Source organism: Zea mays, chromosome 3, assembly GCF_902167145.1.
Source record: "Zea mays cultivar B73 chromosome 3, Zm-B73-REFERENCE-NAM-5.0, whole genome shotgun sequence".
Taxonomy (NCBI): Eukaryota; Viridiplantae; Streptophyta; class Magnoliopsida; order Poales; family Poaceae; genus Zea; species Zea mays.
The window spans coordinates 27,596,174-27,668,262 of record NC_050098.1 but is presented as its reverse complement, the minus strand read 5'-3'; the positions used below and the strand labels follow the sequence as shown (position 1 = coordinate 27,668,262).

The window sequence follows — 72,089 nt, the reverse complement described above, 5'->3', positions numbered from 1 at the left end:
TGAGACTTCCTGAGAGCACCTAGAGGGGGGGTGAATAGGTGATCCTGTAAAAACTTAACTTATAGCCACAAAAACTTGTTAGAGGTTAGCACAATAATTGCCAAGTGGCTAAAGAGAAGATCTTGCACAATACGACAATCACAGAGAATTCAACACAGAGGAGACACGGTGATTTATCCCGTGGTTCGGCCAAGTACAAAACTTGCCTACTCCACGTTGTGGCGTCCCAACGGACGAGGGTTGCAATCAACCCCTCTCAAGCGGTCCAAAGACCCACTTGAATACCACAGTATTTTGCCTTGCTTATCTTTATCCCACTTGCGAGGAATCTCCACAAATTGGAGTCTCTCGCCCTTACACTTAAGATTCACAAAGAAGCACGGAGTAAGGGAGGGAAGCAACACACACAAATCCACAGCGAAACGCGCACAACACACGGCCAAGATTCGAGCTCAAAGACTATCTCACAGTTTCTCACAAGAACAGAGCTCGAATCACTTAGAATCACAAACGGATGTGCAAAGACTGAGTGTGGATGATCAAGTATGCTCAAAGGTTGCTTGTGTGTTTCCTCCATGCGCCTAGGGGTCCCTTTTATAGCCCCAAGGCAGCTAGGAGCCGTTGAGAGCAAATCTGGAAGGCTGATCTTGCCTTCTGTCGTCAGGCGCACCGGACAGTCCGGTGCACACCGGACACTGTCCGGTGCCCGATTTCCTTCCTTAAACAACGCAGTTGACCGTTGCCCGCCAGAGAGCCGTTGGCGCACCGGACATGTCCGGTGCACACCGGACAGTCCGGTGCCCCATTCCGACCGTTGGCTCGGCCACGTGTCGCGCGCCGATCGCGCGGCCGACCGTTGGCCCGGCCGACCGTTGGCTCACCGGACAGTCCGGTGTACACCGGACAGTCCGGTGAATTTTAGCCGTACGCCGTCAGCAAATTCCCGAGAGCGGGCTCTTCGGCCGAGGGAGCCTGGCGCACCGGACACTGTCCGGTGTACCACCGGACACTGTCCGGTGCACCACCGGACAGTCCGGTGCCCCAGACCGAAACAGTCCCTTAGCTGTACACAGCCAAGTCTTCTCTTCTCTTCTTCTTTCTGTTTCTAACACTTAGACAAGTATATTAGTACACAAAACCAATGTACTAAGACTTAGAAACATACCTTTGCTCTAGATTTGCGCTTTGTTCATCCATGGGCATTGATTCACCTTGAAGCACTTGTGTTGACATTCAATCACCAAAATACTTAGAAATGGCCCAAGGGCACATTTCCCTTTCAATCTCCCCCTTTTTGGTGATTTATGCCAACACAACATAAAGCAACTAGAACAAGTGCAAAATCACTTCAAATGAAAACTCAAATTGGTTTTGATTCAATTTTGGCATATATGGATCATCCTTTGCCACCACTTGGTTTGTTTTTGCAAATCAAACTCAAATCTCTATTTCTATGTCAAACACACATGTTGAGGCACAAAGAGAGTCATTCCAAAAGAGATTGATCAAAGATTTCAAAAACTCCCCCTATTTCCCATAATCAACACTTCTCCCCTCAAGAAGCCAACTTTTGACAATAGAGACAATACGAGATAATAAAAGCCTTTTGACACAACACAAAAAAACTAAACTCTATTCTACTATTTTCAAGAGTCTTTCAAGTGGTAGCTGATCCATTTATCACTTTGGCCTTTATTTTCTCCCCCTTTGGCATGAAGCACCAAAACGGGATCAATCTTGGCCTTTTAACCCCATTGCCTCACCAAAATCTTCAATAAGAATACAAAGGCAATAAGAGTCGAAAGATGAACTTGGAATTAGTTACCCTCTCATCGGAGTGCAGTGGAAGTCTTTCATGGTCCAAATCCACCTTTTCCCTTTTCAATCCACCTTCGAGACTAAATCAAGCAAACTCATGCAAATGGTTAGTCTCAAAGGGTCAAGTTGTAACACATCTCCCCCTAAACATGTGCATCACTTTGCAACGGACTTGTGAGGTCCAGGGAGTGTTTGTACAACTTGAGCACCATAATAAGCAACATAATGCAAAAAGGAACATGATCAAAAGCATAACTACATGTATGCTACAATTCAATCCAGGTTCCGCGAATCTAAGACATTTAGCTCACTACGCAACCTGCAAAAGGTCTTCTCATCTAGAGGCTTAGTGAAGATATCGGCTAGCTGGTTCTCGGTGCTAACATGAAACACTTCGATATCTCCCTTTTGCTGGTGGTCTCTCAAAAAGTGATGCCGGATGTCTATGTGCTTTGTGCGGCTGTGCTCAACAGGATTTTCCACCATGCGGATAGCACTCTCATTGTCACATAGGAGTGGGACTTTGCTCAGATTGTAGCCAAAGTCCCGGAGGGTTTGCCTCATCCAGAGTAGTTGCGCGCAACACTGACCTGCGGCAACGTACTCGGCCTCAGCGGTGGATAGGGCAACGGAGGTTTGTTTCTTAGAGTTCCATGACACCAGGGACCTTCCTAAGAATTGGCATGTCCCTGATGTACTCTTCCTATCGACCTTACATCCAGCATAGTCGGAGTCTGAGTATCCAACTAAGTCAAAGGTAGACCCCTTTGGATACCAGAGCCCGAGGCAAGGCGTAGCAACCAAATATCTAAGAATTCGCTTTACTGCCACTAAGTGACACTCCTTAGGATCGGATTGAAATCTAGCACACATGCATACGCTAAGCATAATATCCGGTCTACTAGCACATAAGTAAAGCAAAGAACCTATCATTGACCGGTATGCTTTTTGATCAACGGACTTACCTCCTTTGTTGAGGTATGTGTGTCCGTCGGTTCCCATCGGCGTCTTTGCGGGCTTGGCGTCCTTCATCCCAAACCTCTTTAGCAAGTCTTGCGTGTACTTCGTTTGGGAGATGAAAGTGCCGTCCTTGAGTTGCTTCACTTGGAACCCAAGGAAGTAGTTCAACTCACCCATCATCGACATCTCGAATTTTTGCGTCATCACCCTGCTAAACTCCTCACAAGACTTTTGGTTAGTAGAACCAAATATTATGTCATCGACATAAATTTGGCACACAAACAAATCACCATTACAAGTCTTAGTAAAAAGAGTTGGATCGGCTTTCCCAACCTTGAAAGCATTAGCAATTAAGAAATCTCTAAGGCATTCATACCATGCTCTTGGGGCTTGCTTAAGTCCATAGAGCGCCTTAGAGAGCTTACACACGTGGTCGGGGTACCGTTCATCCTCGAAGCCAGGGGGTTGCTCCACGTACACCTCCTCCTTGATTGGCCCGTTGAGGAAAGCGCTCTTCACATCCATTTGGAACAACCTGAAAGAATGGTGAGCGGCATATGCTAGCAAGATACGAATTGATTCTAGCCTAGCCACAGGAGCAAAAGTCTCCTCGAAATCCAAACCTGCGACTTGGGCATAACCTTTTGCCACAAGTCGAGCCTTGTTTCTCGTCACCACCCCGTGCTCGTCCTGTTTGTTGCGGAACACCCACTTGGTTCCCACAACATTTTGCTTCGGACGAGGCACCAGCGTCCAAACTTCATTGCGCTTGAAGTTGTTGAGCTCCTCCTGCATGGCCAATACCCAATCCGGATCTAGCAAGGCCTCCTCTACCCTGAAAGGCTCAATAGAAGAGACAAAGGAGTAATGCTCACAAAAATTAACTAGTCGAGATCGAGTAGTTACTCCCTTGCTAATGTCACCCAGAATTTGATCGACGGGATGATCCCTTTGAATCATCGCTCGAACTTGGGTTGGAGGTGCCGGTAGCGCTTCTTCCTCCATCACTTGATCACCTTGTGCTCCCCCTTGATCAAGCGCCTCCACTTGAGGTACCTGTTCGTCATCTTCGGTTGGGAGTTGCACCATAGTTGAGGAAGAAGGTTGATCTCGTTCATCTCGTTCCTGTGGCCGCACTTCTCCAATCGCCATGGTGCGTATAGCGGCCGTCGGAACATCTTCTTCATCTACATCATCACAATCAACAACTTGCTCTCTTGGAGAGCCATTAGTCTCATCAAATACAACGTCGCTAGAGACTTCAACCAAACCCGATGATTTGTTGAAGACTCTATACGCCTTTGTATTTGAGTCATAACCTAACAAAAACCCTTCTACTGCCTTGGGAGCAAATTTAGAATTTCTACCCTTCTTCACTAGAATGTAGCACTTGCTCCCAAATACACGAAAGTACGATACATTGGGTTTGTTACCGGTTAGAAGCTCATATGACGTCTTCTTGAGGAGGCGGTGAAGGTAGACCCTGTTGATGGCGTGGCACGCCGTGTTCACGGCTTCCGACCAAAAACGCTCGGGGGTCTTGAACTCTCCAAGCATAGTCCTCGCCATGTCGATTAGCGTCCTGTTCTTCCTCTCTACCACACCATTTTGCTGTGGTGTGTAGGGAGCGGAGAACTCGTGCTTGATCCCTTCCTCCTCAAGGAACTCCTCCACTTGAAGGTTCTTGAACTCGGACCCGTTGTCGCTCCTTATCTTCTTCACTTTAAGCTCAAACTCATTTTGAGCTCTCCTGAGGAAGCGCTTGAGGGTCCCTTGGGTTTCAGACTTATCCTGCAAAAAGAACACCCAAGTGAAGCGGGAAAAGTCATCAACAATAACTAGACCATACTTACTCCCTCCTATGCTCAGATAGGCGACGGGTCCGAAGAGGTCCATATGCAGCAGCTCCAGAGGTCTTGAAGTGGTCATCACATTCTTGCTGTGATGTGCTCCTCCCACTTGTTTACCTGCTTGACAAGCTGCACAAGGTCTATCTTTTTCGAATTGCACGTTAGTCAAACCTATCACGTGTTCTCCCTTTAGAAGCTTGTGAAGGTTCTTCATTCCCACATGTGCTAAGCGGCGATGCCACAGCCAGCCCATGCTAGTCTTAGCTATTAAGCATGCATCTAGACCGGCCTCTTCTTTTGCAAAATCAACTAAGTAAAGTTTGCCGTCTAATACACCCTTAAAAGCTAGTGAACCATCACTTCTTCTAAAGACAGACACATCTATATTTGTAAATAGACAGTTGTACCCCATGTTGCATAACTGACTAACAGATAGCAAATTATATCCAAGAGACTCAACTAAAAACACATTAGATATGGAGTGCTCATTAGAAATTGCAATTTTACCTAAACCTTTTACCTTGCCTTGATTCCCATCACCGAATATAATTGAATCTTGGGAATCTTTATTCTTGACGTAGGAGGTGAACATCTTCTTCTCCCCCGTCATATGGTTTGTGCATCCGCTGTCGATAATCCAGCTTGAACCCCCGGATGCATAAACCTGCAAGGCAAATTTAGGCTTGGGACTTAGGTACCCAACTCTTGTTGGGTCCTACAAGGTTAGTCACAATTTCCTTAGGGACCCAAATGCAAGTTTTATCACTTTTGCATTTTGCCCCTAACTTCCTAGCAATTACTTTTCTATCCTTTCTACAAATTGCAAAGGAAGCATTCAAAGCACAATAAATTGTAGAGGGTTCATTCACTACTTTTCTATGAACATTTGCAACATTTCTTTTAGGAACAACATTTCTCCTAGTAACATTTCTATCATACACATAAGAAGAACTAGGAGCAAACATGGCATGAGAATCATAAACATATGAATCAAAAGCATCATAACTTCTATTTACATTTCTAGTTTGTCTTCTATCATGATACAAAAAGGCATGGTTCCTTTTAGCACTAGTAGCCATAGGGGCCTTCCCTTTCTCCTTGGCGGGAATGGGAGCCTTATGGCTTGTTAAGTTCTTGGCTTCCCTCTTGAAGCCAAGTCCATCCTTAATTGAGGGGTGTCTACCAACCGTGTAGGCATCCCTAGCAAATTTTAGTTTTTCAAAATCGCTTTTGCTAGTCTTAAGTTGAGCATTGAGACTAGCCACTTCATCATTTAGTTTTGAAATTGAAACTAAGTGTTCACTACAAGCATTAACATCAAAATCCTTACACCTAGTGCAAATTGTAATATTTTCAACACAAGAGTTACTTGCTACTTCTAGTTTAGCAGTTAAAACATTAATTTCACCTTTTAAAGAAGAAATGGTTTCATTACAAGTAGAAAGTTCACAAGAGAGTATTCCATTTCTTTTAACTTCTAGAGCAAGTGAATTTTGAGCACTAACAAATTTATCATGCTCTTCATATAAAAGGTCTTCTTGTTTCTCTAAGATTCTATCCTTTTCATTTAAGGCATCAATCAGCTCATTAATCTTAGCTATCTTAGTTCTATCCAATCCCTTGAATAAACTAGAGTAATCAATTTCATCCTCACTAGATTCATCATCACTAGAAGAATCATAAGTATTAGCATTACGAGTGATTACCTTCTTTTCCCTTGCCATGAGGCAAGTGTGATGCTCGTTGGGGAAGAGAGCCGATTTGTTGAAGGCAGTGGCGGCGAGTCCCTCATTGTCGGAGTCGGAGGAGGAGCAATCCGAATCCCACTCCTTGCCGAGATGCGCCTCGCCCTTGGCCTTCTTGTAATTCTTCTTCTTTTCCCTCTTGTTTCCCTGTTCCTGGTCACTGTCGTTATCGGGGCAGTTAGCGATAAAATGACCAATCTTACCGCACTTGAAGCATGAGCGCTTCCCCTTTGTCTTGTTCTTGCTTGGCTGCCCCTTGTGACCCTTCAGCACCGTCTTGAATCTTTTGATGATAAGAGCCATCTCTTCATCATTGAGCCCGGCCGCCTCAACTTGCGCCACCTTGCTAGGTAGCGACTCCTTGCTCCTTGTTGCCTTTAGAGCAATGGGTTGAGACTCGTGGAGTGGACCGTTCAACGCGTCGTCGACGTATCTTGCCTCCTTGATCATCATCCGCCCGCTCACGAATTTTCCAAGTACTTCTTCGGGCGTCATCATCGTGTACCTGGGATTCTCACGAATATTGTTCACGAGATGAGGATCAAGAACGGTAAATGACCTGAGCATTAGGCGGACGACGTCGTGATCCGTCCAACGCGTGCTTCCGTAGCTCCTTATCTTGTTGATAAGGGTCTTGAGCCGGTTGTAAGTTTGAGTTGGCTCTTCTCCCCTTATCATGGCGAATCGTCCAAGCTCGCCCTCCACCAACTCCATCTTGGTGAGCATGGTGATGTCGTTCCCCTCGTGAGAGATCTTGAGGGTGTCCCATATCTGCTTGGCATTGTCCAAGCCGCTCACCTTATTGTACTCTTCCCTGCACAAAGATGCTAAGAGAACAGTAGTAGCTTGTGCATTTTTATGAATTTGTTCATTGATAAACATAGGGCTATCCGAGCTATCAAATTTCATTCCATTCTCTACAATCTCCCATATGCTTGGATGGAGAGAGAATAAATGACTACGCATTTTGTGACTCCAAAATCCGTAGTCCTCCCCATCAAAGTGTGGAGGTTTACCAAGAGGAATGGAAAGCAAATGCGAATTCGAACTATGTGGAATACGAGAATAATCAAATGAAAAGTTCGAATTGACCGTCTTCCTGTAGTCGTTGTCGTCGTCCTTTTGGGAAGAAGAGGACTCATCGCTGTCGTAGTAGACGATCTCCTTGATGCGTCTTGTCTTCTTCTTCTTCCCATCTTTTCGCTTGTGGCCCGAGCCCGAGTTGTTGGACTTGTCATCCCTTGGCTCGTTGACGAAAGACTCCTTCTCCTTGTCGTTGATCACAATTCCCTTCCCCTTAGGATCCATCTCTTCGGGCGGTTAGTCCCTTTCTTGAAGAGAACGGCTCCGATACCAATTGAGAGCACCTAGAGGGGGGGGGTGAATAGGTGATCCTGTAAAAACTTAACTTATAGCCACAAAAACTTGTTATAGGTTAGCACAATAATTGCCAAGTGGCTAAAGAGAAGATCTTGCACAATACGACAATCACAGAGAATTCAACACAGAGGAGACACGGTGATTTATCCCGTGGTTCGACCAAGTACAAAACTTGCCTACTCCACGTTGTGGCGTCCCAACGGACGAGGGTTGCAATCAACCCCTCTCAAGCGGTCCAAAGACCCACTTGAATACCACAGTATTTTGCCTTGCTTATCTTTATCCCACTTGCGAGGAATCTCCACAAATTGGAGTCTCTCGCCCTTACACTTAAGATTCACAAAGAAGCACGGAGTAAGGGAGGGAAGCAACACACACAAATCCACAGCGAAACGCGCACAACACACGACCAAGATTCGAGCTCAAAGACTATCTCACAGTTTCTCACAAGAACAGAGCTCGAATCACTTAGAATCACAAACGGATGTGCAAAGACTGAGTGTGGATGATCAAGTATGCTCAAAGGTTGCTTGTGTGTTTCCTCCATGCGCCTAGGGGTCCCTTTTATAGCCCCAAGGCAGCTAGGAGCCGTTGAGAGCAAATCTGGAAGGCTGATCTTGCCTTCTGTCGTCGGGCGCACCGGACAGTCCGGTGCACACCGGACACTGTCCGGTGCCCGATTTCCTTCCTTAAACAGCGCAGTTGACCGTTGCCCGCCAGAGAGCCGTTGGCGCACCGGACATGTCCGGTGCACACCGGACAGTCCGGTGCCCCATTCCGACCGTTGGCTCGGCCACGTGTCGCGCGCCGATCGTGCGGCCGACCGTTGGCCCGGCCGACCGTTGGCTCACCGGACAGTCCGGTGAATTTTAGCCGTACGCCATTAGCAAATTCCCGAGAGCGGGCTCTTCGGCCGAGGGAGCCTGGCGCACCGGACACTGTCCGGTGCACCACCGGACAGTCCGGTGCCCCAGACCGAAACAGTCCCTTAGCTGTACACAGCCAAGTCTTCTCTTCTCTTCTTCTTTCTGTTTCTAACACTTAGACAAGTATATTAGTACACAAAACCAATGTACTAAGACTTAGAAACATACCTTTGCTCTAGATTTGCGCTTTGTTCATCCATGGGCATTGATTCACCTTGAAGCACTTGTGTTGACATTCAATCACCAAAATACTTAGAAATGGCCCAAGGGCACATTTCCCTTTCACTTCCTAGATTGAATTCTCCTAATTTTGCTCTCGGGATAACCGACAGGGTACAAAATGTAACCCTCGTTATCTTGAGGCATGAGAGCCTTGCCCTTAACAAAGTTAGACAAATTTCTAGGAGGGACATTAAGTTTGACATTATCTTCCCTTTGGAAGCCAATGCCATCCTTGATGCCAGGGCGTCTCCCATTATAGAGGATACTTCTAGCAAATTTAAACTTTTCATTTTCTAAGTTATGCTCGGCAATTTTAGCATCTAATATTGCTATATGATCATTTTGTTGTTTAATTAAAGCCATGTGATCATGAATAGCATTGATATCAACATCTCTACATCTAGTACAAATAGAAGTGTGCTCAACGGTAGATGTAGAGGGTTTGCAAGATTTTAATTCTACAACCTTAGCATGCAACATATCATTCTTAGTTCTAAGGTCGGAAATAGTAGTATTGCAAACATCAAAATCTTTAGCCTTAGCAATTAACTTTTCATTTTCAATCCTAAGGCTATCAAGAGAAATATTCAATTCATCAATCCTAGCAAGCAAATCAACATTATCATCTCTAGGATTGGAAATTGAATCAATACAAACATGGGAATCAACCTTAGCAATTAATTTGGCATTTTCATTTCTAAGGTTGTCAATGGTCTCATGGCAAGTGCTTAGCTCACTAGACAATTTTTCACATTTTTCAACTTGTAGAGCATAAGCATTTTTAACCTTAACATGCTTTTTGTTTTCCTTAATAAGGAAGTCCTCTTGAGAGTCCAAGAGATCATCCTTTTCATGAATAGCACTAATCAATTCATTTAATTTTTCCTTTTGTTCCATGTTAAGGTTGGCAAAAAGGGTACGCAAGTTATCCTCCTCATCACTAGCATTTTCATCACTAGAAGACTCATATCTAGTGGAGGATTTAGATTTAACCTTCTTCTTTTTGCCGTCCTTTGCCATGAGGCACTTGTGGCCGACGTTGGGGAAGAGGAGTCCCTTGGTGACAGCGATGTTGGCGGCGTCCTCGTCGGAGGAGGACTCGGTGGAGCTCTCGTCGGAGTCCCACTCGCGGCACACGTGGGCATCGCCTCCCCTCTTCTTGTGGTACCTCTTCTTTTCTCTCCTCTTGCCCTTCTTGTCGTTATCCCTGTCACTGTCACTTGATAATGGACATTTAGCAATAAAGTGACCGGGCTTACCACACTTGTAGCAAACCTTCTTGGAACGGAATCCTTTCCCTTCCGTTGCTTGAGGATTTGGCGAAAGCTTTTGATGATTAAAGCCATCTCCTCATTGTCGAGCTTGGAGGCGTCAATTGGTTGTCTACTCGGTGTAGACTCCTCCTTCTTCTTCTCCGTCGCCTTGAATGTCACCGGTTGTGCTTCGGACGTGGAGGGTTCATCAAGCTCGTTGATCTTCTTTGAGCCTTTAATCATACATTCAAAGCTCACAAAATTCTCGATTACTTCCTCGGGAGTCATTAGTGTGTATCTAGGATTACCACGAATTAGTTGAACTTGAGTGGGGTTAAGGAAAATGAGAGATCTTAGAATAACCTTAACCACCTCGTGGTCGTCCCACTTCTTGCTCCCGAGGTTGCGCACTTGGTTCACCAAGGTTTTGAGCCGGTTGTACATATCTTGTGGCTCCTCCCCTTGGCGAAGACGGAAGCGACCGAGCTCCCCCTCGATCGTTTCCCGCTTGGTGATCTTGGTGAGTTCATCACCTTCGTGCACGGTCTTGAGTAAGTCCCAAATCTCCTTTGCATTCTTCAACCCTTGCACCTTGTTGTATTCCTCCTTACTTAGAGAGGCGAGGAGTATGGTTGTGGCTTGGGAGTTGAAGTGCTCGATTTGGGCCACCTCATCCTCATCATAATTTTCATCCCCTACGGATGGTACCTGTGCACCAAACTCAACAACATCCCATATACTTTTGTGGAGCGAGGTTAGATGAAATCGCATTAAATCACTCCACCTAGCATAATCTTCACCATCAAACGTTGGTGGTTTGCCTAATGGGACGGAAAGTAAAGGTGTATGTTTAGGAATGCGAGGGTAGCGTAGGGGAATCTTACTATACTTCTTGCGCTCTTGGCGCTTAGAAGTGACGGATGCCGCGTCGGAGCCGGAAGTGGATGTTGATGAAGAATCGGTCTCGTAGTAGACCACCTTCCTCATCCTCTTCTTCTTGTCCCCACTCCGATGCGGCTTGTGGGAAGAAGATTTCTCCTTCTTCTCTTTGTGGTGAGAAGAGGATTTCTTCTCCTTCCCTTTGGAGTGTGAAGAAGACTTCTTCCCTTTGAAGGAGTCCTTCTTCTTCTCCTTCCTCTTGGTGCGGGACTCTTCCGATAAAGTGCTCCCGTGACTCGTAGTGGGCTTGTCGCCGGTCTCCATCTCCCTCTTGGTGTGATCTCCCGACATCACTTTGAGCGGTTAGGCTCTAATGAAGCACCGGGCTCTGATACCAATTGAAAGTCGCCTAGAGGGGGGGTGAATAGGGCGAAACTGAAATTTACAAATATAAACACAACTATAAGCCGGGTTAGCGTTAGAAATATAATAGAGTCCGCGAGAGAGGGTGCAAAACAAATCGCAAGCGAATAGTGAAGTGAGACACGCGGATTTGTTTTACCGAGGTTCGGTTCTCTCAAACCTACTCCCCGTTGAGGAGGCCACAAAGGCCGGGTCTTTTTCAACCCCTTCCCTCTCTCAAACGGTCCCTCGGACCGAGTGAGCTTTCTCTTCTTAATCACTTGGAACACAAAGTTCCTACAAGGACCACCACATGATTGGTGTCTCTTGCCTCAATTACAAGTGAGTTTGATCGCAAGAAAGAATCAAGAAAGAAGAAAGCAATCCAAGCGCAAGAGCTCGAAAGAACACAAGCAAATCTCTCTCACTAGTCACTAAAGCTTTGTGTGGAATTTGGGAGAGGATTTGATCTCTTGAGTGTGTCTAGAATTGAATGCCTAGCTCTTGTAAGTGGTTGGAAGTGTGAAATCTTGTATGCTATGAATGGTGGGTGGTTGGGGGTATTTATAGCCCCAACCACCAAACTAGCCGTTTGGTGGGGCTGTCTGTCGCATGGTGCACCGGACAGTCCGGTGCACACCGGACATGTCCGGTGCGCCAGCCACGTCACCAAAGCCGTTGGGTTCTGACTGTTGGAGCTCTGACTTCTGGGCACGCCTGGATGTCCGGTGGCGCACCGGACATGTACTGTAGAGTGTTCGGTGCGCCAGCATGGGCGTGCCTGACTTTTGCGCGCGCTGGCGCGCAATAAATGCGTTGCAGGTAGCCGTTGGCGCCGAAATAGCCATTGCCCCGCAGATACACCGGACAGTCCAGTGAATTATAGCGGAGCAGCTGAAATGAATTCCCGAAGCTGGCGAGTTCCTGAGGCCGCTCTTCCTTGGAGCACCGGACACTGTCCGGTGTACACCGGACAGTCCGGTGAATTATAGCGGAGTTGCCTCTGGAATTTCCCGAAGGCTACGAGTTTGAGTTGGAGTCCTCTGGTGCACCGGACACTGTCCGGTGGCACACCGGACAGTCCGGTGCGCCAGACCAGAGGTGCCTTCGGTTGCCCCTTTGCTCTTTTGTTGAACCCAATACTTGGTCTTTTTATTGGCTAAGTGTGAACCTTTGGCACCTGTATAACTTGTACACTAGAGCAAACTAGTTAGTCCAATTATTTGTGTTGGGCAATTCAACCACCAAAATTATTTAGGAACTAGGTGTAAGCCTAATTCCCTTTCAGTTTGCTTATGGGATTAACCAGACCAAGTCTAGCATCTTCCTTGCCAAAATATTGAGCGTAGATTTTTCAACATCTTTATTTCTATCACAAGTTGGTTGTCTATAAATGGTTAATTCGGTATTCATTGCTTTACCTACCTATTATATGTGCACTCTCAATTCCCACTATTATATGCCGCCGCCCGCCTCGCTGAGTCACTACTTCATTGCCTCAAGGGTTGCACCGCTGTGCGCCTCGCTGCTTCGCTGGCTCAAGAGATAGGCCATTGTCTGCCTCGCCGACTCGCTGTTTCATCGGCTCAGGAGTTGGCTATCGCTCGTCTCGCCGACTCGCTGCTTCTCTAGCTCGAGGGCTACGCCGCCGCCCGCCTCGCTGAGTCACTACTTCATCACCTCAAGGGTTACACCGCCATGCGCCTCGCTGACTCGCTGCTTCGCTGGCTCAGGAGATAGGCCATCGCCTATCTCACCGACTCGTTGCTTCACCGGCTCAGGGGCCGCACCGCCGCTCGCCTCTCCGACCCCCTGTTTCACTGACTCGGGGGCTAGGTTGTCGCTCGCCTCGCCAACTCTCTACCTCGTCAGCTTGAGGTTTATGTTACCATGTACCTCACCAACCACTTCGTCAGCTCGGGTGCTGTTGCCCACCTCACCAAGATCACTCAGAGGAACATGTTGCTTGATCCACAACCTGATTATCTTAATCAACTTAATGTTCAGGAGCTGCATGGAGGATACCATCAAATTTTTTTGAAGACTACAAGGCAAGACATTCTAAAAAGCAGATTTTGGACCTTCAAGCTGATTGTTTCTCAAGTCAACTTGAAGCTCGGGGGCTTGTCGGGGATAGATAACCCCTGGCTCCTCATGAAGCATATCCTCGGTCTAGGGTGTACTTGGCACACAAGATGAGGACTCTAATGAAATCTAAACCGACTAGGAGATATATAGGGAAACCTACTTGTAACCCAAGCCACACCGGATTATATAAGGCGAGCTAGGGATCCCTCCTAAGAGAGGTCTTGAGAGGATCTGATCTTATACATGCCCCCTCTCTCTCATCAAACATCCAAACCTTAGCCGTCATTGTAACCTCTAGATATCAAAGCAATACTACCCACCGCCAATAGGATGTAGGGTATTACGCATCTCGCGGCCCGAACCTGTATAAATCGCGTGTTTTGTCACATCTCAAAGTGAACCATCGAGCTACAGTTGATGTTGCCAACTCACAAAAGCATCTCATGGTACATCCCGTGGTGCATTGCCGGTACTAAATGCTGACAAGTAGTCAAAGACACATCAGAGCATAAAAGCAGCAAGAATGGTAAGATCAAAGCTAGTTCCTCTAGAAAGAGGCAAAGGCTCAACACAACTAGCAAAAGATCCCAAAAGTTGAAAAACTCCTCCTGACAAAAACATCTCCCCTGAAATATAGCTCAAATCCTCACAAAAAGCCAGACATCCTCAACACAAAAGTGTATATAAAAGGAATTCCCCAAAATCTGCAAATTTCTCCCCCTTAAGGAACTCTCTTCCAAAAGACCCAAAAGCAAAACTTTCCCAAAATGACATAGCTTCGTTTTTAAAACGGATGGGTAGAATCACAAAGCTGAAAAACGAGGGATAAAATTATAATTGCAAATCTAGAAAGGGGTATAATTACAAATGCCTCCTCCAAAAAACGTTTGCTTGGATATATGGATAAAAACAAGATGGAAAACCTTGTACCAACCAGCACCGTACACCGCAATAATCGATCATATACTGTATCCCTCCTGCCATGGCTTGTTAGTAGGAACTTACTGATGATCGTAATGTTTTAGCTTTTGAAATTATTTGTTGGATTGTGCTACTACTATTGGTTTGGGTGTTTGGCTGAAGCGACCGTCGATGTATTCGAGCTGTTGTCGTGCAGTCGTGGCACCATGAAATGGTGAATTGTCATGCATGCTGAAACTTTAAAGACTTATGTATCATATTACTTCATGGTTTATTTGTTACGTTGACTTGAACATTTGGAGTGGTAAGATGTGTCAGTATTCCCGATTATAGTTTCGCTTTTCGACCATTATCGACGTGTTTCCGATCGATTGTATCAGTTATTGCCATCCCATTACACCCGGTCAGGGGCAGGCTTCCACTAGGGCAAGGTAGGGTGGTTGCCCTATCTAACACTGGCAGCGAGAATCCTCTACTCTGTAGTAATTTGGCATCCAGACACTACAATGAAGCTCCATCCTCCATGGGAGGATGCAGTCAAAGTCTCGAAGTTGTCGACAAGGTGCATGAGGAAGAAGAAACCATCATCCAGAAAACACGAACTGTTATCCCATCTTGGGTCGGTCCAATGTTGAAAGCCCAACTGGTTTGATTAATTGATTTACGGGTTACGGCTAGGGCGCCGTCGACGACCGAAATCCAAATTCTCGGCGGGGACAACACTGGACCTAGGAGATTGGGCGTCCGGACATGGAGCGAGGTAGCGCAGGGGCTTCTAGCGCCGTCGTAGCTGTCGTCGCCACAGCCACGGCTGATGGACCAAACATCGTTGCTTTTTTGTGCTATTATTATCTTGAATATCTTATCTTATGCCATATTTTTACTGAACCTGTTATCTTTTTTATGTACGATTCTATAATAGATATGGTATCCAAATACAATTTTCTTTATTATTAGATATGTTTCCATTGAGTGGAGACTCCGACACTCCGTCATATCTAATTTTTTGGGCCGGATCCACATGGTTCCATTTTTCCGACCGACGATACCATTACCGTTTCCAATTTTAGATTAAAATATAGATTTGAAAGTAGTTGAAGGCTTTTCCCGACCGTTCCCGTATGTTTTCATCCCTACTTGGATCCACGCACTGAACATGCTTTGGGCTAATCCTGACTCTGAACCTTAGCTCAAAGTATTTGAAAAGGATCAAATTTGACCCAATTTGAAAACATCCAGGAAAAAAACTACCCAGGTTGGTTTGGGCAGTATTAATTGTAGCAGTGACGTACGTGCTACGCCGTCAAATCATGCCTGCCATGCTCACCATGATTACTAGCTTAGTACTAACAGTGGACCTCCACCTCGTATGCATGATTGAGTGAACCGATCGAGCTAATCCTGACTCTGAACATTAGCTCAAAGTAGCTTGGTCTGAGGACTTGGTACGTACGTGTATATATGTATGTTCAGATGAATGCGTGTGTGTGTTGGTTCAGTGCAGGCCCATCGCCCATACCCACGCGGCAACGCCATGTGCTGCGCCAACCCCCTATCAGGTGGGAGGATTTAATAAGATGCCTGCTCAACAACCATATGATCACTCACTCCATAGCCCCTAATGCAATTGGCCCACCTAGCTTGCTAGTAAGCCTGATGAAATATAATGCAGGGAAGGGTAGAGGAGGACGGAACAAGGAGGAAGAAGATGGAAGGAAGCACACACACGGGAGGGGCCGCCAGCGGATTCGCCACATCTGCGTCCACACGTGTGCCTGTTTTCCGTTGCACGCACGCATGCATGTCTGTAATGCTGATACACCATGCAGATTCTTTGAGCACTCGTCGATCTTGTATTATTGTGTTAATAAGTAAGAGCGTTTTATTCATGTCACCGAGAATTGGAGGATGATCCAAGGCTGAAACCTGGGACTAGTGCGGGGAATATGGGATGGACTTTTTGGGCCAGCACGAGTATGATCCAAAATTAGGAGCTTAAAACACGGTACAACACGAAGTCATACAGATCGGACTAGCACGGTTCAAAGGTAGGAGCGAACCGAGCCTTAATTTTTGGTATGTCGGGGCCCCAACATGACCCGCACGGATGGGTGGGTCGAGCTTGGATCGACTTGGCCTGAAAAAGTCCGGTGTGTTTAATTTCTTTAATTTTAGTGAGTCATGAACTTTATGTGGTTGTAATATTAGACTTTATATGCGGGCCGAGCTTGGATTAGTATGGCTCCATAAAGGCACAATGTGCTTTATAGCCAGGTTATTAGACCTTGTTTCTACTCTTTAGGCTCGTGTGGTCTATATTGTATTATTAAGAGCTAGTTTGTGAACTCTATTTTCTAAGAAATTTCTATTTTTCCAAGGGAAAATGAACTACTTTTCTTAGAGTTGATTTGGTGACCAAGGATTACTGGGGATTAGAGGAGATTGAAGGGAAATGAATTAAAGAACTGGAAATCACTTAGGACTTGTTTGGGATTAAAGGTAATTGAGTGGATTGAGGGGGCTAGAATCCCCTACTACTTAATTTTGAATAGTGAGGGATTATAGCCCCTCAATCCCCTCCATCACCCTTTGTCCCAAACAAGCCCTTAGGAAAATAGGGTTCCCAAACTAGCCGTAAGCAATTTTTTTCCTGTCTTCTGCCTGCGAACTGAAGCTGGAATTCAGAGCAACCGTGCTGCGTTCACCGTTGTATGTGTGCGGACAAACTCATCTCATATTTCGCTATTTCTTCAAACTCCCCACAGAAAACCATGCAGGAACTTGCCTAATTCATAGGAAATTTTCATTGATAAAGACCATAATTGTTCAAGACTAAAGAACCCGTATATATATATGCTCAAAGGAGAAACAATCGAAATAAGACAAGTACCTTCTTTTTGAAGAGGTAGATCTTAGTTTCTCAATATATTAAAGATTCCGGATGCGCCCAAAAAAAGGAGAAGCCGAAGAAAAAACAACTCATTTCAGTACATATATTATAATAAAAATAGAGGGAAAGGCGTAGGAAGCATCGCATTGAATTGGATGTTGATAGAACGGGATACATGGGAGCCCTCCTCACTGATTGCTGTACTCCGAAAGCCCAGGCACTCCAACCAGCAGCCTGCCTGTCATGAACCCATCACTGCCCTGCCCGGCCGTATGTGAGACCAAAGGCGTGTAACCAAAACTCCACCCATGCTATGATGCTTCACTACTGTACACGAACGGAGAGAAATTTTACACAGTGGATTGATTCCATGCTCACTTAACATCGAGGCACAGAGGTTCGTCGCATAATGATCGCTCAGTAGGAACCACTGCGATCGTACGACCGCATCAATGTTCAGTGAACGGACACTGCTGAACGTACTTTCGATGTTTATTACATCCCTGTAGTGGACACTGCTGGATGGATAGTTCACTTCAGTTTCTACTTTGCATACATGAAATCATGACTTATCTTTTTTTTTTCTCTCTCTAGAGAAAAGGTCTCCTTGTAATCAACTAATTAGGTTCCGTTCCCATTAATTAGTTCTAGGACTAAACTTTAGTCGTATTTACTTGTTTGGTTCGAGAGACTAAAGAAGTTTAGAACACATTAAATGTGCTATAAAAAGATTGAAATACCTCTTGTACGCTTAGACGTCACGGAGAGACGGGCGAATTTAGGGATGTTTGTTAGAGTCAACCGACCCCGATAAAATTTATAATTTTTTTACACTACCGGAATCAATAGCTTCGCCGAGTGCCGGAAGCACTCGGCGAAGCCTTAAAAACACTCGGCAAAGGCTTTGCCGAGTGTAACACTCGGCAAAGAAGGCTCGGTAAACAGTGCATCGGCAAAGACTTCTTTGCCGAGTACTTTTTCTCGGGCACTCGGCAAATATCTTTGCCGAGTGTCAGGGAGCACTCGGCAAAGAAAAGCGACCGTTACGGCGGCGGTTGACGGAGACGGCGGATTTGCCGAGTGTCAACGGTGACACTCGGCAACGAAGATATCTTTGCCGAGTGTCCTCCTGGAAGCACTCGGCAAAGCCGACCTCTTTGCCGAGTGCCAGTTGGGACACTCGGCAAAGAGCCCGCCAGGGAGGGTCCCCATGTCAGGCTCTTTGCCGAGTGTCCCAATTGGCACTCGGCAAAGCCGACCTCTTTGCCGAGTGCCAGCGACATAACACTCGGCAAAGAACCTAAGCCGGTGCCCAGGTCTGTGCTCTTTGCCGAGTGTTATGACCCAGACACTCGGCAAAGAGCCTCTTTGCCGAGTGTTACACTCGGCAAAGTGACCAGTATGTACCTTTTTTATTTGTTTTTTGTTTTCCATCCACACAAACAGAAGATATCACATATATACATCACAGATATCATCACAGACATAAATAGCCAACACAAACATAAAACCGTCACCACAAACATAAATATCCATCACAAACATAAGTGTTCAACACAAGTATTAAACACAAACATAAGTCTCAAACGTCGCAAGCTCTCACATAAGTATCAAACAGAAACATAAGTATTATACATAAGTTCTGAAGTCTAAAACAATGACTCATGGAGGTGGGCGGTTTGGCCGGGGCTGCGTTGGGCTGAACCCTTCCGGAGGGTTGTTGGATGCCGCCCCAGATTGGCCCTGCACAGAGAAGAGATAGCATGTGTTATACCAGATGCATTACAAACATCTAACTACAATTTTGATACTCACAGGAGTGTGGAAGAGAGTAGGGTCAACTGGGGGGAACAATGGAGGTGGCGGAGCGATGCCCTGTGCGGCGCCAAGGCTCTGCATGTACTGGAACATCTCCGCCATCCTCTGATCAGCCGCCGCCCGCTCCGCCATTATCCTCGCCTCCATCTCTTCTAGTTGGGTCTGTAATATTACAAGCCAACGTTATAGTAACTCAAAGACTAGATATATAACTAAAGGAAGGACGGGTTATAGAAGCACTAACCTCGAGTTGCTGTATGCGATGCTGTGAGCTGTCGTGCCGAGGTCGAATGGCTAGGCTCCTTGCTCTCACCTGAGACAGAGTGGGAGTGGAGGACGAGTCGATTGCCCCGTCGGCAATCCAGTACCGCCCATGTCTCTTGCCTCCTCCGACCCTCATGAGCACATCGGGGTCGATAGGCTCGGTGCTCGGATCATAGTCTGGGCCATGGACCTCCTGCGCCATGGCGGTGTAGTCATGGAGGCGGCTGTAGACGGCGGGGTTGGTGTAGGCCTCGGGCCCGTCATCCGGGTTGTAGGTGACGTCGGACGTCGCCTTACCCTTATGGGCCATAGCATAGGCCGAGAAGGTGGAACAAGGCCTGCCACCATGTGACGCCGACTGTAACGAAAACCAACGAGATAGTTAGAAATAATATCTAACTTAGTGCTATATATCTAAATAAAATAGGTGGCGTACCCATGCTTCGGCATATTGGCCCAGGCTCCGGCTGCCTTGGTGGTGCGAGGGGCCTTGCATCATCAAACGCCGTTCCCGGCTAGCTGTGTGCGCCTCGTCCCACTCAGCCGAACACCACCTATCCACCATCTGCTCCCAGCACAGAGGATGTGCGGCGCACCAATGTGGAATCACCTGCAAAGTAAACACATAAAGTGCATATCAGAAGATAAAATAAAATTCATGCATGGAGTACTGGTACCAAACATGCATGACTTTACCTGCAGGTACTGCTCCCTGGTCAACGACATGGTTCGGGCTTGAGGTTTGGTCACCTTCTCCCCAAGGACGGAGCCGTGGTAGGTGATGATGGCCTGGATGCGGGCCTCATAGTGCATGTCCACGACGAGCTTCTTACAGCACGTTGTGGCCACCACATCTGCCCTAGCCTCGTATCCAGCATCGCATCTGAAGAAATCCTGCATACAAAAACGATGTATCCATACATTATTTCAAGAATTTGCAACGAATGCGACATATTTTATATTATACTAAGACTTACCCACAGCTCTTGCTTCACCCGCTCCGCCTTGTTATTGAATTCCCTGCCGTCCCGGTCTACTGCATCGGGGGCGACGGCGTAGTGGTCGAAGGTGAAGGCTGGGCCCGTCACTCCGGCATACTCCACAAGTCCAGGGAAGTGTTCCCTGCACAGCAGGCCGAGGATGTTGTTGGGGGGGCGACGATGACCCCCAGCATAATCCAAAACCGTCCAAGACCTGTCCAAGTGATAAATAAAAAGTATTAGTTTATATTATGATTTTGAACACATAATATGAACAAGAATGAAGAACATAAAGTTACATACCTCTCCCCTTCCGGCCGAATCAACGGTCGTCTGTCCCGAAGTATAGGACGCGGCGGGAGACTCGCGGGGCCTCGCAGGTAGATGCTCCTCGAACTAGAGCCGCCTGAACCTGAGGCGTCCTGCTGCTGGTCGTCGTCGTCGTGCTGCTGGTCGTCGTCGTCCTGAGGCGCCGCCTGCTGCTGCGCTGCCTGCTCTGCCTCGTGCTGCTGCGCTGCCTGCTCTGCCTCGTGCTGCTGCGCTGCCTGCTCTGCATCGTCCACCGTCCTACTCCTCCTCCCCCTCCTCCTCCTCCTCCTCAGGAAACCGCCCACCATATTTGTCCAACAACCTGCAATTAAGAGTAAACAAATAAGTGCATATAAAAAGATGTATTTAAAAACAGGTGCGAAATAAAAAGTCATATAGCATTACATCGATTAAAAATAATCTTCATATGTGTCGGGGTTAGCCGGATCATAACTCTCATCATCACTATCAAGCATTTCAATCTCAACACCATCGGAAGACGCAACCTCATCATTGCCTTCAAGGATTACTAAGTCATTATCATTTTGCACCTCATCATCCTCCTCATCAACAACCATTTCAATATCTACGCCCATTCCGATAGCTTCTGTTAAGTCTATCTCAAATCGCCCTTCTAGCCCATCTTCTTGGAAGAACCCTCCATCATATGTGTCCGGGTCTAAGTTGTAATCTTCATCGTTAGGAACAGGTAACCTCCCATGCGGCGATACCTTATACACAACATCCCAACCCTTAAGATGTTCTTTCGTTTGACACGCATATGGGAGATAATACCCTTGTGTGGCCTGTTGGGCCACGATATAGACATCGTCTCCTGCTAAGGTGGAATCTTGTCGAATTTCGACTATCCCAAGATTAGAATGTGTCCGTCTCGTCACTTGAGGGTCAAACCAATGATATTTGAATATCACTGGAGTAAGAGGTTTGGAACCATAAAAATTGAGCTCATATATTTCTTCAATTCGTCCAAAATAATCGACATTGTCAAGGCCCGGCGTAAAGACTCCAGAACACGTTGTTTTCCGATTGGGCCGACTTTGGTCGTAGTGTGTTGTGCGAAAACGGTATCCATTGACGTCATACCCAGAATATTTCTTGACCCTATAAGCAAAGCCGTTGGCTACTTGTCTCAACTCGGCACTCATAGACGGATCTCTTTGGCCCTGCAAGTATTCGCAAGTTAAAAGATGCTAAATTGAGTTCAAAGACGTATCTCTTTTACAAACTAAGCACGTACCTTACGTTTGAACCAGGAAATGAAATCGGGCAACCCATTTCTCGCACCCTTTCTAAGAAGAGCGTCATATTCCTGTGGAGTGGGGTCCCTTGATCGACGCCAGAATTCATGAAGAAATTGTTCCATGTATGGCGTCACCTCTTCAAGGTTGGTCAATACGTATAGCATGATATGTCGCCACCCGTCATGATTCAGGGTCTTGGTGGTCGAGCCACTTGCACTTCCGAGTTGGCCTCGAAATATGTTAAGGTTCGATTCATTGTCGCCATCATTGTAACGAGGGGGTGGATTATGCACGCTCGGCAGTTTGTCACCATAATAACACTACAGGAAACGCCTAAATTTTCGTGGGCCAAAAACCCACGAAAATAAGCCTAAACCGAAGAAAATAGACTATTTTCGTCGGCAGGCCGACGAAAATAGCCGCCGAAAATAAATTCGACGAAATTAGGCAACTATTTTCGTCGGTCCCGACGAAAATATTCTATTTTCGTCGGCTTTCCCAATGCCGACGAAAATAGTGAGTGGACCAACAATTTTCGTCGGCCTCTGTGGTGGCCGACGAAAATAAGTTCCCAGGCTATTTTCGTCGGCCACCACTGAGGCCGACGAAAATAGCCTGGGAACTTATTTTCGTCGGCCACCACAGAGGCCGACGAAAATTGATGATTCCCCCCCAAAACAGATTTTTCTGCACCTATTAATAATTCACAGCAAAATAAACATTATCACAATTAACATATACACATTCACAAGCAAAATACATAATTCACAAAACACATTCACATAATTCACAAAACACATTCCATAGTCCATTCAAATAAGTCCAGTACAGAGTCCATAAATAGTCCATAAGTCCATAAACAGTCCATAGTACACACTCACTACTCACTCCTCACTCCGGCGGGCTGTGGGAGTTTTGGCCACTCCCTCCTCCGCCACCAGGAAGGTGGCCACTCCCTCCAGCACCATGGACGAGGAAGTCTTGGACGTTGACACCACCCTCCGATCCATGAGCATGTGACGCTGAACCCTGCAATTCATCAATCATTCAAATAAGGCTATATTTTGCTATCCCTATACCTATAAATTGTTGTGTTTGGTCAATATTTGCATAAAACTAAACATGGAACGTCACCTGTGATCCATGGTGAGGAGGAGGCTGCGCATGCATCCATGGGTACTGTTGTGCTGGCCACCCCAGTGGTGGTGGCACCCACCCCGTCGGTGGCGGTGCCATCCACGCTTGAAATGGCTGAGAGCCCGCCGGTGGCTGGGAGACCGGTGGCACCCATCCCGGGACTTGCTGCGATCCTTGGGGTGGTGGAGGCGTCCAAGTGCCTGGAGGTGTCTGCGTCCACCCAACACCGGTCCACTGTGGCTGCGACGCTGGAGCTTGTCCTGGCCACTGTCCCCATCCTTGAGCCTGCGAGCCATTTTTGATAATAAAGAAAGAGTTGCTATGGAATTGAAGTGTTCAGATAGTGTTACCTGGGGAGGGCGAAAAGCGGGCAAGTTCATATCAGGGCCGAGTCGAGTAGTCATTTCCTGCAAATGGATGCAACGTTAGAATCGCAACATTATACTTTGAATTCAAAGACGACACGTGATGAGATAGACGAATTACCTGAAAATAAGAAGCCATATATTGCGTCAGCTGCCCAACCTGCTCCTGCGCTGCTCGAGCCTGCTCCTGTGCTGCTCGAGCCTGCTCCTGTGCTGCCCGAGTCTCCTCCTCCAGCTGAGCCTCTCGAGCAGACCTGGAGGAGCGAGAACTCCCTCCCGAAGACGATGCCTTCCCTTGACCTATAGTCCTGTTGTACTCCACAACGCCGGTGCCAAAGGCAAACCTGCATGATACACATAGTTGAGCAATTAAGTGGACACATTCTTGTTAATGAAATCGTCGAATCAAACACAAACACCTCACCTGCCATGCTTTCTACCCCCACCACTATGGTACAACGCCGAGGCATCTAAGTCTGAATGCATCCAGTCGAAGTCAGGCCCATGGCGTTGAGTCATTTCCTCCCCATATGCATTCTGCAAAGAAAGTTGGAGTTAGACACAAAACATGCAATTTAATTCGTAAATACAAACTTGTTTACCATTTTCTCCCTTGCCGCCTCGCTGCATAGCACATCAGGGTTCGCCGGATCAGGGCCACGGTGACCACGGACGTAAACCTCCATAAAACTTGGAGCAACTCCACTTTCAGCTTCCTGCATGAAAAAGAAGAGTTAAACCATATAATTTTCATAGATGTAACATACAAGTTTGATTTATATACTTACCATGCGGCGTGCGGTACCAAGGTGTCCATCGGCGCCGTACCTGTGCCCCGGTCCTTCAATGCCACGGTTGGCACGGTGCTTGTTGGACTCTGCAATCCACTCAGGCGACGCCCATCTCTTAGCCAACCACCTCCAGGCTTCCATGTCCTTGGACAGCCAATCCACAACGCTCTCCAGGTACTGCTCCTCTGTGAGGTAGATCTCATTGGCCCCTAATGCTTTGCTCATTTTCTGACCCTTTATCTTCTTGTAGTAGTAGTTGACGGCCGCGATGCGAGCATTGTACATGGCATCCTTGATTATCTTATTAGCGCACTTCCGAAAGTGCCTCTTTACACGTGTCCACTGAGCCTGATCCTCCTCGATGTCATCCGGCAATTGGAACCTCCCCTACATATCAATGGAGAAGTTAAGTTAAAGTAAGATTAGGTGAAGCAATAATTCAATGAATTGCTTATATACGAAAGTAAACTCACCCAGAACTCGTCCCACACAGCCACCTGACAAGTCCTTCGTTTTTTTTCCGAACTTCCCCCTCCGCTACTGCTTTCCCCTGACTCCCCTGGCTCGACATAGTCCTTTAGACCCCAGTCAGCCCACTGCATAGCCGCGAACCTCTCGCCATTGAGCTCCACCATGCCAGGGTAGTAGAAGCGACAGAGGCTACCCAACACCGCGTTCACCTTGGGACGTCTGCCTGTACCGTCCCAAGTCAAGTCTTCCCATGACCTACAAAAATTAATAAAACAAGTAAACTAGTGCAATCACGTTCACATTAAAAAATTAACAAAACAGAAATAAGCCCCACCATTCTCCATGCGGCCGGATGAGCCTCCTCTCGGCAGGTCTCGGACCAAGCGCATTGCTCTTCTTATACCTAAGTATACAAGTAAATTCAATATGATGAAATGATTAGAAACTAATATCAATTAAAGTAATATGCATAATAATACCTGAAGGACGTAGAACCATCTGACGCGTCGCCCGCGCTGCCTGCCCCCATTGGGTCAACCTCCTCATCCTGCTCACCCTCGTCATCCTGGTCACCCTCCTCACCCTGCACATGAGCATCCTGCTGAGGAGTCTCCTGCTCACCCTCCTCACCCTGCACTTCGTCGAGACAGTCGAGAAGTTGTTGCTGCCTCTGTCGGCTCTGTGAGGTGCCCTGAAAAAGCCCACTGCCCGAGCTGTCCTCGCTGGCCGCGCTGCCCCCACTCCTCCTCGATCTCCTATGCTTGAACATGTTCAACTGTAGATAAATTAATGTCAAACCACAGTATATGAAACAAATAATATGAAAATTAATAATGTGGAAATTGGAATACATAGCTTAATTGATTAACTAAAAGAAACATACTAATCAAAAGTCATCCGCATCCGATGATGCTTCTTCGGCTCGTTGTTTATTCATACGCTCTTGATTTCGTTGGATCCTTACTGATCTTCTAACGACGACAGGTCGTTTGCGCTTTGACCTAGGTTCTTCAATTAAGTCGCTTGAATTGCAACAGAGATTTTCAAGTCCTTCTCCATTGGTCACATGGAATCGGTGAGCTATGTCTTGATTCGACGCCGCTTCTGGTTGAAAAATAGCATCATCGTTGTCCCTGATTGTACTCACGTAGTCAGCACTCTCTGGAGCGACGACTTGTGGGTTGACTTTGATTGCAACCCACCAAGCCCTAAGGCTTGGGTGAGGATATGGCAGGTAGTACACCTGTTTTGCCTGATTTGCAAGGACAACATCGCTCATACTGCTCGGAATCCTAGAGCTATGCTTCACCTCGACATTACCATACTTGTCGACACGAGTCCCACTATGAGCATCAAACCAGTCGCACTCGAAAAACACGACTTTAAGTTCTTTGGGGCCATCGAAAATCAACTCTACAATGTTTTGAAGAACACCGTAATAGTCCACTACTTTGTCATCGTCAACATATGAACTTGCCAACACACCACTATTGGTGGTGGCTGCCAATGGTCGACTCTTCTCCAATTTCGCGGTTCGGAAGCGATATCCATTTACATCATAGCGAGTATAGTTTCGGACGGACACAGAGGTATGTGCCATTTGCTGCAAGTCCGGGTGCACAGAGTTTTTGGAAACCTATACAAGTAATTAGTATATGCATTATATCTTCCAAGTCCAAAATTCAAAGATTAAGTATGGACAATGAGAGAACGACAATTACTAACATAATTACGAAACCACTGCACGAAGTTTGGTCCACCTTTCAACCCATCACGTCGAAGATTTTCTAATTGGATGGCCGTAGGTTTACTAGTAGATTTCCAACATTCTTCATCAAACATGCTGGACATATTACAAACATGGAGATTACACACTATAGAAATTATGAGATGAGAAAATGGACGTAACTATGAGGAAAACTTACTCGAACGCCTCCTGTGTGCTGTCAATATTGCTATACATATATAGCATTAGCGTGTTCAAATCTGATGCTTCAATGTGACGTACACTCCCTTTTCCAACTGCTTTACCCGGATTCGCAAAAATTTGAAGGGTGCTTTGGGGTGATTCATTATCGACATGAAGTCGCACTGAAGGCGCAAACACATTGTTGGCTCGAGCGAAATACCTGGTTGAGAATTGAGATATCTCCTTAAGGGCAAAAGCCTCCGCAATACACCCTTCGACTCTAGCCTTGTTCCGAACAGACGCCCTGAGCTTTTTCAACGCCCTTTCTATAGGATACATCCACCTGAATTGCACTGGTCCGCCTACCAAAGCTTCCCAAGGCAAATGCACAATTAGATGTTGCATCACATTGAAGAATCCTGGCGGGAAAACCTTTTCAAATTTACAAATAAGAATTGGAATTTCTTTCTCAAATTTCTGCATCAACCTCTTCGATACCGTCTTTGCGCATACTTCCCTATAGAAGTAACTCAACTCTGCAAATATGCTCCAAAGCTCATCCTTAAAATAGCCTCGAAACATCACGGGCATCAGCCTCTCCATAATAATATGGTAGTCATGGCTTTTCAAACCGATCAATTTACCGGTCTTCAGATTGACTGCCCGTTTCAGATTTGCCGCATACCGATCTGGAAATTTCAGATTCTTCAACCACTTAAATATTTCTTTCCTTTCATCCGGCTTGAGGCAGTAATCAGCTCGCGGCCTACTTTCATGCCCTTTATCGCTTACTTTCAACTCGAGCATCGGCCTCTTACAAATTTCAGCCATGTCTTTTCTTGCCTTCATATTATCTTTCGTTTTATCAGTCACATCGAAACATGTGCTTATGATGCTTTCAGCAACGTTACGCTCTTGGTGCATCAAGTCTATGTTGTGCGGCATGATCAAGGCTTTTGCATACGGAAGCTCCCATATTGATGAAATATGGGTCCAGTTATGGTCCTCCCCGTAGCCTTGGAACCTATCATTTTCTCCTTGCTTCAGACAAGCATGCCATGCCATTATCTGCGGTGCAGTTTGCCTCTTTGGTGGCCCATTTCTGATTTTGGCTCCACCTCTGAATGCAGTAAGCGAATTCCTAAAATCATGCTTGAATGGAGTCCAACATCGATGAGCATCAAAGAATGACACTTTCCCACCATGCTTCAATCTGAATGCATCCGTATCATTCATACATATGGGACAGCACAACCGACCATGGACACACCATCCAGACCAATCTCCATACGCCAGCAGATCATGGACTGACCACAAATAAGCAGCGCGCATGGTAAACTCCTTTTCAGTATGGCTGTCATAAGCCTTCACACCTCTCCACAATTGTTTCAGCTCTTCGATTAAAGGGCGAACAAACATATTCAGCTTTGGCCCTGGATGCTCGGGGCCTGGGATGACTAGTGCAAGGAACATGAACTCTTCTTTATTGACCAACTCAGGAGGAAGATTATATGGCACAATGAAGACAGGCCAACATGAGTAAGGGCTTGCACTGGTATTGAAAGGTGTGAATCCGTCCGTCGATAGACCAAGCCGTACACTCCTAGGGTCGTTTGCAAATTCGGGATCAAACTCGTCAAATGCCTTCCACGCATCACCGTCCGATGGATGGACCATTATGTCTGGATCAGTGACGAGACGTACACCATTCTTTGGCCACGTCATATGCAGAGCTATTTCCTTGTTGAGGAACAGCCTTGAAAGCCGAGGAATGATGGGCAACCGACGAAGTTGCTTAGCTGCGACCTTCGTAACTACCAATTCACCCTCATCATTTGTCACCTCGACATATCTAGAAGCTTCACAATGCTTACAACGGTCCAGCTTGTCATCCTCCTCAAAGAATAGCATGCAACTGTTGGGACACACGTCGATCTTCTCATATGTCATCCCAAGACCAGCCAACATCTTCTTTGCGAAGTACATATTCTTTGGCAACTTATGATTCTCCGGGAGAACCTCGCCCATAAGTTGGACGATGTCGTTGTAAGCACTGTTTGAAATGTTGTGCTTCGACTTTATCGCCATTAGTCTTGTGAGAGTCCCAAGAACTGACATCTGAGTGTGCTCGTGCAGTCTCTCTTCTCCCGCGGCGAGTAGCCGGAAGAATTCTTGAGCATCGCGTGGAAGCTGCCCCGGCTCCTCAGCGTTCATTTCAACCTCCCTACCAAGATCATGCAACATATCGTCCATCCTATCATGATCGTCATCAAGCTCCACCTCCGCGTCAACGTGTCTAATAGACTCTCCATGCCGGTACCATACAAGGTAGTTCGACATAAACCCACTTTTGCAAAGGTGTTTCTCCATTTCTTCCTTCTTCTGAGGCCACTTGTTCTCGCAGCGATTGCAAGGACACTTCACTAGACGACCAGTTGCATCTTTGAAAGCGTGCTCAAGAAAAGCCTTTGTTACACCCATCCATTCATTCGAATGTGCCCCATCCTTTCTCCACCCGTCATACATCACCCTCCGATCACCGTCCATTTTAAAGGCTAAACAAAAGTCAAAGAACATCAACGATCGTCCGTGGCTTAATTAGGTGAACTCCCTATTAGGTAAAGGCCCTAAACCCACCCAAGAGTGTAGGCTGATGCTTGTGATTTATGACGTGTAGCCTACGATTGTCGCTAAATTTCGGCAGCATAACCCCGCTGCTCTCCAAGCACACGCCTGAACATGGTGTGTTGGAGAACAACTGGGTTACACAACCGAAATTCCGCGTCAATCGTAAGGCACATGTCACAAATCACAAGCATCGGCTTACACTCTCAGGCTGTCCAAAATACGTGGACAATTCCGGAACGGCGAACCTCACAAGCCAATGTGACGTTCGCCGTTCCCGAACGGGTGACGCATACAGTTCGCTACGGTTAACGATTAAAACTGAGAATAATGTATACCTGAGAAATTACGAAAACAATGTATACCTGAGAATAATGTACGAGTCTAGCTAACGGTGGAGAAGGTCAAGTTGGAAGAACACCTATGTACAAAAAATATTATTGTCAGTAAAAAATTCGGCAGCACCTCCCCTATAAACTGATGTTTCTAAAACCTGCAAATAAACGACAACACGATGGTTGCCAACACAGAAAACTACACGATAGCTACATAATAAACAATATGCTGACCAGTATATGCTAAACAATATGCTACAAGTATATGCTAACTATATACTCACTAACTTTCCTACCAGTATATGCTAAACAATATGCTACAAGTATATGCTAACTATATACTCACTAACTTTCCTACAAGTATATGCTAACTATATACTCACTAACTATATACTCACTTTACCATGTGCTAAGTAACTAAAAAAAATTTAAAATTTTACCTGTCGGACTAGGAGGCGAGGCGGAGCTCGGTGCGGTGGAGAGAGCCGGTGCCCGAGGCTCTCGGGCCGAGGGCGGTGGTGGGGGCGAGGCTGCCGCGTAGTGGGTGCCCCTTCGAGAGGCGAGGGCGCGAGGCGAGGGCGGCGCGGCGGGCGCGAGGCGAGGGCACGAGGCGACGGCGGCGCGGCGGGCGAGCAGCGGCGCGGCGGGCGCGAGGCGGGCGCGAGCCGGCGACGCAGCGGGCGCGCGTCGGCGACGGCGGGCGCGCGACGGCGACGGCGGGCGCGCAGCGGGTGAGGGCGCGCAGCGGGTGAGGGCGACGGCGGGCGCGCAGCGGGTGAGGGCTACGACGGCGGCGCGGCGACGGAGGTCGGGCGGGCGGCGGCGCGAAGAGTGAATGCCGAGCGAGAAAGAGAAACTGCGCGCTGAGGCCGATTAACGGACCATTATTTTCGTCGGCCTCAGTGAGGCCGACGAAAATAGTGGTCAGTTAATGCCGTATTTTCGTCGGCCGGGAGAAGACCGACGAAAATACATGACTTATGTTCGTCGGTCTGGCGTGGACCGACGAAAATAAACCTCATTTTCGTCGGTCTCGGGGCCCACGAAAATGTCGTTCCTATTTTCGTCGGCAGGCCGACGAAAATAGGTACGGGCCCACGAAAATAAGGTGTATTTTCGTCGGTTCCGTAGGCCGACGAAAATAACTATTTATTTTCGTGGGCCGACCGACGAAAATATATAGGCCCACGAAAATTTAGGCGTTTCCTGTAGTGAATAGGCCGACGAAAATAGGTACGGGCCCACGAAAATAAGTTGTTGTGAAGTTTGAGACCTCCTCTAGAATGTATGCCTCTGCAATGGAAGCCTCGATTTTGCATTTATTTCTACATTTCTTTCGAATAGTCTTTAGACATCTCTCGATTGGATAGCACCAACGTCCCTGCACGGGGCCCCCCATTCGTGCCTCATAGGGGAGATGAAGAATCAAATGCTGCATTGGATTGAAAAAGCCGGGTGGAAATATCTTCTCAAGCTTACACAGTAACACGGGGGCCAATCTTTTCAAGTCTGCAACAACGGTCCGAGACAACTCTTTTGCACAAAGCTGACGGAAGAAATAGCTCAACTCTGAAAGCGCTAGCCAGACATGCTCAGGGACATAGCCTCGAACCATCGCAGGAAGAATCCGTTCAATCCATATGTGGAAGTCATGACTCTTCATCCCTAAGACTCGCATAGTAGATAAGTTCACCCCCCTACTCAGGTTAGATGCATAACCATCAGGGAACATCAACATCTTGATCCACTGAAGTACTTCCTTCCTCTGGGCCCTGCTTAGGGCGAAATCGGCCTTAGGCCTTCTCCATGTCTTTCCGCCACTTGGCGGCTTCATTTCTAGTTTTGGTCTATCACATAACGCTGCCAGATCCACTCTTGCCTTCACATTATCCTTTGACTTATCAGGAATGTCCATAATTGTTGCCCACAGTGCCTCGGCAACATTCTTTTCAGTGTGCATCACGTCAATGTTGTGTGGAAGGAGCAGGTCGTCATAATAGGGGAGCCGAGTCAAGCCAGACTTATGTGTCCACATATGCTGCTCACCATATCCCACAAAACCACCTTCTGTATTGGCCACGAGCCCATCTATCTGTTGACGAATTTCGGCACCAGTCATTGCTGCAGGTGGGCGGTCTGTAACTACGACACCTTTCGTAAAGTTCTTGATGTCTAGGCGGAATGGATGGTCAGCAGGAAGAAATTGTCGATGTTTATCGAAGGACGAATATTTGCCACCCTTTTTCAACCAAATGAACCTGAGAGCTTCCTTGCAAACTGGGCATGGGAACTTATCGTGAACACACCAGGCACAGAATAGCCCATAGGCCGGTAAGTCATGCATGGAGTACTGGTACCAAACATGCATTCTGAAGTTTGTCTTCGTAGCTCGGTCAAACGTCCATACCCCTTCCTCCCAGGCACGTACCAATTCATCGATCAAAGGCTCCATGTACACGCCCATTTTGTTCCCCGGGTGTCCGGGAATTATCAACGACACGAATATATTCTGCCTTTGAAAGCACACACCAGGGGGGAGATTGATTGGGATAACAAACATGGGCCAACATGTGTACGGGGCAGCGCTCATTTCATAGGGATTGAACCCATCTGTGGCCAACGCAACACGTACATTACGAGCCTCTTCGGCTTTCTCACGGTGAATGTCATCAAAGTGTTTCCATGCTTCACCATCTGATGCGTGCACCATCTTGTCAGGATTGTATCGTTTTCCATTTTTGTGCCAAGTCATCTGTTTCGCGGATTCCTTTGTCATGTACAGACGCTGGATCCTCGGTACGAACGGAAGGTGTTGTAGGATTGTCAAGGGGATGTCGAGCTGCCTCTTATGTCCATCACCAGAGTCTACCTCCATAAACCTAGACGAATTACACTTGGGACAGTACTTTGCCTCCGCGTATTCTTTCCTAAATAGCACGCAGCCCTTCGGACAAGCATGAATCTGCTCATACGTCATCTTGAGTGCACGAAGTAGTTTCTTTGCCTCGTACATGCTCTTTGGCAGAACGTGATTATCCGGAAGCAGACTCCCAATAACCGTCAACAAGCCATCGAATGCGTCTCTACTCATGCTGTACTGCGACTTGAACGCCATTACACGCCCAATGGCATCCAGTTGAGAAACCTTTGTCTGGCCGTGAAGGGGCTTCTGTGCCGCGTCGAACATGTCGTAGAACGCCTTTGCAGTCGGCTCTGGCTCGTCATCCATACATCCTCCCGTGTACTGTGCCTCCTGATAGTCGTTCAACATATCCGCTACCCCCGCATCCGCGTCATAATCCTCGACACGTTGTCTCAGCACCTCCTCTCTTGTACGATGCGCTTCACCATGAAATATCCACCGAGTATAGCCCGGCGTAAATCCATTCTTCCAAATATGTTCTACCATGGTCTTCTTTGGTTTTCTTTTCCGGTTGTCACATTTGCTGCACGGGCATGGGACTAGACTCGCTCCTTTAGCAGCTTCGCCATATGCCCGTTCCACGAAATCATCGGTCTTTCTAATCCATTCAGTAGTGACATCGTTTCTTCCTCTACGGCCCGTGTACATCCACTCACGGTGCTCCATCCTATAACATATTTAACCAAAGCCTATCAACAAAAAAATCCGGCAGCACCTCCCCTGCACGGGGAGGTTTTCAAAGCCTGTAAATATAAGTAGCAGCACGATGGCTGACATCCACACATATACATATCCACACATATATATTAATGCCTAAATAACCACATAAACAATTAGAAGACTTACCTAATGCATGCAAAGTGAGGACTAAAAACCTAACTCTATTTCACAATACACAATCACACACAAAAAACCTAATTCTATTTCACAATACACAATCACAATACACAACCACACATATACATTTATTTGATAATAGTTAGCAACTAAAATGTGAAAATTAGTTTATACCTATTTGCTCGGCGTAGACGGTGCACGACGGCGAACGGGCGTGACGGCGTGGAGGTCGTGAGCGGTTGACGGCGTGGAGGTCGTCAGCGCAGGGTCGTCGGTGGTCGTGGGCGGCGCGCGGGCGCGCGGCGAGCGGGCGGCGCGGGCGCGCGGCGAGCGGCAGGCGCACGGGCGCGCGGGCGAGCGGCCGCAGGCCGGCGGCGGGTGGCCGGCGGCGAGGGTGGGCGCGGGCGCGACGTCGGCGGCGAGGGTGGGCGCGGGCGTGGGCGCGTGCAGCGAGTGAGCGTGAGTGAGAGAGAGAAGAAGGAGAAGCCGTTGGATCGGCTAAGTTCATGTTCTTTGCCGAGTGCCCGCGATGCGGCACTCGGCAAAGATTTTTTTATTTTTAAAAAATGGTTTGCCGAGTGCCAGATCGGCGGCACTCGGCAAAGACGCCTTCTTTGCCGAGTGCCATCCGGGGGCACTCGGCAAAGGCTACTTTCCTCTTCTTTGCCGAGTGCCACCCCAGGACACTCGGCAAAGCCTACTTTGCCGAGTGTCCACCACTCGACACTCGGCAAAGTACATTTGTATTTTTTTGTTTTTAGCACCAAACTTTTTGTGGTATGTTTCTAAACTATATAGACCTACATGTATCATTTTGGGACAATTATAACAGTGTTTGCAATATCTAGTAGATTTAGTTCGTTTATTTGAATTTCTTCGGAAAATTCAAATTTGAACTGCAGGTCACTCGAAACTTGGAAAACCGTGCATGAAAAAAATGATATTCATGATACTTAGCATAAGTTACGACCGATTTTAGAAGCGTACCGGAAACTTCGAGCAACATGCTCACTAAACATGGCCGTGAACTTGGCATACACGTGTTTAAAAATTGTATAAAACACAAATAAAGTCAGAAAATCATGAAACTTGTCCCCGTGTCATGATATCACATGTATAGGCTGTGATAAAAATTTTAGAGTATTTGGAGAAAGTTGTGAGACACTATGTGTAGAAACCTAAGAGATCCACATTGAAACTCTATGATTTCATGTGTAGTCCTCTTAGGTTTCTACACATAGTGTCTCACAACTTTCTTCAAATACTCTAAAATTTTTATCACAGCCTATACATATGATATCATGACACGGGGACAAGTTTCATGATTTTCTGACTTTGTTTGTGTTTTATACAATTTTTAAACACGTGGATGCCAAGTTCACGGCCATGTTTAGTGAGCATGTTGCTCGAAGTTTCCGGTACGCTTCTGAAATCGGTCGTAACTTATGCTAAGTACCATGAATATCATTTTTTCATGCACGGTTTTCCAAGTTTCGAGTGACCTGCAGTTCAAATTTGAATTTTCCGAAGAAATTCAAATAAACGAACTAAATCTACTAACGATTGAATCTCTGTTATAATTGTCCACAAATGATACATGTAGGTCTACATAGTGTAGGAACATACCACAAAAAGTTTGGGAGACAAAATCAAAAAAAAAATAAAAATATACTTTGCCGAGTGTCTAGAGATGACACTCGGCAAAGAGGTCTTTACCGAGTGCTAGATGTGTGACACTCGACAAAGAATCCTCTTTGCCGAGTGCCAGCCGCTGGCTCTCGGCAAAGACTGACGGCCGTCATCTTTGGGACGACCGTTGACGGCCCTTTGCCGAGAGCCCCCTGTGCCGAGTGTTTGTGTCACACCCGGTTTTAGAAGGCAAACCGAATGCGAACCATGTACGTGCCAGGATCAGTTATTCACGTACACAGCAGTTACATAATATGGACATCATCACACAGTGCTCAAAATAGTATTAAAAGGGAAATAGTCGATTACATCATACGTCTGAGACGTCCATATAGTTCTTACAATAAATCAAAGTGCGGAAAAGAAACGTAGATAACGCGGCCTTCACAGGCAGCCGACTGGGGGTTGCCGCTAACCCACTCCTAGAACTCGTCATAGTCTTGGAACTCCTGGAAGTCTCCTTCCACAGCTTCATCTTCGCCTGAGCAGTGGTTGCAATGCTGACAACCTGGGGGGGGGGGTTTGGTGTGTAGAGCAAGGGTGAGTACACATCAACATACTCAGCAAGTATCCTGTTTGGCTGTAGTGGACTAGCTTTATGTGGGGATAAGTCAAGCAGTTGCTTTTAGTTGGTCAGATTATTATTTACTAGTAGAAAACCAAGTTTTAGCATTAACCCAAGTTATTAACCCGATGTACCCTTTCCAAACGGAAAGAATACCACTTACCAGCACCATAGTCATAACCAAAACCATCAATCTCATAACCACCTGTACCACAATGTCTCTGATCAAGTACCACTAATCACTGGAGCTCCCTTGGCCGCTCATAACCGTGAGCACGGCTGATATATCAGTTTTCAAACACTCTGCAGAGGTTGTGCACTTTACCCACAAGCCGTGATTCCCTCTTGCCTCGGGCCGATCAAACCCTTAAACACTACCAAGGTGAATAGGCAGGGTTTCACTACGTAGCCTTTACAAAGATTCCCCGGGGCTGTAGCCACCCGTTAGGTTTCCTAAATGCACCGCACTCCTCCCCAAGGGGCGAACCCAAACTTGGCAGAGCGAGCCGCATACACCGAGCCCCATTGACGGCACGACGGCTAAGTGAACTACACCCCGGATCCTCTAATTATTCAGCTAAGGGCACCCCATTCCACCCTCATGGTTGCACTGTTTTCCCGGGCGGTCATCCATAGAACAGGTCCTTACGGAGAGGCACTCGAGAAACCGCTCGAGCCCCCTTGAATACCACAAGTACAACATCATAATAAGAGAAGGGAAAACAGCGTATCATAGGTAATCTCATCATGTTCATTGATTAGAGTTGAGCAATAGCATAAAGCTAAACAATAATAATCCAACCCAAATAGGTAAACAAGGACATGGATAACAAAAGCTAGTCAAACCTTAGGTATAAATATGTAAGCGGGAGGTGAATTAAATAATGAATAGGACAGAGATAGGTCAAAGGACACTTGCCTCCACCAAACGACTGCTGCTCAGGGGCTTCTCCTGCGAATTCCTCGGGTTCTTCGACCGAATCGTTCTCTACGCGATTGCAAACATACATACATCCACATATTTAATACAAAAGAACAGTACACCATACAAGGAAACAAATAAAGCGAATATGCATCAAGTATGACATTCGATATCGCATTTGTTATGGTTAGAAAGAAACGGGAAAGGGTCTCGCAGGGGGTTAAATCTTATGCGCTAACGATCAATTACAATTGGTTCTTAACAAAAGAATTCTGTTATATGCACTAGTGGGAACCTAATCATTTTAAGTTGATCAACATCGCACGAGATAAACAATTAACTACATGAATCAATTAGCATAACGGAATTTTAAATTAAACTTCCTATTTCAATGGCATGAACAATGATTAGCCTACCTAAAATAAAATATCTATGATCACAGAAAGTAAATAAAATAAAATAAAAAAAATAAAAAAAACAGAGGGGGGGGGGGCGGTTGAACCGGCCCTAGGGGCGGTTGAACCGGCCCTGCGCAGGGGGCGGCGGCCAGGGGCCAGGCGAGCGCGCCAGGGCGCGGCCGGGCGGGCGGCCAGGGCGACGGGGGCGGGGCCGGGGCCGGCTGGGGGGCGCGGCCGGGGCGGGCTGGGGGCGCGGCCGGGGCGGCGGGGGGGGGGGGGGGTTGGGGTGGCCGGGCGGGCGGCCGAGCGGGCGGCCAGGCGGGCGGCCAGGCGGGCGGCCGAGCGGCGAGGGGAAAGGGGAGGGGGAATGGGAGAGGGAGGAGAGGGGGAGGGGGCTCACCGGCGACGGGGACGGGGCGGGGCGGGGCGGGGCGGGGCGGCCGAGCGGGGCGGCCGATCGGCGACGGGGAGGGGCGGCGCTAGGGCAGGGGGTAGGGGCGGCGGCGGCTTAGGGTGAGGGAGAGAGAATGAGAGAAAATGAGAGGGAGAGGGAGAGGGTTTGGGGAAAAAAGGGGAGGTGGGGGGCGGCATGGGCCAATTGGGCCCAAGGGGGGGCGCCAGGGGCGGCTGGGCCGGCCGGGGTCGGCCCACGGCGCGGGAGAGAGAGACAAAGAGGAGAGAGAAAGAGAGAGAAAAAGAAAGAAAAGATCTTCTCCTCATTTTCGAAATCCGATCTTTTTACATGAATGCATTTGCACTTTCAAAGCAATCAAAAGAAATGCAAGGTTCGGCATGGTGCATCAAACAACATAAAGTATTTAGGGTTTTTCTTACACGGGAAATCCAAACCGAATCCCGCTAGAACTTTGGAAAAGGTCAAGGTGTAGCGAGGGCAAAAAGAAAAAGAAAAGGTAACGCCCGAATTTTGGCGAGTAAAGAAAAGAAAAAATATTCAACTGCAAAATTCGGGGCGTTACAAACCTATCCCCCTTAAAAGAATCTCGCCCTCGAGATTCAGGGCTGGCTAGCAAAGAGCTCTGGGTACTTGGCCATCAGATCATCTTCACGCTCCCAGGTTGCTTCTTCCTCAGAGTGGTGATTCCATCTGACTTTGCACATCCTGATGGTCTTCCTTCGGGTGACTCGGTCTGCAACCTCAAGGATCTGAGCTGGCTTCTCAACATAGGTCAAGTCCTCCTGGACCTCAAGACCTTCCACTGGCAACTGCTCTTCTGGCACACGCAAGCACTTCTTCAACTGAGACACATGAAAGACATCATGCACAGCAGACAAACTCTCTGGCAAACTGAGCTGATAGGCCACTTCTCCTCGTCTTGCAAGAATCTGATACGGACCAATGTAGCGGGGTGCTAGCTTGCCTTTCACTCCGAATCTTCTGACTCCTATGATCGGTGACACTTTCAGATAGACAAAGTCTCCGACTTCGAAACTCAGCTCTCTTCTTCTTGTGTCTGCATAGCTTCGCTGCCTCGATTGCGCTATCTTCAGATTCTCTCGGACCATCTTGATGTTCTCTTCGGCTTCAAGCAAAATGTCTGGCCCAAACACTTGCTTTTCTCCAGGCTGATCCCATTGCAACGGAGTTCTACAACTCCTTCCATAGAGCGCTTGAAACGGTGACATCTTCAAACTGGCCTGATAACTGTTGTTATAGGAAAACTCTGCATAAGGCAATCTCTTATCCCATCCGGACTGATCTTGCAACGCACAGGCTCTCAACATGTCTTCGAGAATTTGATTGGTCCTTTCGGTCTGGCCATCTGTCTGCGGATGATAAGCTGAACTGAAATTCAGATGCGTGCCCAAGGCTTCATGCAACTGCTGCCAGAAATGAGAGGTGAACTGTGTTCCTCTATCTGACACTATCTTCTTTGGCACACCATGAAGACAAACGATCCGAGACATGTACAACTCTGCCAATACTGCACTGTTGTAATTGGTCTTGACAGGTATGAAGTGGGCTGACTTGGTCAAACGATCCACTACTACCCAAATAGAATCGTAGCCGGCTCGAGTGCGAGGCAATCCGACTATGAAATCCATACCAATTTCATCCCATTTCCACTGAGGGATCTGCAACGGTTGCAACAATCCAGCAGGTCTCTGGTGTTCTGCCTTAATTCTTCGGCAACTATCGCACCTAGCCACATGCTCTGCGATTTCCCTCTTCATTCCGTACCACCAGAATTTCCTCTCCAGATCCTGATACATCTTCTCACTACCAGGGTGAATCGAATAGGCTGTCTCATGAGCTTCCTTAAGAATCAACTCCCGAATAGACTGGACATTGGGAACACACAAGCGGTCTTTGAACCATATCACGCCTTCAGCATCTTCTCGAAAATCTTTGCCTCTGCCATCTAGAATCAATCGCCGAATCTCACTGATCTTTTCATCATTCTTCTGCGCTTCTTTGATTTCGCGCTCCAAGGTAGGTTCCAATTCAACTGTGACTCCTCGTGAATTGTTCAGAAACCCGAGACTCAACCTGTCGAACTCCTTGGTCAACTCATAAGGCATCGGACGAGCGACCATCAGATTGACTTGACTCTTTCTGCTTAAAGCATCTGCCACTACGTTTGCTTTGCCTGGATGGTAATGAATCTCCAACTCATAGTCTTTGATCAACTCTAACCATCTTCGCTGCCTCATATTCAACTCCGACTGAGTGAATATGTACTTCAGACTCTTGTGATCTGTGTAAACATCGCATTTCTGTCCATACAGATAGTGCCTCCATGTCTTCAGTGCGTGAACCACTGCTGCCAACTCTAGATCATGGATTGGGTAGTTCTTCTCATGAACCTTCAGCTGTCGGGACGAGTAAGCCACAACTCTTCCCTCTTGCATCAACACGCATCCCAAACCTGTGTAGCAAGCATCGCAATACACCGAGAAGGGCTTGTGCACATCAGGCAAGACTAGGACAGGCGCTGTAGTCAACTTCTCTTTCAGCGCTTCAAAGGCCTCTTGGCATTTCTGGGTCCACTTGAACTCAACCTTGTTGCCTAGCAACGCTGTCATTGGTTTCGCAATCTTCGAAAACCCTTCAATGAATCGCCGATAATATCCGGCCATTCCAATGAAACTCTTGATTCCTCGAGCATCTGTTGGCGCTTTCCAGTTCAAAATGTCTGCCACTTTCTTCGGATCCACAGCCAATCCTTCCTTGTTGATTATGTGACCCAAGAACAGGACTTCACTGATCCAGAACTCACACTTACTCAACTTTGCATACAACTGGTGCTCTCGCAATCTCTGCAACACCATCCTCAAATGATCTGCATGCTCTTCTTCGCTTTGAGAGTAAATCAGAATGTCATCAATGAATACCACCACAAACTTATCAAGGTAATCCATGAATACACTGTTCATCAAGTTCATAAAGAACGCTGGCGCATTGGTCAAACCAAAAGACATCACTGTGAACTCATACAACCCATACTTGGAAATGAATGCCGTCTTCGGAATGTCCGAAGGTCGGATCCTGAGCTGATGATAACCTGACCTCAGATCAATCTTGGAGAACACACTGGCTCCTCTCAACTGGTCGAACAGATCTTCTATTCTGGGCAAGGGATACTTGTTCTTGATCGTGACCTCATTCAAAGCTCGGTAATCGATACGCATCCTCTTGGTACCATCTTTCTTTTCCACGAACAAGACAGGGGCGGCCCAAGGCGAGGTGCTTGGCCGAATGTAACCTTTCTCTGACAGCTCATCAATTTGCTTCTTAAGTTCAACCAACTCTGGTCCAGATATTCTGTAAGCTCTCTTAAAGATAGGGGCGGTTCCAGGAAAAAGCTCTATAGCAAACTCAACTTTCCGCTCTGGTGGCATACCCGGTAAGTCCTTTGGAAACACATCTGGGAACTCAGACACAACCTTGATACTCTCGATCGGGTCTGCTTTACTGCTATCAATAGCTATCTGATAACAACTTCCTTTCTTTGGCTCAGGCGGGACTAACTTGGTCACCACTTCCTCTCCTAGTGGGGACACCAACTTGATTGTCCTCTTATCACAACTGATAACTGTCTGATACTTATCTAGCCAATTCATCCCTAGGATGACATCTATTCCCTGAGTACCCATTACTATAAGGTTGGCGGGAAACGCTATCCCCCTTATTTTCACACTTATATTCAAACAAATGCTATCGGCTCGAATTCTACCACCGGCTGAGTCAATTTGAATGGGGGTTGACATGGTAGTAATTGGAAGATTATGTGCTTCTACCCATAATGCAGTAATGAAAGAATGCGTTGCTCCAGTATCAAATAACACTTCTGCAATATGGGAGTCGACTGGGAACATACCTACTATCATGCCGGGGGTCTCCTGAACTGCTTCGGCCTCCAAGTGGTTCAGCCTTCCATGATTATAACGCGGCTGAGGGCGATTGCCTGCTCCAGGCTGAGGCACATTCTGCTTTGCTGGGGCATTGGGGCCTGACTGCTGCTGGGCTGCCTTCTTCGGACATTGCATCACCCAGTGGCCTTGCTCTCCACAGTGGAAACATGCTCTGTTTCCAACCTGAGCTGGTGCTGCCTGACTGTTCTGCTGGTTTGCTGGGGCAGGAAGACGAGGTGCCTGCTGATTCTGCCTCTGAAACTGACCTCCTGACTGATTGCTCTGACGGTTCTGGTACTGATTCTGAGGGTACTGCCTTTGAAACTGCTGATGCTGCTGACGCTGCTGAATGGCGGCCAAAGTCTGACCGATGGCTTGAACTGCCTGAGTCTGCATCAGAAACATCTGCTCGATGGACATCGGGGGCGGGGGCGGCAGGTGCTGCTGCTGGGGCACCTCTTCCTGCGGAGCGGCTCGCTCCTGCTGAGCACGCCTTCCTCCTCTGCGCCTGTTCTCTGACATCTGCAGAATGCAACCACACATCAGAACTGATCTGGCAAATCTTGCAGCATAAGGAAAGAGAATAGAATTCTTCAACAGCACTGAACAGATGAGCATCTTCACTGATCTCCAACACAGACCACACAACTTCTCAGATAAAGAGGAAAGTGGAATAAAAGGTTTCCCAACTATATAACTAACTTTATTACCATAATAGATAAACCAAAATGCAGGGGATACCCACACTCTGGTGACAATCATTACAAAGATCCAAACCAAACAAAGTTCATCATGACAAACATAAATGCACAGGATATAGCAAACTACCCTGTCTAACTAAGACTAACTAAGACCGAGATTAACGCTAAGACTGAAGCTTCTACGTATATATATTTCGTATTAATTACAAGATCCAACTCTAACGATCTATGGCTCTAGAGTTATCTTGGTCTTGCAGGCGGGATTGCCATAAGACTGGTGTCCACGCTGAGGTGAGCGGTACGGGTGCTGAGTCCCGACGGGAGCGGGGGAACCACCATCCAAATAACGACGTTCCGCGCGCTCAGCCCGCAGCAGGGCGATCTCAGCACGAGCCCTACTCAGCTTGTCTAATGCATGGTCCAGCTCCGTGTTTAGCACGGCGGCTAGGTTGACTGTGCTGCTCAACCTAGGATTGCCCTCACCGACAGGTGAAACAATCAAGCCTTCTGTGCTGCCAGATGGACGGCGGGGTAATACTTCAGGTCAAGACCATCAGCTGCCCCACCGAAAACCGAGCAGTAGTGCGAAAGCGCACGCCGTGCAGCATCTTGCATGGCTGCTTCAGCTGAGTCCCGTTCAGAGATAGAATAGTGCTCTGAGCAGGCCTCTGCACCCTGGAGACTGTTCTCCGGGCAGCGCACCAAGCAAGTTGCCTCCCAGCGGTCCGGGTAGACCCCGCGACTATGCTGGTAGACCACACAGCGATACTCGACGGACCAAGTATGCCGGTCAAATGCCTGACGTAGCAGGGTGTCGAGCGCATCGTGGAAGTGACACCCGCGAGCAGCGTCGCGAGTGATGGGTCGAGCAACCCATCCTTCCGGCTCAGGGTTAGCAGAGAAGTCGGTGTCGTGGCTTGAGCTGTCGTCGCCATCTCCGTCGTCTGGGTCTCCTCCAGCAGCTACTCCAGAAGCTGGGGCGCCCAGTGGTGGTGCAGGGGGCGGCTCCAGAGGAAGCACAGGAGAGCAGCTCCTCACAGACTCTATCTCCTGGTGGAGCGAGAAGGAAGAGCTCTGCTGCTCCTGTCGTCGACGCTCCTGCTCCTCACGTAGGCGGTGGTGTAGTCTCTCCAAGTGGCTGGACTGTCCGGCCATGGGACGGCGAAGCGGACGCTCAGCAAGGCGGGAGGGTAAGAAGGGGATGACTGACTTTCGTGCAGTGTGTCTAAGTCGAGCCATCTACAAAAGACATCGCAAGCAAAAGGGTGAGAACAGAATTAATATGACCAGCAAGTAATAAGTAAATGAAGGATCAGAATGAAACACAATTTTTTTAGCAAGGTATAATATATAGTAGAACATAGGTTTGGTCGGTATGACCAACTTTTGAAGGGATATCAAAGTCAAGGAAGGGACAGAGGTCTATAGTCCTTAGAACGACCATTCTACTCTAGGTTAGCGGTCCTACAGTCAGCACGACTTTGATACCACTTATGTCACACCCGGTTTTAGAAGGCAAACCGAATGCGAACCATGTACGTGCCAGGATCAGTTATTCACGTACACAGCAGTTACATAATATGGACATCATCACACAGTGCTCAAAATAGTATTAAAAGGGAAATAGTCGATTACATCATACGTCTGAGACGTCCATATAGTTCTTACAATAAATCAAAGTGCGGAAAAGAAACGTAGATAACGCGGCCTTCACAGGCAGCCGACTGGGGGTTGCCGCTAACCCACTCCTAGAACTCGTCATAGTCTTGGAACTCCTGGAAGTCTCCTTCCACAGCTTCATCTTCGCCTGAGCAGTGGTTGCAATGCTGACAACCTGGGGGGGGGGGGGTTTGGTGTGTAGAGCAAGGGTGAGTACACATCAACATACTCAGCAAGTATCCTGTTTGGCTGTAGTGGACTAGCTTTATGTGGGGATAAGTCAAGCAGTTGCTTTTAGTTGGTCAGATTATTATTTACTAGTAGAAAGCCAAGTTTTAGCATTAACCCAAGTTATTAACCCGATGTACCCTTTCCAAACGGAAAGAATACCACTTACCAGCACCATAGTCATAACCAAAACCATCAATCTCATAACCACCTGTACCACAATGTCTCTGATCAAGTACCACTAATCACTGGAGCTCCCTTGGCCGCTCATAACCGTGAGCACGGCTGATATATCAGTTTTCAAACACTCTGCAGAGGTTGTGCACTTTACCCACAAGCCGTGATTCCCTCTTGCCTCGGGCCGATCAAACCCTTAAACACTACCAAGGTGAATAGGCAGGGTTTCACTACGTAGCCTTTACAAAGATTCCCCGGGGCTGTAGCCACCCGTTAGGTTTCCTAAATGCACCGCACTCCTCCCCAAGGGGCGAACCCAAACTTGGCAGAGCGAGCCGCATACACCGAGCCCCATTGACGGCACGACGGCTAAGTGAACTACACCCCGGATCCTCTAATTATTCAGCTAAGGGCACCCCATTCCACCCTCATGGTTGCACTGTTTTCCCGGGCGGTCATCCATAGAACAGGTCCTTACGGAGAGGCACTCGAGAAACCGCTCGAGCCCCCTTGAATACCACAAGTACAACATCATAATAAGAGAAGGGAAAACAGCGTATCATAGGTAATCTCATCATGTTCATTGATTAGAGTTGAGCAATAGCATAAAGCTAAACAATAATAATCCAACCCAAATAGGTAAACAAGGACATGGATAACAAAAGCTAGTCAAACCTTAGGTATAAATATGTAAGCGGGAGGTGAATTAAATAATGAATAGGACAGAGATAGGTCAAAGGACACTTGCCTCCACCAAACGACTGCTGCTCAGGGGCTTCTCCTGCGAATTCCTCGGGTTCTTCGACCGAATCGTTCTCTACGCGATTGCAAACATACATACATCCACATATTTAATACAAAAGAACAGTACACCATACAAGGAAACAAATAAAGCGAATATGCATCAAGTATGACATTCGATATCGCATTTGTTATGGTTAGAAAGAAACGGGAAAGGGTCTCGCAGGGGGTTAAATCTTATGCGCTAACGATCAATTACAATTGGTTCTTAACAAAAGAATTCTGTTATATGCACTAGTGGGAACCTAATCATTTTAAGTTGATCAACATCGCACGAGATAAACAATTAACTACATGAATCAATTAGCATAACGGAATTTTAAATTAAACTTCCTATTTCAATGGCATGAACAATGATTAGCCTACCTAAAATAAAATATCTATGATCACAGAAAGTAAATAAAATAAAATAAAAAAATAAAAAAAACAGAGGGGGGGGGGCGGTTGAACCGGCCCTGCGCAGGGGGCGGCGGCCAGGGGCCAGGCGAGCGCGCCAGGGCGCGGCCGGGCGGGCGGCCAGGGCGACGGGGGCGGGGCCGGGGCCGGCTGGGGGGCGCGGCCGGGGCGGGCTGGGGGCGCGGCCGGGGCGGCGGGGGGGGGGGGGGGGGTTGGGGTGGCCGGGCGGGCGACCGAGCGGGCGGCCAGGCGGGCGGCCAGGCGGGCGGCCGAGCGGCGAGGGGAAAGGGGAGGGGGAATGGGAGAGGGAGGAGAGGGGGAGGGGGCTCACCGGCGACGGGGACGGGGCGGGGCGGGGCGGGGCGGGGCGGCCGAGCGGGGCGGCCGATCGGCGACGGGGAGGGGCGGCGCTAGGGCAGGGGGTAGGGGCGGCGGCGGCTTAGGGTGAGGGAGAGAGAATGAGAGAAAATGAGAGGGAGAGGGAGAGGGTTTGGGGAAAAAAGGGGAGGTGGGGGGCGGCATGGGCCAATTGGGCCCAAGGGGGGGGGGCGCCAGGGGCGGCTGGGCCGGCCGGGGTCGGCCCACGGCGCGGGAGAGAGAGACAAAGAGGAGAGAGAAAGAGAGAGAAAAAGAAAGAAAAGATCTTCTCCTCATTTTCGAAATCCGATCTTTTTACATGAATGCATTTGCACTTTCAAAGCAATCAAAAGAAATGCAAGGTTCGGCATGGTGCATCAAACAACATAAAGTATTTAGGGTTTTTCTTACACGGGAAATCCAAACCGAATCCCGCTAGAACTTTGGAAAAGGTCAAGGTGTAGCGAGGGCAAAAAGAAAAAGAAAAGGTAACGCCCGAATTTTGGCGAGTAAAGAAAAGAAAAAATATTCAACTGCAAAATTTGGGGCGTTACAGTTTGACACTCGGCAAACTAGTCTTTGCCGAGTGTCTTTCTGTGCCGAGTGTCCAGCACTCGGTAAAGAGCCTCGTTGCCGAGAGTCTAGCTTTACCGAGTGCGGCACTCGGCAAATCCTTCTTTGCCGAGTGCCCGACAAAAGGCACTCGGCAAAGATTGCAACACTCGACAAAGCCTTGGATTCCGGTAGTGTTAGCAAAACACGGTTAAAGTTTAAGAAAATATATATCATATAGCAAAACTGATGCGGTTGACGCCAACCTCGTATTCTCGGCTAGATTCGCTAGTGCGGAGACATAGCAATAAATGAAGGGGGGAGCGAGAAATAAATCCGCTTTAGTCCCTTTTAGCTACCGTTTAAGGGACTAAAGACTAAAGCCAATTAGTCTATACTTTAGTCCTCCTATTTGTCAGAAAAAAGACTAAATATAACTAAACTCCAAGGACTAAAGATTAGTCACTGCAACAACCAAACGGGACCTTAATCTAACACCACTGCTATGTATACCCCCAAACAAACATATGGAATGAAATAAGGGGTTCATGACAGGTCAGAAGCATGGAAATGTGTTCTCATCAGACCAAGAAGTACGTAATAAGAAGCATGGAAATGCGTTCTACGACTTGTAGTACGTACTAGCGCAAATGTGTCGTAAACATGACGTAAAGCAACTGCAATTAGGGGGCTGTTCTCATGCATACCACTATAGCAAATGTTGTATTGGTGCATGCATTTGCCATGTCTCTTTACTCTCTAATTAACAAGGGCCACTATTTCCACACTTCCAAGTGCCAGGCTAGGGACGAGAGGTGTACACGCGCGCAGTGGCAACGACCGACGCCGCGCCCTATATATATATGCGCCTCGCAAGCGTCTCGGAACACAAGCAACGAGAGCTACTAGCTAGCTAGCAGCACTGCGGGTACGTACCCAACTACTACACATTACGTACGTGAGCTAGCTAGCTAGCAGCTAGTGATAGAGACCAGATCAGCTGCAGCGGCGACGATGGCTCCTGAGAAGCTGAAGCTGCTCGTCGGAGTGCTGGCCCTGCAGTTCCTTCTGGCAGGGTTCCACATCGTCTCCAGGGCGGCGCTCAACATGGGCATCAGCGAGATCGTGTTCATGGTGTACAGGAACCTCATCTCCCTCGCCTTGCTCGCTCCGTTCGCCTACTTCCTCGAGAAGTGCGTAATATAACCGCGCGCACTACACCGGTTGCCTCTTGTCTCGTTTATTTCGCTCCAGAATACGATTTCTGAATTCCTTTCGGCGTCGCGCGGTTGTTGTCTCGTTTCAGGAAAGACAGGCCGCCACTCACCTTCTCTTTGCTGGTGGAGTTCTTCCTGCTAGCGCTGTGTGGGTAAGTGAGGGCAGACCGACGACAGATGTTCCGTCATCGATCCGTGTCATCTTTGTTAGCAATTAATTGTTTATTTATTTTGTCTGCTGTTTTATTTGAGTCCTGAACTTGATTGATGCTATATATATATTGAACGACTGGTATCGATCCTATTATTATTATTATTTATTCAGGATAACTGCGAACCAGGGCTTCTACCTCCTGGGCCTGTATCACCTGTCACCAACCTACGCCTCTGCGATACAGAACACCGTCCCCGCGATCACCTTCGCCATGGCCGCTGTCCTCAGGTGCCAGCAGCAGCTAACTTGTCTCTCTGCACTGCACTGCACCTGCACCTGCACCCACCCCAATCGCCAGGCTATTTATTAGTGTTCTGCAGCGTTTGTTGTTCACTGAAGAAGAGGGAGGCGAATGTCCTTTTGCTCTCGTGATTAAATAAATGCATGGCGCGTGCACAGGCTAGAGCAGGTGGACCTGAGCAGGAGGCATGGGCTGGCCAAGGTGGTGGGCACGGTGGTGAGCATCGGAGGGGCCACCGTCATAACCCTGTACAAGGGCCTGCCGCTGCTCCATCACAGTGATGTGCACGTCAAGTCGTCTCCGGTGACGCTGTCCTCCTCCAGCGGCAGCCCCATCCTCAACTGGACTCTCGGCTGCGTCTTCATCCTCGGCCACTGCCTCTCCTGGTCCGGATGGATGGTCCTTCAGGTAGTAGTAGTACTATATATACTAGCAGCATGAAGTTCTTCAGTGCATATGAGCGCAACACTGGACGTACGCAATGGTACAGTTGTTGGATATATTACTGCTACGTTTCGATCGGTGCACTGATTTTCCTTTACGTTGATCTCAGGTGCCGGTGCTGAAGAGGTACCCAGCCAGGCTCTCGGTTCTGTCACTGACCTGCATCTTCGGGCTCCTCCAGTTCCTGGCCATTGCCGCCTTCACCGAGGAGGACCTGAGCAGGTGGAAGGTCCGCTCAGGAGGGGAGCTCTTCACCATCCTATACGCTGTACGTAACCACCCCACCAGCAAGCTAGCAACTCGACTGCATGATTGCATGCGCAACGTAACTCATGTCCGTTGTGTTGTGCGAGCACAGACTGAACTGAAAGAGCTGTCTTTGGTGTGTATCGATACTTAGGGCCTTGTGGCATCCGGGGTAGCGTTTGCTCTGCAGATCTGGTGCATCGACAGGGGAGGCCCGCTCTTCACCGCCGTCTTCCAGCCAGTGCAGACCGTGGCCGTCGCCGTCATGGCTTCCGCCATCCTCGGGGACCAGCTCTACACGGGAGGGTAAGGGCCGCACGTGCGCGCGCGCAGGTCCAAACGTGACAGGGATAGCGGGATCACATGGCCACTTGGGTTGGGGATCATCAGAGAACCCCAACCAGCAGTCCATGCAACAACAAGAGCCCTTGCATCTCTGGCGCGCGCGTATTGACATGTGCTTTAATTTGGCGTCTATATATCTAATTTTGGCTGCAGGATCATTGGAGCTGTGCTGATCGTCATCGGCCTCTACTTCGTGCTGTGGGGCAAGAGCGCCGAGAAGAAGGGCGCCAGGAACCTGCTGCAGGATCAGCTGGCGCAGGGAGCAGACGTGACGCGGCACCTGCTCGGCGGAGAAGCTTCGGCGAAAGATGAAGAAGCAGCCCCGGCCATGCTGGCGTGATGATCGTTTAGTCGTCTGTCAATTGGAGCACAGCGTAGTCCTGTTGCATTTGGGACCGTATGAGTCGTGTGATTTCAGCTGTTCCAATCTGGCAACCAAGAACAAGTGTGCATGGGTTGCCGGTGTGGAACAGTGTGTAGCCATGCTGCTGTGAGTCTGTACTCTGTTGCTGTAATGTTCTGTGCAAGCGTAGGTAAGGTGTATAACTATAAAATCACTTCATCCATAATTCGTACCAATCTAGGTGTGGTCACAAACTAATTGGAGCTTCAGATGCACAGAATTAATACTACACACCACCTAAAAGTGAACGCGAAAAACTGCATGATACTTTCTATCTCATCTTCTATTTCAATTAATTTTTGTAAAACACTGTTTTGCATTATCATATACACGCTCGGTGAAAGACAACCTAATAATCGAAACGTCTTTGTACTCTCTCGGTCCTATAGATGGCCAAAAAGCACGAGGCCCGTGAGCCCGGCACGAAGCCCGCTTTTTGGGCCCGGTCCGAACCCGGCACGGTAGAATAAGCGGGCGGGCTTGGACATGAAACTAGGCACGGCGGGCTAGCCCGGCACGGCCCGTTTACCTCTAAGCCCGTTAAGCCCGGTTTTTTTACACTAAAACGTGCTTACCGGCCCGTTTAGCCCGCTTTTCGGCCCGTTTTTTCGTGCTAAACGGGCCGGCCCGGCCCGTTTAGGCCCGCTGCGGGCCGGGCTTGGACAGAAACTTGGGCACGCTGGCACAGCAGGCCCGGCCCGGTTTTTGGCCGGGCTTCACCGGGCCCGGGCCGGGCCGGGCCGGGCGGCCCGTTTGGCCATCTCTACTCGGTCCCAAAACAAAGCGAGTTCCAAGCTTGTGTTAAGTCAAAGCTATTTTAAATTTGACTAATTATAGAAAGTAACACTAATATTTATGACGCCAAATTAATATCACTAGGTACGTCGCAAAATATACTCTCATGATACACTTATTTTGATGTTATAAACAATGTTATTCTTTCCTGTAACATTTGTCAAACTTTAAATAATTTGACTTAGATAATTCACTACCGGAATCGAGCGCTTTGTCGAGTGCCTGAAACACTCGGCAAACCCTGAAAAACACTCGGCAAAGGCTTTGCCGAGTGTCGCACTCGACAAACAGGGCTCAGCGAACGGTACATCGGCAAAGACTTTGCCGAGTGCCAAACGGTACTCGGCAAAGAAAAGCGGCTGTCACGACGCCGGGGTGACGAAGACGACGTCTTTGCCGAGTGTTCTAGGTGACACTCGGCAAATAAGTTACCTTTGCCGAGTGTCTACCGACCAACACTCGGCAAAGAATCCGCCAGCGGGTCCCTTTGTCAGGTTCTTTGATGAGTGCTCTGTATGGCACTCGGCAAAGCGTGCCTCTTTGCCGAGTGCCAGGGCCACCACTCTCGGCAAAGAAGCTATACTGGTGCCCAGGTATTGGTTTTTTGCCGAGTGCTATGGCCCTGACACTCGGCAAACCCCCTCTTTGCCGAGTGTAACACTCAGCAAAGTGACCAGTACACACCTTTTTTATTTGTTTTTTCTATTCCATCCAAACAAAAAAAAGATACATCACAGATATCATCACATATATCACATATATACATCACAGATATCATCACAGACATAAATATCCAACACAAACATTAATATACAAGTTCTCAACACAAACATAAGTATCAACACAAGTTCAGAAGTATCAACACATAAGTCTAAGCTCGGACATAAGTATTCAACACAAGTTCTGAAGTCTGAACACTAAAAACATAACTCTCATCGAGGTGGGTGGTTGGACCTGTGCTGCGATGGGCTAGGTGCTTCATTAGGGTTGTTGGATGCCGCCCCAGATTGGCCCTGCACAGAGAAGAGATTGCATGTGTTATACCAGATGCATTACCAACTTCTAACTACAATTTTGATACTCACAGGAGTATGGAACAGAGCAGGGTCAACTGTAGGGAACAATGGAGGTGGCGGAGCGAAACCCTATGCGACGCCAAGGTGAAAGTCGCCTAGAGGGGGGTGGATAGGCGGAAACTGAAATTTACAACTTTAAACACACTACAAGCCGGGGTTAGCGTTAGAAAAAAATCTGAGTCCGGGAGAGAGAGGAAAACAAATCAACCAAGAAAATAAAGCGGATGACACGGTGATTTGTTTTACCGAGGCTCGGTTCTAAAGAATCTAGTCCCCGTTGAGGTAGTCACAAAGACCGGGTCTCTTTCAACCCTTTTCCTCTCTCAAACGGTCACCTAGACCGAGTGAGGCTTCTTCCTTAATCTCATGGGTCACTTAGACCCCGCAAGGACCACCACACAATTGGTGTCTCTTGCCTTGCTTACAAAGCTTGAGAGTAAGAAGTGAGAAAGAAAAGAAACCCAACCAAGCAAACAAGAGCAACAAAGAAACACAAATGATCCTCTCACAAGTCCTAATGCACTAGAGTTGAATTGGGGACTTTGAGCGGATCGATCACTTGAATTGTGTCTTTGGAGTGGAGTCCATTGCTCTTGTATTGAATGCAATGTGTTGAATGCTTGGATGGTTGGAGTGGAGGTGGTTGGGGGGGTATTTATAGCCCTCAACCACCAAAACAACCGTTGGGGGTGGCTACTGTCGATGGGCGCCACCAGACATTGTCCGGTGCGCTAGCCACGTCACCCAACCGTTAGGGTTCAGGCGGTTTTGACCGTTGGAGCTTTGTCTTCTAGTGGCACAGGACAGTCCGGTGCCGCACCGGATAGACACTGTTCACTGTCCGGTGCGCCTCTGGTGACTGCTCTGACTTCTGCCGCGTACTATAGCGCTGTCAGGGCACTGTGCAGTTGACTGTTGCTCTGGAGAGCTGTTGCTCCGCTTGGTGCACCGGACAGTCCGGTGGTGTCGGCGTTTCGAGACCGGGGGGTCCCTGGGCCGACGAGTGAATGTCGCCGCGTGCCCCAGCCCAGATGGGTCGAGCGTGAGGGCGAGCGCGAAGGGGGGAGAGCGAGGCGGCCGGAGACCGGCGTGAGAGAGGTGGGAATCCCGCGGCCTTCGTGTTCGTCCCGCGCCCAGGTCGGGTGCGCTTGCAGTAGGGGGTTACAAGCGTCCACGCGGGAGAGGGAGCGAGCGGCCCCAGGCAAGCGCCTGTCTCGTCCTCGTCCCCGCGCGGCCAACCTTCTCTAAGAGGGCCCTAGTCCTTCCTTTTATAGGCGTAAGGAGGGGATCCAGGTGTACAATGGGGGGTATAGCAGAGTGCTACGTGTCTAGCGGAGGAGAGCTAGCGCCCTAAGTACATGCCGTTGTGGCAGCCGGAGAGATTTTGGCACCCAGCTGGTGTGATGTCGTGGCCGTCGGAGGAGCGATGGAGCCTGGCGGAGGGACAGCTGTCGGAGCGGTTGAGTCCTTGCTGACGTCCTCCTGCTTCCGTAAGGGGGCCGAGAGCCGCCGTCGTCACAGAGTAGGGGGGCGCCATCATTGCCTATCTGGCGGAGCGAGCCAGATGGGACGCCGGTCTTGTTTCCTGCGGCCCGAGTCAGCTCGGGGTAGGGCGATGATGGTGCCTCCTATCGACGTGGCTGGTCTGCGCCCTAGGTTGGGCGATGTGGAAGCTCCTCCGAAGCCGAGGTCGAGTCTGTCTTCCGTGGCCGAGGTCGAGTCCGAGCCCCTGGGTCGGGCGAGGCGGAGGCCGTCGGCTGAGGCCAGGGCGGAGTCCGAGCCCTGGGGTCGGGCGAAGCGGAGTTCATCGTCTTCTGGGGCTGAGCCCGAGTCCGAGCCCTGGGTCGGGCGGAGCGGAGTTCGCCGTCTTCCGGGACTTAGCCCGAGTCCGAGCCCTGGGTCGAGCGGAGCGGAGTTCGCCGTATTCCGGGACTTAGCCCGAGTCCGAGCCCTGGGTCGGGCGGAGCGGAGTTCGCCGTCTTCCGGGACTTAGCCCGAGTCCGAGCCCTGGGTCGGGCGGGGCGGAGTTCGCCGTCTTCTGGGACTTAGCCCGAGTCCGAGCCCTGGGTCGGGCGAAGCGGAGCTTCCTATGGTGCCTTTGGCCGGGCCTGACTGCCTGTCAGTCTCACTCTGTCAAGTGGCACCGCAGTCGGAGTGGCGCAGGCGGTGCTGTCCTTCTGTCAGGCCGGTCAGTGGAGCGGCAAAGTGACGGCAGTCACTTCGGCTCTGCCGGCTGGGGGGCGCGCGTCAGGATAAAGGTGTCAGGCCACCTTTGCATTAAATGCTCCTGCGATTTGGTCGGTTGGTGCGGCGATTTGGTCAGGGTTGCTTCTTAGCGAAGGCAGGGCCTCGGGCGAGCCGAAAATATATTCGCCGTTGGGGGGGGGGGGGCTCGGGCAAGACGGAAATCCTCCGGGGTCGGCTGTCCTTGACCGAGGCTAAGCTCGGGCGAGGCGTGATCGAGTCGCTCGAATGGACTGATCCCTGACTTAGTCGCACCCATCAGGCCTTTATAGCTTTATGCTGATGGGGGTTACCAGCTGAGAATTAGGAGCCTTGAGGGTACCCCTAATTATGGTCCCCGATAGTAGCCCCCGAGCCTCGAAGGGAGTGTTAGCACTCGCTTGGAGGCTTTCGTCGCACTTTTTTGCAAGGGGACCAGCCTTTCTCGGTTGCATTTTATTCCGGTGGGTGCGCGCGAGCGCACCCGCCGGGTGTAGCCCCTGAGGCCTCGGAGGAGTGGTTTTACTCCTTCGAGGTCTTAATGCCTTGCGTAATGCTTCGGCTGGTCTGGTTGTTCCCTCATGTGAGCTGGCCGTAGCCCGGGTGTACGGTCGGGTCCCAAGTTCTCGGGCTGGTATGTTGACGCTGTCAACGGTTCGGCCGGAGCCGGGTTTGCGAGAGCAGCCCCCGAGCCTCTGCACAGGGCAAGAGGGCGATCAGGGACAGACTCGGCTTTTTTTCATACGCCCCAGAGTCGCCTTTCCGCAAGGAGGAGGGGGGAAAGCGCCATGTTGCCCTCGATGGGCGCCGAACATGGTGTCTCCGGTGAGCTGCAAGCGGGTAATCCGAGTGGACGTCCGTGCCCCGTTCGTTAGGGGTCGGCTAGGGGCCCAGAGGCACACCCAAAAGTACCTGCGGGTGATCTGCCGGACCCGGTCCCCTGGCGATGGGGTCCGAGGGCTCGATGCCTCCCTCTGATGGGATTCCGTTACAAGATCGCTCCCGCTGGTCTCGGAAATGTCCTAGGGTACCTCGGGAGCGCAGCCCGAGCCTTGGTTATGTATCGAACGTACCCATGGTCATCCCTCGCTCGGCGTCTGAGGCGGCTGTGAACCCTTCGGGGGCCAGCCTTCGAACCCCTGATCAGTAATGGGCGCGGAGCCCGAGTAGCCTGAGGCGGCCGTGGAACCCTTCCGAGGGGCCGACCTTCGAACCTCTGACCAGTAGTGGGTGTAGGGCCCACGCGATCTGAGGCGGCTGTCGAACCCTTCCGGGGGGCCAGCCTTCGAACCTCTGATCAGTAGGGTGGCTCGGAGCCTGGTTCCTTCACAGGGAAGGATCCTTTTCGGGGTATCCCCCTTTCCCGGTCCCTGTTGCAAGAGAGAGAAAGAGGAAAAAAGGAAAAGGATACGAAATCGAACGACGCGGCGTACCTTTTTTGGCGCGGTTATTATGGCGAAGGCGAAGCGTTGCCTGCTTCTCCTGCCAGAGGCGCCGCCTGTCCCGCCGCGGAGTTAATGCGACGGGGCGAGTGGTTGGCGGGGCGGCCGTTGCGCGTGCGCGAGCCGTTCGAGGAACGGAACACGGGCGCGTTGTCTTTACGCCGTGAGAGAGGGTTCTCTCGCTGCCCCCGGATGGGACGTGAGCTTGGCTGACGACGTGACCGCTGCTCCCGCTCGCCTGCCACCGCCATTACTGCCGGCCCATTTTTGGCCGCACTGACCGCCGCGCCAGGCTGGCGCTGCTGGGTCGTGCACTGGGTCGCCTCGAGTCGCGGTATTGGTTCCGCAATCGAGGAGGCGCGGTGGTGGCGCAAGTGGTGGTGCGGTTGCATGCACGAAGCATTCGGCGCGCCGGTTGCATGACACGTGGGCCTGGGCCTCCATGCTGGGCGTGCACACCCGCCGGGTGTATACACCCGGCGGGTGTAGCCCCCGAGGGAGGGTCGGGCTTTGCCGGGGCGAGGCCGACCCTTCCTTGATGACTAAACTTTGCGTGGGTGCGAGGTATATGAACAACTTGAAAACATCTTAAGGGTAGAAGCGACGTAGCTGTTGGATGTTCCAAGCGTTGCCGTAGACCTCGCCTTGACTGTTGGCCAGCTTGTACGTTCCGGGTTTCAGAACCTTGGCGATGACGAACGGTCCCTCCCAGGGGGGCGTGAGCTTGTGCCTCCCTCGGGCGTCTTGTCGCAGCCGAAGCACCAGGTCGCCCACCTGGAGGTCTCGGGACCGGACCCCTCGGGCGTGGTAGCCTCGCAGGGACTGCTGGTACCTCGCCGAGTGTAGCAAGGCCTTGTCCCGAGCCTCCTCCAGCAGGTCCAGCGAGTCTTCTCGGCTAGCTTGGTTGCTTTGATCGCTGTAGGCCCTCGTCCTCGGGGAGCCGTATTCCAGGTCTGTGGGCAAGACGGCCTCGGCCCCGTAGACTAGGAAGAACGGCGTGAAACCCGTGGCTCGGCTCGGCGTTGTCCTCAGGCTCCAGACCACCGAGGGGAGTTCCTTCATCCATCGCTTGCCGAACTTGTTGAGGTCGTTGTAGATCCGAGGCTTGAGCCCTTGTAGAATCATGCCATTGGCACGCTCTACTTGCCCATTTGACATGGGATGAGCCACGGCGGCCCAGTCCACCCGGATGTGGTGATCCTCGCAGAAGTCCAAGAACTTTTTGCCGGTGAACTGGGTGCTGTTGTCGGTGATGATGGAGTTTGGGACCCCGAAGCGATGGATGATGTTGGTGAAGAACGCCACCGCCTACTCGGACCTGATGCTGTTCAGAGGTCGGACCTCGATCCACTTGGAGAATTTGTCGATGGCGACCAGCAGGTGCGTGTAGCCCCCGGGCGCCTTCTGCAAGGGGCCGACGAGGTCCAGACCCCACACAGCAAAGGGCCAGGTGATGGGTATCGTCTGCAGAGCCTGAGCGGGCAGGTGGGTCTGCTTCGCATAAAATTGACACCCTTCGCAGGTGCGGACAATTCTAGTGGCGTCGGCCACCGCCGTCGGCCAGTAGAAGCCTTGTCGGAAAGCATTCCCGACAAGGGCTCGAGGCGCTGCGTGATGGCCGCAAGCCCCCGAGTGTATCTCTCGCAGGAGTTTCTGACCTTCGGTGACGGAGATTCATCGCTGGAGGATGCCTGAGGAGCTGCGGTGGTAGAGCTCCTTCTCATCGCCCAGCAGGACGAACGACTTGGCGCGCCGCGCCACCCGCCGAGCCTCGGCTCGGTCGAGGGGTAGCTCTCCTTGGTGGAGATATTGCAGGTTCGGGGCCTGCCAGTTTCGATCAGGTGTGGCCCCGCTTCGCTCCCCCTCGACGCGCAGCGCCTCACCCTCGGGGGCCGAGGGTACCTCGGGCTGAACTGAGGACGCCTCGGGCCGAGCTGAGGGTGCCTCGAACTGGGCCGAGGGTGCCTCAGGCTCGGGCGTGTCGTCGATCTTGACGGAGGGTTGATGCAGATCCCAGGAGAAGACGTCCGAGGGAACCGTTGTTCGCCCCGAGGCTATTTTAGCCAGCTCGTCCGCAGTCTCGTTGTAGCGCCGAGCGATGTGGTTGAGCTCGAGCCCGTAGAACTTGTCCTCCAAGCGCCGAACCTCATCGCAGTAGGCCTCCATCTTCGGGTCGCGGCAGTGGGAGTTCTTCATGACTTGGTCGATGACGAGCTGTGAGTCACCACGGGCGTCCAGGCGCCGGACCCCTAGCTCGATGGCGATCCGCAACCCATTGACCAGAGCCTCGTACTCAGCCACATTGTTGGACGCCGGGAAATGGAGGCGTAGCACATAGCGTAGGTGTTTCCCGAGGGGCGAGATGAAGAGCAGGCCTGCGCCGACCCCCATCTTCATCAACGACCCGTCGAAAAACATGGTCCAGAGCTCCGGTTGGATCGGAGCCGTCGGTAATTGGGTGTCGACCCATTCGGCCACGAAGTCCGCCAAAACCTGGGACTTGATGGCCTTCCGAGGGGCGAACGAGATTGTCTCGCCCATGATTTCCACCGCCCACTTTGCAATCCTACCCGAGGCCTCTTGGCACTGGATGATCTCCCCCAGGGGGAAGGATGACACCACAGTTACCGGATGAGACTCGAAGTAGTGTCGCAACTTCCGCCGTGTCAGGATCACCGCATACAGCAACTTCTGAACTTGTGGGTAGCGGACCTTGGTTTCGGACAGTACCTCGCTGACGAAGTAAACTGGCCTCTGAACGGGCAATGCATGCCCCTCTTCTTGCCTCTCGACCACAATTGCGGCGCTAACCACCTGAGTGGTCGTGACGACGTAGACCAAGAGGGCTTCTCCGGCAGCCGGAGGCACCAAGATGGGCGCCTTTGTGAGGAGCGCCTTCAAGTTCCCGAGAGCTTCCTCGGCCTCGGGGGTCCAAGTGAAGCACTCGGCCTTCCTTAAGAGGCGGTACAGAGGTAGACCTCTTTCGCCGAGGCGTGAGATGAAACGGCTCAGAGCCGCGAGACATCCCGTGACCCTCTGTACGCCTTTCAAGTCCTTGATGGGCCCCATGCTGGTGATGGCTGTGATCTTCTCCGGGTTGGCTTCGATGCCCCGCTCGGAGACGATGAACCCCAAGAGCGTGCCTCGGGGCACCCCGAAGACACACTTCTCGGGATTGAGCTTGACGCCTTTCGCCTTGAGGCATCGGAATGTCACTTCAAGGTCGGAAAGGAGGTCGAAAGCTTTCCTCGTCTTGACTACGATGTCATCGACGTAGGCCTCGACCGTGTGACCGATGTGTTCGCCGAACACATGGTTCATGCACCGCTGGTACATCACGCCCGCATTCCTCAAGCCGAACGACATGGTGACATAGCAGTACATGCCGAAGGGCGTGATGAAAGAAGTCGCGAGCTGGTCGGACTCTTTCATCCTGATTTGATGATACCCTGAGTAGGCATCGAGGAAAGACAGGGTTTCGCTCCCAGCAGTGGAATCCACGATTTGATCGATGCGAGGCAGAGGGTAGGGAACCTTCGGACATGCTTTGTTGAGACCAGTGTAGTCTACACACATCCGCCATTTACCCCCTTTCTTTCTCACAAGCACAGGGTTGGCAAGCCATTCGGGATGGAATACCTCTTTGATGAACCCTGCCGCCATTAGCTTGTGGATCTCCTCGCCTATCGCTCTGCGCTTCTCCTCGTCGAATCGGCGCAGAGGCTGCTTGACGGGTCGGGCTCCGGCTCGAATATCCAGCGAGTGCTCGACGACATCCCTCGGTATGCCGGGCATGTCCGAGGGACTCCACGCGAAGACGTCGGCGTTCGCGCGGAGGAAGTCGACGAGCACTGCTTCCTATTTGGGATTGAGCCCGGAGCCGATCTGGATCTGCTTGGAGGCGTCGCCGCTGGGGTCGAGGGGGACGGCCTTAACCGTCTCTACTGGCTCGAAGTTGCCGGCATGACGTTTCACGTCTGGCACCTCCTTGGAGAGGCTTTCCAGGTCGGCGATGAGGGCCTCGGACTCGGCGAGGGCCTCGGCGTACTCCACGCACTCCATGTCGCATTCGAACGCGTGCTTGTACGTGGGGCCGACGGTGATGACCCCGTTGGGGCCCAACATCTTGAGCTTCAGGTAGGTGTAGTTGGGGACGGCCATGAACTTCGCGTAGCATGGCCTTCCCAGTACCGCGTGGTAGGTTCCTCGGAACCCGACCACCTCGAACGTTAGGGTTTCCCTTTGGAAGTTGGAGGGCGTTCCGAAGCAGACGGGGAGGTCGAGTTGTCCGAGGGGCTGGACGCGCTTCCCAGGAATGATCCCATGGAAGGGCGCAGCGCCTGCTCGGACGGAGGACAGATCGACACGCAGGAGCCCGAGGGTCTCGGCGTAGATGATGTTGAGGCTGCTGCCTCCGTCCATGAGGACCTTGGTGAGCCTGACGTCGCCGATGACGGGGTCGACGACGAGCGGGTATTTCCCCGGGCTCGGCACATGGTCGAGGTGGTCGGCTTGGTCGAAGGTGATGGGCTTGTCGGACCAGTCTAGGTAGACTGGCGCCGCCACCTTCACCGCGCAGACCTCCCGGCGCTCTTGCTTGTGGTGCCGAGCCGAGGCATTCGCCGCTTGCCCACCGTAGATCATGAAGCAGTCGCGGACCTCGGGGAACTCTCCTGCTTGGTGATCTTCCCTCTTGTCGTCGTCGCGGGCCCTGCCACCCTCCGCGGGTGGCCCGGCCCTGTGGAAGTGGCGCCGAAGCATGACACACTCCTCAAGGGTGTGCTTGACGGGCCCCTGGTGATATGGGCACGGCTCCTTGAGCATCTTGTCGAAGAGGTTGGCACCTCCGGGGGGTTTCCGAGGGTTCTTATACTCGGTGGCGGCGACAAGGTCCGCGTCGGCGGCGTCGCGTTTCGCTTGCGACTTCTTCTTGCCTTTCTTCTTGGTGCCGCGCTGAGTTGACGCCTCGGGAGCATCTTCCGACGGGCGGCCCTAGGGCTGCTTGTCCTTTCGGAAGATGGCCTCGACCGCCTCCTGGTCGGAGGTGAACTTGGTGGCGATGTCCATCAGCTCACTCGCCCTGGTGGGGGTCTTGCGACCCAACTTGCTCACCAGGTCGCGACTGGTGGTGCCGGCGAGGAACGCGCCGATGACATCTGAGTCGGTGATGTTGGGCAGCTCGGTGCGCTGCTTCGAGAATCGCCGGATGTAGTCCCAGAGGGACTCTCTCGGCTGCTGCCGGCAGCTTCGGAGGTCCTAGGAATTCCCGGGGCGCACGTACGTGCCCTGGAAATTGCCGGCGAAGGCTTGAACTAGGTCGTCCCAGTTGGAGATCTGCCCCGAAGGCAGGTGCTCCAACCAGGCGCGAGCGGTGTCGGAGAGGAACAGGGGGAGGTTGCGGATGATGAGGTTGTCATCGTCCGTTCCACCCAGTTGGCAGGCCAGACGGTAGTCCGCGAGCCACAGTTCCGGTCTCGTCTCCCCCGAGTACTTTGTGATAGTAGTCGGGGGTCGGAACCGGGTCGGGAACGGTGCCCGTCGGATGGCCCGGCTGAAGGCCTGCGGACCGGGCGGTTCGGGCAAGGGACTCCGATCCTCCCCGCTGTCGTAGCGTCCCCCACGTCTGGGGTGGTAGCCTCGGCGCACCCTCTCGTCGAGGTGGGCCCAACGGTCGCGGTGATGGTGCTCGTTGCCGAGGCGGCCCGGGGCCACAGGCGCGGTGTTGCGCGTGCGTCCGGTGTAGACCGAGGCTTCCCGCATGAATCAGGAAGTCGCGGCATGAGGTTCCGAGGGGTATCCCTGCCTTCGGGAGGCAGAGCTCTCGGTCCGTCGGACCGCGGCGCCTTCCAGGAGATTCTTGAGTTCCCCCTGGATTCGCCGGCCCTCGATGGTTGATGGCTCCGGCATCGCGCGGAGAAGCATCGCTACTGCAGCCAGGTTCTGGCTGACCCCACTAGATGCGGGTGGCGGCCTGTCCCTGACGTCGTTGGCGACGCAGTGCTGGAAGCCCTGGGGCGGATGACGTATTTCTCTGGCCGGGGGTTGGCCCGCCCATGCCTGCCCGACGTCCCGGCGAATCGGCTCAAGCGCCCCTGCTCCCTCGTCGAGCCTGGCCTGCACCCCGTGGATTTGCTCGAGCTGTGGGTCATGGCCCCTCGCCTGAACGGGGACCACAGCTAGCTCCCGTGGGATGTCAACGCAGGGCACCGGCCTAGGGAGATCACCGTCCTCCGGCATGCCGAGATGATTGCCTTCGGAGGGACCCCTAGATCGACATGGAAACATTCGTGGCTTGGGCCGCAGCCCTCGTCGCCGAGGCTGCGGCTACCGTCGGAACAGTCGGAGAGGCAGTAGTCACATGTGGTCATGAAGTCCCGCATGGCACTGGGGTTGCCAAGTCCAGAGAAATCCCAACAGATGCTGGGCTCGTCGTCTTCCTCGGACCCAGAGGGCCCGTAGGTCGAGACGTCCGTCAGCCGGTCCCAAGGCAACCGCACGCGAAACCCCAGAGGGTTTGGACTTGCCTCTACGAGAGCGCCCGCCAAAGCACGGTCGCTAGGCGGGTTGAGGCTGAATCCAAATGACGTGGGATGGGAATCGGTCGGTACCTCTTGGTCGACGAGCGGCGATAAAGTCACGTCGTGGACTGACTGCACCATCGTCTCAGGTACGAGGGTGACATCCAGCAAGCTCTCCGCGAGCGCGCTGGCGTCGTCCGCTTGCTCGGGATTGGCGTGTCGCGGGGAGACGGCGCTCGTCTTCGTCTCAAGCGTGAAATCGATACCCGGTGCGCCCCTCGTTGGGGTGTCGGGACTGTCGACTCGCTCGACAGTCGACGAGGCGCTGCCTCCTGCTTGGCCTTGGTCGCCCTGCCTTCCCCTCCGTCGGCGGGGGAAAGGGCAGAATGAGCTCGAAGGTTGTTCTTCCACCACGCGGGGAAGACGTCATCGATTCCGTCGCCGGCGGGCGGGCTGTCGGCCGCCATTGTCGTTGTCGCGCGGCGGTGGAAGGAGTATCTTGTCGTAGCTGCCGTCGAGGGACATGAACTCAAGACTCCCAAAATGGAGCATCGTCCCGGGTTGGAGAGGTTGCTGGAGACTGCCTATCTGGAGCTTGACGGGAAGCTGTTCGTCAACACGCAGCAGGCCCCTACCTGGCGCGCCAACTGTCGGCGTTTCGAGACCGGGGGGTCCCTGGGCCGACGAGTGAATGTCGCCGCGTGCCCCAGCCCAGACGGGTCGAGCGCGAGGGCGAGGGCGAAGGGGGGAGAGCGAGGCGGCCGGAGACCAGCGTGAGAGAGGTGGGAATCCCGCGGCCTTCGTGTTCGTCCCGCGCCCAGGTCGGGTGTGCTTGCAGTAGGGGGTTACAAGCGTCCACGCGGGAGAGGGAGCGAGCGGCCCCAGGCGAGCGCCTGTCTCGTCCTCGTCCCCGCGCGGCCAACCTTCTCTAAGAGGGCCCTGGTCCTTCCTTTTATAGGCGTAAGGAGGGGATCCAGGTGTACAATGGGGGTGTAGCAGAGTGCTACGTGTCTAGCGGAGGAGAGCTAGCGCCCTAAGTACATGCCGTTGTGGCAGCCGGAGAGATTTTGGCACCCAGCTGGTGTGATGTCGTGGCCGTCGGAGGAGCGATGGAGTCTGGCGGAGGGACAGCTGTCGGAGCGGTTGAGTCCTTGCTGACGTCCTCCTGCTTCCGTAAGGGGGCCGAGAGCCGCCATCATCACAGAGTAGGGGGGCGCCATCATTGCCTATCTGGCGGAGCGAGCCAGATGGGACGCCTGTCTTGTTTCCTGCGGCCCGAGTCAGCTCGGGCTAGGGCGATGATGGTGCCTCCTGTCGACGTGGCTGGTCTGCGCCCTAGGTTGGGCGATGTGGAAGCTCCTCCGAAGCCGAGGTCGAGTCTGTCTTCCGTGGCCGAGGTCGAGTCCGAGCCCTTGGGTCGGGCGAGGCGGAGGCCGTCGGCTGAGGCCAGGGCGGAGTCCGAGCCCTGGGGTCGGGCGAAGCGGAGTTCGTCGTCTTCTGGGGCTGAGCCTGAGTCCGAGCCCTGGGTCGGGCGGAGCGGAGTTCGCCGTCTTCCGGGACTTAGCCCGAGTCCGAGCCCTGGGTCGGGCGGAGCGGAGTTCGCCGTCTTCCGGGACTTAGCCCGAGTCCGAGCCCTGGGTCGGGCTGTGCGGAGTTCGCCGTCTTCCGGGACTTAGCCCGAGTCCGAGCCCTGGGTCGGGCGGAGCGGAGTTCGCCGTCTTCCGGGACTTAGCCCGAGTCCGAGCCCTGGGTCGGGCGGAGCGGAGCTTCCTATGGTGCCTTCGGCCGGGCCTGACTGCCTGTCAGTCTCACTCTGTCAAGTGGCACCGCAGTCGGAGTGGCGCAGGCGGTGCTGTCCTTCTGTCAGGCCGGTCAGTGGAGCGGCGAAGTGACGGCGGTCACTTCGGCTCTGCCGGCTGGGGGCGCGCGTCAGGATAAAGGTGTCAGGCCACCTTTGCATTAAATGCTCCTGCGATTTGGTCGGTTGGTGCGGCGATTTGGTCAGGGTTGCTTCTTAGCGAAGGCAGGGCCTCGGGCGAGCCGGAAATATATTCGCCGTTGGGGGGGGGGGGGCCTCGGGCGAGACGGAAATCCTCCGGGGTCGGCTGCCCTTGACCGAGGCTAAGCTCGGGCGAGGCGTGATCGAGTCGCTCGAATGGACTGATCCCAGACTTAGTCGCACCCATCAGGCCTTTGCAGCTTTATGCTGATGGGGGTTACCAGCTGAGAATTAGGAGCCTTGAGGGTACCCCTAATTATGGTCCCCGACAGGTGGCACACCGGACAGTTCGGTGAATTATAGCAGAGTGGCGCTGGAGAAACCCGATGGTGCGAGTTCGCAGTTGTACGGTCCTAGTGCACCGGACAGTTTGGTTCGCCAGACCAGGGCACACTTAGGTTTCTTTGCTCCTTTCTTTTTGAACCCTAACTTGATCTTTTTATTGGTTTGTGTTGAACCTTTATGCACCTGTGGAATATAATCTAGAGCAAACTAGTTAGTTCAATTATTTGTGTTGGGCATTCAACCACCAAAATTATTTATAGGAAAAGGTTAAACCCTATTTTCCTTTCAATCTCCCCCTTTTTGGTGATTGATGCCAACACAAACCAAAGCAAATATATAAGTGCAGAATTTGAACTAGTTTGCATAATGTAAGTGCATAGATTACTTGGAATTAAACCAATTTATACTTTGACTAGATATGCATGGTTTGCTTTCTTTTATTTAACATTTTGGACCACATCTGCACCACTTGTTTTGTTTTTGCAAATTCTTTTAGAAAGTAATTTCAAAATCTTTTTGCAAATAGTCAAAAGGTATATGAATAAGATTTTGAGAAGCATTTTCAAGATTTGAAATTTTCTTTCCATGTTTCAAATGTTTTTCCTTTGACTAAACAAAACTCCCCATTAATGAAATTCTCCTCTTAGCTTTCAAGAGGGTTTTAATAGATATCAATTGGAAATATATTTAGACTGCTAATTTTGAAAATATACCAATTGAAAATCATCATATCAATTTTAAAGATATCAACTAAAATTTTTTCAAAAGGTGGTGGTGCGGTCCTTTTGCTTTGTGCTAATACTCTCTCCCCCTTTGGCATTAATTGCCAAAAACAGAAACTTTTGTGAGCCCTTTTACTTTCTCCCCATTGGTACAAGTAAATAAGAGTGAAGGATTATACCAATTTGAGAGTGATGTGGAGTGATGGCGAAGGGTAAATGATACCGATAGAGTGGAGTGGAAGCCTTGTCTTCGCCGAAGACTCCATTTCCCTTTCAATCTACGACTTAGCATAGAAATACACTTGAAAACACATTAGTCGTAGACATAAAAGAGATACGATCAAAGGTATATAAATGAGCTATGTGTGCAATGTTTCAATCAAAATTCCGAGAATCAAGTATATTTAGCTCATTCCTAAGTTTGCTAAAGGTTTTCTCATTTAATGGTTTGGTAAAGATATCAGCTAATTGTTCTTTGGTGCTAACATAAGCTATCTCGATATCCCCCCTTTGTTGGTGATCCCTCAAAAAGTGATACCAAATGTCTTTGTGCTTAGTGCGACTGTGTTCAACGGGATTATCCGCCATGCGGATTGCACTCTCATTGTCACATAGGAGAGGGACTTTGCTCAATTTGAAGCCATAGTCCCTGAGGGTTTGCCTCATCCAAAGTAATTGCGCACAACAATGACCTGTGGCAATATACTCGGCTTCGGCGGTAGAAAGAGCTACTGAATTTTGTTTCTTTGAAGCCCAAGACACCAGGGATCTTCCCAGAAACTGACAAGTACCTGATGTGCTCTTCCTATCAATTTTACACCCTGCCCAATCAGCATTGGAATATCCTATTAAATCAAAAGTGGATCCCTTGGGGTACCAAAGACCAAACTTAGGAGTGTAAACTAAGTATCTCATGATTCTCTTTACGGCCCTAAGGTGAACTTCCTTAGGATCGGCTAGGAACCTTGCACACATGCATACGAAAAGCATAATATCCGGTCGAGCTGCACATAAATAGAGTAAAGATCATATCATCGACCGGTATACCTTTTGATCTACGAATTTACCTCCCGTGTCGAGGTCGAGATGCCCATTTGTTCCCATGGGTGTCTTGATGGGCTTGGCATCGTTCATTCCAAACTTGGTAAGTATGTCTTGAATGTACTTGGTTTGGCTGATGAAGGTGCCTTCCTAGAGTTGCTTGACTTGAAATCCTAGAAAATACTTCAACTCCCCCATCATAGACATCTCGAATTTCCGAATCATGATCCTACTAAACTCTTCACAAGTAGATTTGTTAGTAGACCCAAATATGATATCATCAACATAAATTTGGCATACAAACAAATCTTTTGCAATAGTTTTAGTAAAGAGTGTAGGATCGGCTTTTCCGACTTTGAAGCCATTAGTGATAAGAAAATCTCTTAGGCATTCATACCATGCTCTTGGGGCTTTCTTGAGCCCATAAAGCGCCTTTGAGAGTTTATAAACATGGTTAGGGTACTCACTATCTTCAAAGTCGGGAGCTTGCTCAACATAGACCTCTTCCTTGATTGGTCCATTGAGGAAGGCACTTTTCACGTCCATTTGATAAAGCTTAAAGCCATGGTAAGTAGCATAGGCAAGTAATATACGAATTGACTCAAGCCTAGCTACGGGTGCATAGGTTTCACCAAAATCCAAACCTTCGACTTGTGAATATCCCTTGGCCATAAGTCGGGCTTTGTTCCTTGTCACCACACCATGCTCATCTTGCTTGTTGCGGAATACCCATTTGGTACCTACAACATTTTGGTTAGGACGTGGAACTAAATGCCATACTTCATTCCTTGTGAAGTTGTTGAGCTCCTCTTGCATTGCCAACACCCAATCCAAGTCTCTTAGTGCATCCTCCACCCTGTATGGCTCAGTAGAGGACACAAAAAGTAATGTTCACAAAAATGAGCGACTCGAGATCGAGTGGTTACCCCCTTATGAATATCACCGAGAATTGAGTTCACGGGGTGATCTCTTTGAATCGCTTGGTGGACTCTTGGGTGTGGCGGTTTTTGACCCTGATCATCTTCCTTGTCTTTATTAGCTTCATCTCCCCCTTGATCATTGTCCTCCTCTTGAGGTGGCTCATTCTCTTGATCTTCATTTTTATCATCTTGATCTTGATCCTCATCTTGAGTTGGTGGAGATGCTTGCATGGAAGATGATGGTTGATCTTGTGCTTGTGGAGGCTCTTCGGATTCCTTAGGACACACATCCCCAATGGACATGTTCCTTAGCGCGACATACAAAACCTCTTCATCATCTAGCTCATCAAGATCAACTTGCTCCACTTGGGAGCCATTAGTCTCATCAAACACAATGTCACAAGAAACCTCAACTAATCCAGTGGATTGGTTGAAGACTTTATATGCCCTTGTGTTTGAGTCATAACCAAGTAAAAAGCCTTCTACAGCCTTAGGAGTAAATTTAGATTTTCTACCTCTTTTAACAAGAATAAAACATTTGCTACCAAAGACTCTAAAATATGAAACATTGGGCTTTTTACCAGTGAGGAGTTCGTATGACGACGTCTTCTTGAGGATTCGGTGAAGGTAGAGCCGTGTCACACTCGGTTCCAGGGGACAGAGCCGGGTGCATAGCATATTTGTGCCAGGATTTATTTCCACACATATGTTGACGTCACAAGTTTAATATATCAAAAGAACAATGCATAAAAGCGTAAATAACGATTATATTAACATATTACACTTCGAACAGACATAATGCCTTAACCTGTATTCATCAAAGTAGAGCGAAACATGGACATCCATCCACAGGAAGATGACCGGGGGTATCACTAGACTAGCATCCATGGAGCTCAGTATCATAACTTCATCTACAAACTTCTGATCAAAATTTAAGCAAGGGTGAGTTCATTTATGGTCGGGGCTCAACAAGTGGGGGAAAAGTTAATGCAAGTTTAACAAGGTGAGGCTAAGGTTGAGCAGAAAGCATTTTAGTTGGTCAACATTTTATTAACAACGCATGTCTTACTAATAAGTGTGAATCCCAAGTATTCCCATTAAACAAAGGTACAAGAGTATATAAAAAACACTTAAGTGAAACCACTTAAGCAAACCATTGGCAGATCATCGGATCTCGATTTATTTCCATCTTCAAGTTCAATTATCATGTGAGGAGTCTAGGCTGCTCTTAACCGTGAGCACGACTGATATATCAGTTTTACACTCTGCAGAGGTGGCACATCTTTACCCATGAGTCGCGATTCCCTTCTAGCCCGGGTTAGCTAGACCTGTATTCACTTCCGAGGTGAATGGCCAGGGTCTCACTACGAGGCTTCTCCCTTGAGTCCTCATTATGCAAATGCTAGAAATGGTCAACTGCATAAGGTACACCTACCGTAACCAACTTTTAGTCTAGACTACAGGGTAAAGATTTGGGAACTATGCCTGTATCCAATCTGCGTGAGCCGAAACTATAAGCGCTTGCCAGATGCCTCCGTTCCGGTCGACCACGACCAACACCCAACATAAGACTTCCCTAGTTATTTAGCCAAGACCAGAGCCATGATAGTTCTCATAGTAGCACTGTTTTCCCGGGTGGTCACTCCATGTTCCAATTAATATGCAATAATCTTGTTTAACAATTGGGTTAACAACAATAATGTAAACTTACCATTTGGAACATTAATATCATAAGCGGGAGTGACTGCATAAAGTTAAGTTGTAGCAATAGCATAGCTACGAAAGTAAAGTATAATACCTAGGTTTGGTCAAGGAATAAGGTTGAAAAGGTTAGGTGTATCCGAATAGGTAACCCGTCAAATTATGCATATATATCCAAAAATAAACTTTATTAAATGTATTGTTTGAGATCAAACAGAATATGCAGAGGGAGAAGTCCACTTGCCTTGCTTATTGAAAACTTCAGGTTCTTCCACGGATAGGAATAGATCTTGATTCTTAACTACTAGATCAACCACTGAATATCACACAAACAAACAAGAGGAAACAAACACCACTCAATAACATACAACATTCACCATACGTAAATCTAAAAGAAAGCCTAACGAAAAGAGCGTTTGCTTTTCAAAAACATCGCAAGTAATGGCTATAATAAGAGGGTATTCTTTTCAAAAAGGTGTGATCTATACTTTATAAAACAAGACATGAGCTTAAAATATCTTAATTAAAATATACAAATATATAGTAGGTTCACCAAATTAATCTTTTATAAAACGTCATATGTGATATGTCTAAGATTAAGGGTTTATAAGATGATAAAACACGTTATAACAATATTAAACCTTTTTAACTTTTTAGAAAAGATATATGTTATATATCTAAGGTTAATGGGCTACTAATCATGTTATTAATTTTAGAAGCATTATGGAGCATATTATAAATATTGTTAACCAATCACTTATGACAAATTAAGATATAAGTCTAAATAGGTTTTATGTGAAAAGATCATTATTATTAAACACATATTTATGAAAAGTTACGATATATGCCTTAAATGAACTTTTATGTAGGAGACAATGAACAAACAACTATATTTTATTTTTATTAGAAAGTACATGTCCTATATTCTTTGTTAAGAAAGCTATATACAAAACAAATATGTAAACTAACATTTTAATTATAAAAAGGACATGAACACTAATTTTCTTTATTTTATCCTTTAGGGACCACTAAGTGATATATATAAATAATATGGATTCAATGTGATGAATGGATTAATCACGCTTACATTACTAGTTATGGACAAATTGAAATGTAAGTCTAATTATTAAATTGTGAGAAAATATAAATAATCTATTGATTATATTTAGTTTCAATTTAGGAACATATGACCTAAATCATTTGAAAGGAAAAAGTATAAACTATCATTTTAGTTTATAAAATCAATGACTCTTGTTATCTTTTAATAAGAAAATATAAATTCGACATATATTTATATTCTATTTTTATTAAGAAACATATGTCTACATATTCTTTTAAGTTTCTATTTAACACGACTATACTTAAACATCTATAACGAACCTTATTAAATCAAAAACATGATATCTATTAAAAAGATCATTTTAAAGTTAGAAACAAATTATCTACTTCATTAGTAAGAAACCTATGTTTAACAACATAACTATCATTTTCTTTATCAGGAAAGCATGAATGCCTAATTAAGTCATTTTAACATTATTATAAATTCTACCCTTTCTGTTTTCTCTTTTCTTTTCTAAATAGAAATTATAGTAGATGTTACAATATTATTTAGAAGTTTCATAACCTTAATGTTAAGAGAACTACATTAAACTACTAATTCAATTCTACTATTTAGCATATGATGTACATGGTCATAAAATATATTATTTCAATCGTAATAGAAACTTTACTAATTCTTAGCGAATAGTTAATATGCATATACTGCGCATGGACCTAAGAGTCTTGATTCTAAATCGCACCTTAAGAGCAAAGGTAATTATATTTTGTTTTTGGCTAATCAAAATTTGATCTACCTTTTATTTGGAGAACTACGCTCAACCCAATCAAGCATAACTCGAATTGCATAATAGGAAATATAGGCGTAAATAGAATTACAAACTAAAATTTGCTTATCAAATAATCGCAAAGCTAGTAACACAAACATCATTTAATTTGAGCTCAAATACATATTTTTGAACTAGAGAAGTTGCTGTAGGGGATCTAAACACAATTAAACGTAGCATGCTGGGGTATATTGCAAACTTGCTTGTTCTTCTACCTTCCACACAGGACGATGGCGGGCAGGGGGATAGTCGGCATTGGGTAGGAGAAGGGCAGGGGCTCGGCGTCGGGCGGCTCCGGTGGGGGCGTGGGCGAGCAAGGAAGAGAGCTCGGCTGTACGAGGAAGAAGAGAGAAGCTCGACGTCCAATTTATAGAGGATGGGAGGAAGAGGAGAGGGCGACCGGGTGCTGCGTGGCCATCAATGGCGTCGGTTCATGGAGTAATGGGGAAGAAACGGCCACAGTAAAGCTCCATTACACGCGATGAAGAATGGACAGCGGGGTTCGTCAGTTGGCCTTCAAGGCGCGGTCGACTTCATGGCAGTTGCTGCGGGCGCGGCTTTGCTGGCGCTCGGTTCTTGATGCTGCACGGGCTCAGATGGCACGGTCGGAGTGCAGGGCGCGGGTGGCTGCGCGTCGAGCGGCTTCTGGCAGTCGGGGTCGCTCGGCCGTCGGGTTCGGGGCGCGCACGGCGGGGCACGTTGTCCTGGCATGGCGCGGGCAAGTCTTGAGCGCGCGGCTGGGGCTTCCTGGGCGCGGTGTGCGCGGGTTGCAAGGACGGGTCGCGCGGCGCTGATGGGAGAGAGAGGGGAGAGGGAAGGAGAGAAGGGAGAAAGGTGGCTGCGACGGCTACCAGGGGGCGGTGGCTAGGATTAGGGTGAGGAGGGTGGTCCTTGTTGGGCCCTAATGGGCTTTAGGGTTAGGTTAGTTAGGTTTCTTTTTTCTATTTTAAATTCGAAAACATATTTTAAATAACCCTAAAATTTATAATAATTAAACCAAATTTATTTATAAATAAAATGTTTATTTTTAGACTAATTATTATATTATTTATTTGGATTTTTATTTAACAAGAAATGTTATTCAATATCCAAAATCAATTATGAACAATCAAAAATCATTCCAAATGCAAATAAATAACAAACATTTAAAAGAAAATTAATTACAATAAATACCATTAATAAACTATCTGCTTTATTTTTGTTTTATGATTTTTGTAGTGTTACAAGCCGGTTGATGGAGTAGCAGGAGGTGTTAATCGCCTCAGCCCAAAACCGGTCCGGAGTCTTGTACTCATCAAGCATGGTCCTCGCCATGTCCAATAGAGTTCTATTCTTCCTCTCCACTACACCATTTTGTTGAGGTGTGTAAGGAGAAGAGAACTCATGCTTGATGCCCTCATCCTCAAGAAAACCTTCAATTTGAGAGTTCTTGAACTTCGTCCCATTGTCGCTTCTTATCTTTTTGATTCTTAATCCGAACTCATTTTGAGCCTGTCTCAAGAATCCCTTTAAGGTCTCTTGGGTCTGTGATTTTTCATGCAAAAAGAATACCCAAGTGAAGCAAGAATAATCATCCACAATTACAAGACAATACTTACTCCCGCCGATGCTTATGTAAGCGATCGGGCCGCATAAATACATGTGAAGTAGCTCAAGCGGCTTGTCGGTCGTCATGATGTTCTTGTGGGGATGGTGGGTACCAACTTGCTTTCCTGCTTGGCATGCGCTTACAAACCCTGTCTTTCTCAAAATGAACATTTGTTAGTCCCAAAATGTGTTCTCCTTTTATAAGCTTGTGAAGATTCTTCATTCCAATATGGGCTAGTCGGCGATGCCAGAGCCAACCCATATTAGTCTTAGCAATTAAGCAAGTATCGAGTTCAGCTCTATTAAAATCAACTAAGTATAGCTGACCCTCTAATACTCCCTTAAATGCTACCGAATCATCACTTCTTCTAAAGACAGTAACACCTAAATATGTAAAAAGGCAGTTGTAGCCCATTTTACATAATTGAGAAACAGAAAGCAAATTGTAATCTAAAGAATCTATAAGAAAAACATTGGAAATAGAATGGTCAGGTGATATGTAACACCACGGGCTTTAAGGAACAAAGCCAGGTGCATCTCATACATGCGCCAAGAAGACAACATATATAATAACAGAGTGTATAGAGATAAATGTCACAATAACATCA

At 49.2% G+C, this 72,089-nt stretch overlaps 1 protein-coding gene across 1 annotated transcript; it reads left to right on the top strand.

Moving 5' to 3' along the window:
* Positions 1–47,067: 47,067 nt before the first annotated feature.
* On the top strand, positions 47,068–49,452 carry LOC100283255 (nodulin-like protein). Its single transcript, NM_001156157.1, has 7 exons — positions 47,068–47,372; positions 47,486–47,548; positions 47,722–47,838; positions 48,010–48,259; positions 48,405–48,563; positions 48,696–48,847; positions 49,040–49,452. The coding sequence occupies exons 1-7, from the start codon at positions 47,194–47,196 to the stop codon at positions 49,224–49,226; spliced, it is 1,107 nt and encodes a 368-aa protein (NP_001149629.1). The 5' UTR covers positions 47,068–47,193; the 3' UTR covers positions 49,227–49,452.
* The last annotated feature ends 22,637 nt before the right edge of the window (positions 49,453–72,089 follow it).

Coding starts and splice junctions, on each gene's coding strand:
- LOC100283255 (NM_001156157.1), top strand. CDS start 47,194: ATGGCTCCTGAGAAGCTGAAGCTGCTCGTCGGAGTGCTGGCCCTGCAG. Junction 47,373..47,485: donor TTCGCCTACTTCCTCGAGAA/GTGCGTAATATA, acceptor GTCTCGTTTCAG/GAAAGACAGGCCGCCACTCA. Junction 47,839..48,009: donor GCCATGGCCGCTGTCCTCAG/GTGCCAGCAGCA, acceptor GCGCGTGCACAG/GCTAGAGCAGGTGGACCTGA.